This window comes from Stegostoma tigrinum, chromosome 31 (genome assembly GCF_030684315.1).
Source record: "Stegostoma tigrinum isolate sSteTig4 chromosome 31, sSteTig4.hap1, whole genome shotgun sequence".
NCBI classification, from domain to species: Eukaryota; Metazoa; Chordata; class Chondrichthyes; order Orectolobiformes; family Stegostomatidae; genus Stegostoma; species Stegostoma tigrinum.
In genome coordinates, this window is record NC_081384.1 from 27,717,531 (window position 1) to 27,789,619 (window position 72,089).

The 72,089-nt window shown below is 41.0% G+C and overlaps 1 protein-coding gene across 1 annotated transcript; it reads left to right on the forward strand.

The window, feature by feature from the left end:
* Positions 1 to 15,993: 15,993 nt before the first annotated feature.
* Positions 15,994 to 31,464, forward strand: phb (prohibitin). The gene is made up of 6 exons (XM_048560865.2): positions 15,994 to 16,253; positions 21,786 to 21,947; positions 22,122 to 22,264; positions 23,470 to 23,586; positions 26,459 to 26,554; positions 30,581 to 31,464. Exons 1-6 carry the CDS (start codon positions 16,166 to 16,168, stop codon positions 30,794 to 30,796), a joined length of 822 nt encoding a protein of 273 aa, XP_048416822.1. The 5' UTR covers positions 15,994 to 16,165; the 3' UTR covers positions 30,797 to 31,464.
* Positions 31,465 to 72,089: the final 40,625 nt, after the last annotated feature.

The window sequence follows — 72,089 nt, forward strand, 5'->3', positions numbered from 1 at the left end:
TGCCTCATTTTGCAAATGGTCTTTAAACTATGTAATTAAAGGATAGAAAGGAGTTGAGGATCCAGAAGGTATCCAATTAGCATTTCTACACAGATATAAGGCTCATGTAATTCAAGTTGCCGTGGAGATGGGTAGGAAGAGTCCATAACAAGTCATTGTAGTATTAGGTTACAAGATCTTAGAATATCCCTGAAAATCACAGACACAAGTCAGTCTGCAAGAGTCTAAGAGAAAGCAAACAGATAACGAAAGCCAGTCTTGCACCTAAAACAAAGAAAATATGAACTCCATTGTTCATCACATAGAATGTAGCTGGGAGCTCACATCCAGATTGAAGACCTCATATGGATTCTAGAGGCTGGAAGATTTTGTCTTACTTTGGCTCAGGGGAAGATTCTCTCAAATAATCGCACAGCAAAAGTCATTCTTAGTATGAAAAGTCTCCCAGTTGGGAAAAGAAAAGGAAGCAGACCATCAGGGTTAGAGAATGACTCTGGATTGATTACGGGCAAATGTAACGTCCACTTAAAGATCAGAGTAAAGTACAACCATGATATGGGACCCAGGATCAGCTATCGTATTAAAAGTCACATGGGGAATCTTTACCACAGTAAACATTGCCTACAAAAATTGTGCCAGTTTTCTTAAGTTTACTTATTACAGCAAAATTTTTGAGACTTTAGTTCTTCATCTGTGGTCGATTCCTGGAATTCAAATTTCTTTTTAAGTGAGCACTCTATCGGGATTGTAACACAGTAATGACACATCAGTACCACTAGGAAAGTACTTTAGTCCTTGTGAAAACATCTGACAAATACGTTCTCAATCAGATGTTGATATGATTCGACTGCCTAACAAGGTTCCTTAAATAGACTCATATCTGGAGAAAAATAGCCATTTTTGATAACAGGTTTATCTCTTCCAAATTTCTGTTTGAGCTGTTGAGTGCTTTAATATTTTCTATTTTTATTTCAGATTTCTAATAGCTACAGTAAATTGCTTTCATTAAGAGTCATGTTTCCTGGCCATTAAAAAAAACAAACAACTTTTGCTGTACTACTCAAGTACAAAAAAGCAACTGTTTTTGTTAATCTGAGAAATTATGGCAAATGTTCACAGCCCACAGTGAAAAGCAACATGGAGAAAGAACAAAGAAAATACACACAAAATCAGAATAAAACTGTGATTTTAGAAATCTGTCATTTTCAAGAAGTATGGAAAATTATAGGATGAAAGCAATTCCACAGGCCTTGAGATCAGAAGAATTGGAGCCAGAGACTGTAAGATGAAGTATAGTTTGATTAGATTTATAATGTCATATGTACCTAGGTACAGTGAAAGGTTTTGTTTTGCATGCAGTCCTGGCAGATCATACAACACAAAGTGCATTACAGTAATAGAACAGAGTGAGGAATAAAATGTTACAATGTACAGAAGATGCACAAACAGCAAGATCAAAATTAAATTTAAAATTTGAGAGGTCCATTCAGAAGTCTAGCAACAGCAGGGAAGAAACTGTCTTGAACAGTGCTTATGTGTGTTTACATGTGTTTAAGCTTTATTTAACACAGCTAAGAACAACAGTGAATGACAGATTGGGATAAAGATTGGATGCTAAATGTGAGAAAGAGATCGCCAATAGAGATAACTTTAGAGTTAATGTTTATAACATTTCAAAAATTTGTATGAATATTTTGAAGCAAAGAAAATAGTCCAAAGTTACAGAGCTGCTACTTTATTTATAACTGTCGCATTCGTTGCTCAGGGTAAACAGTAACATTCGTTAGTTAAATAGAGCTTTCTCCATTACTTCATTACTGTACCTCTCAGTATCAATTATTTGACAGCTTATGGGATGAGTATATTCCGGAAATTGTGACAATATTTAACAAATACTTTTCCATGCTGTCATTCCTATATATAACTATCCGCTACATTTTAACAATATCCATTCTTTTATCGCAAAGCATGTCTTCAGAAGCTCCCATTTGCAAGACAATCATTGCAAATACTTTAGAAACCAAACCATGCCAAAGTTCCACCTCACATTTTACCAACTAGGCATATTTTAAAATATGTGGATTTCTTTTTTGCTTTATTATAGCATTCTTGGATTGTTAATTACATTGCTTTGTTACACAGACAAAGAAGCTAAGAAAATGCCAACGAAGATGACTCAGTCTCAAACCATATAAAACACAGGAACAGTTTTAAGGGATAAACAATTTCAGATATGAATCCATTATGGGTGGGTCAGCAGGTTAATTTTAATGGTTGAGTAGTATTCAGAACTTCTAAATGCACTATACATAGTCAGCATCAGAGAAAGACTGTCCCTGGGGGTGTCTAACATGAAGCTTACACCATAACTCCCTTTGTATTTTCCTGAACAAGACCTTTTTCTTGTTGCAAATCCTTTCATAAGTTCATAGTTTCTTTTTCTGAAGCAACAGTCAATGCCACTATTTGCCACATGACTCGTGTGGCTTAATTACATTTTGAGAGTGATTGGTAGATGAGATCCTCACATTATTTCTCTCACTACATCGAAAGCATTTACCACTGGCATCTGGCTATTCTCCAGCTTCTGATTCAGCTAGAGGCAAATACATTTCTAATCAAAGGAAGAATGAATAATGCTTTAAGTTGATCATGCAGCTTGTATTGACTCACGCAGCATTAGCCATTCAATGCCTTAAAGAATTTGGAAACTAGGATCTAAATCACAGAGCTTGAAATGTCACAAATGCTACAAGGAGCCTCAGTACCCCTGGTTGGAAACAAAAAAGTTAGTTAGAGAGAGTAGCAACTGCAGATGCTGGAGAATCTGAGATAACAAGGTGTACAGCTGGATGAACACAGCAGGCCAAGCAGCATCAGAGGAGCAGGAAAGCTGACGTTTCGGGCCTAGACCCTTCTCTGTGAAAACTGCATGTGCACACATTGTTTGTGAACAGGTTCAGGCTGTGCTGTAGGGGATTAAAGACAAAAATAAAAACATAACTAATAGGAGCAACAGTAAGTATGATATGTCAAGCTGCTCTGTCAATCAATCCTATAATAATTGACTCTCAGCTTCAACGCAACTTTCCTGCCCACTCTCCACACCCTACGGTCACCCAAAGAATCTGACTATCTCAGTTTTAAATATATTTGACAATTGAGTGTACCCAACCCTCTGGGACAGATGAAGAATTTTTTTTTAATCTCAGTCCTAAACAACCACTGCCTTATCTTGAGATTCCACTGCACCCTCCAATACCATGTTTCGATTCCACTACCAAGGAAACAAACTTCTTGTATCAACCCTGTTCATCCCTTTCAAAATCTTGCATGTTTCAATGAGATCATTACTGCCACCCATTCTGCTAAATTCCAGCAAAAATTAATCCAATTTACTCAGTCTCTCATCACAGGTCCACCCTTTCTGCCCAGGGTCCAACCTGGAAACTTTCACTGTTATGCCTCATTGCTGGTGTATCTGTCCTTAACAACGAAAACCAAAACTGCAGACAGTTTCCCGGACCCTATGCGGTCTCCTCCATATCGGGGATCCAAAGCATAGACTGGATACTGTTTCGCAGAACATCTACGCTCTGCTCACAAAAATGACCCTGAGTTTCCAGTTGCCTGCCACTTTAACACTTCATCCTGTTCCCTGCCAATATCTCGGTCTCAGGGTTGCTGTTGTGTTTACTCCTTACACGCTCTTCTCATCCTACCTTCTGCATGTAAGCCAACAATTTCCTTGATACCATCAGTTCTGAGGATGGGTCACCAAACATTAACTCTGATTTCTCTTCACAGATGCTGCCAGACCTGCTGAGCTTTTCCAGCAACTTCTGTTTTTGTTTCTGATTTACAACGTCCGCATTTCTTTTGGTTTTCACTCGTCATTCTCCACCATACACCCACAACTGCCTAAGGCCCACTCCTGTGTTTCTGCCTCCGCCCATCTTTTTGATTTGATTTATTATTGTCGCATGTATCTAGGTACAGTGAAAAGTTTTGTTTTGCATGCAGTACAGGCACATCATACCAACCAAAGTGCATTAGCGTAATAGAACAGAGCCAGGAATATGTTACAACCGTAGAGATGGTGCACAAAAGAACATAGTTAGTCTTTTGACAGACTTAGAATTGACTTTTTAAAGTGCAAAACAATGGTAAGAAATATAAGATACACTGTAGAAAACTCACAAAAAATCGCCACACTTCGGCAACATCTTGGATGATTGGAAATCTCCTTCCTTCTCGAGCTTTACTTTCCACCCCCAGTCTCAACAGATTCGACAACGTTGTCATGCTACAGTGGACACTGTAATGACACTATCCAAACATCAGCATTCCCTGCTCCGCTCCCCATCTTTCAACATTCTGAAAGGGTCATTTCCTTGATGACCCCTGTTCTACTAACAGACTGTTAGTGGAATCACTTTCAAAATCAATTCACTACCCATTGTCCAGGACCTAAACAAACCTCCTCTCAGTTTGGTGGACTGTGTCCACTGCTAAAAATGGAAAGAACAAATGCAGATTGGGTAATTTTCTTTCAACCGAAGCGACATTTACAGCACAGGAAACCATTGTGACTGATGCATCATGACTGTATTGCCAAGAAAACGAGTGATCCAGCTAACCCAACTTTCAACCTCTCTTCTTCTCTCAGGGTGAGCAACCACATCAGATCTGGAGCAAAAACAGAGATTGCTAGAAAACCTCTAGAAAGGTCTGGCAACGTCTGTGGAGAGAAAACAGAGTTAACGTTTCGGGCCAAGTGACCCTTGCTCAGAATTCAGATTTGTAGGTTTATCCTGGAATATGGCTTTCATTCCTGAGTCCCAGATTTCTCCGGAAAGTAAAAGCGAAGACTACTCAAGGTCTCTGCTTTTCGCTGCCCAAACATCTTTGGCACTTGCATAAGTGAAATTAGCCTGAAGAGAGCTGCAGCAATCTGTCCTCACATCCCTCCACAACTGTGTGGTTGTGGAGAATCCTGCAATGCTTCAGGAGATAAGGGAGGGCAGGCAGTGGCAATGAGGGCCGAACTAGCCACTCCCCTGGTCATCAGTAACCCCTTGCCCACAGCCCTCCATCATCCACTCCTCCAGTGCAGTATTCCTCATATATTTCCCTCCAAGATGGTCACCCATTGGTCTGGAGCCTTGCAGGTTAAAGCACTTCAAGTAGAGTCATAGAGTCACACAGCACAGAAAAAGACCCTTCAGTCCAACGAATCCATGCTGAACATGTTCCCAAACTAAACTAGTCCCACCTGCCTGTTCCTGGCCAGTATCCCTCCAAACGTGTCTTATTCAAACACTTATCTAAACATCTTTTTAATGCTGTTACTGTAACCGCATCCACAACTTCCTCTGAAAGTTCATTCTACACACAAACCCACTCTTTAAAAACTTTGTCCCTCGTGTCCTTTTTAGATCTTTCTCCTGTCACCTCAAAAATATGTCCCCTAGTCTTGAAACCCCTGTCATGGGTAAAAGACACCTGCCATTCCTATACCCCTCATGATTTTATAAACGTCCATAAGGCCACCCCCTCAACTTCCTACGCTCCTGTGAAAGAAGGCCATCCCATTCAGCCTCTCCTTATAACTCAAACTCTTCATTCCCTGCAACATCCTGGTAAATCACTTCAGAAACCTCTCCAGCTTAATAATATTCTTCCTACGATGGACAAACCAGAACTGGACACAGTACTCCAGAAGAGTACCTTGTTACAACTGAGGTAGGAGGAATACACTGTACTTCTCCGTTGCCTTACAACTCCCTTAAACATGAGAAAACACCAGCAGCCAGGTTGGTGGCACCACAGTTAGGTCTACTGCACAGTAGGAGGGGGAGACTGGGGGAGCTTTAGTGGTTGTAAAGGGGAACTGGCAGGAGATTCTGTGGCAGCAAGCAACACTTTTGAAAGATATGTTGCCTGGTGCCAGGGCCAGGGATGTCTCAGAGCAGCTGCAGGGCATTCTGAAGAGGAATGGTGAACAGCCAAAAGTCATGGTACATGTTGGTAAAAAAGAAATGAGGTCCTGCACCAGGAATTGAGAGAATAGATTAATAGAGGAGGTCTACCAAGGCTGTGAACTCCGGGTTACTTCCAGTGCCATACACCCTGAGAATAGGAATAGAAAGATAGGTCAGATGAACACAGAGCTAAAGGGATAGCATAGGAAGGAGGGCTTGAGATTTTTGGATCATTGGGATGGTCTCTGGGGTACATGGGGCCTGTACATGCTGGACAACTTGCACCTGAACCAGAAAGAGTCCAACATCCTTTCCAGGAGGTTTGCCCATGCTGTTGGGATGTTTTTAAACTAATTTGGTGGGGGATGGGGCACAGAGTAGATGTAAAGTTAGGGACAAGTCCCGATCAGATGTAGATGGATTGCCAGGACAACCAATTGGTGGAGAAGTCATGAGCAGGAAAGGGCCCATGCAAGGCCTGGAAAGTTAAATTCTACATATTTTAATGCAAGGAGCTTGACTGGTAAGGGGAAGGAACTCACAGCATTGATCAGCACATGGGAGCATGATATTGGACTAAAAGAAAGAAAGAGAAAAGCGAGAAAAGAAGAAAGGAGAAGAAAAGGACAGAAAGTGGACACAGCCGCCAAGATCTGGTGAGGAGTCCTAATCGCTGGCATCTTCAGTGGATTATTCAGTGGTCACTGAAAAATATCAGGGACAGAATGGGATTGATGAGGCATAAAATTCTGCAGTGCACTGAAGTCACAGTTATGGGTTGAATGGAGCATAATTTTAAGGTGATTGGAGGAAGGTATAGGGGAGACGTCAGAGGTAGGTTCTTTACACAGTGTGGCGCGTGTGGAATGCGCTGCCGGCAGTAGTAGTGGAGTCGGATACATTCGGGACATTTAAGCAACTCTTGGCGAGGCACATGGATGGTAGTAAAATGAAGGGTATGCAGGTTAGTTTTGATCTTAGAGTAGGATAATAGGTCGGCACAACATTGTGGGCTGAAGGGCCTGTACTGTGCTGTACTGTACTGTTCTATCTCCGAGACATGGGTGAAAGGAGGACACAATTGGCAGCTCAACATTCCAGAGTACAGAAGTATCAGGCATGATGGTTGGGTAAGTAAGAAGAGTGGGGGACACTGCATTATTGATAAAGGATACCATCACTGCAGTAATGCGGGACAATGTCTTAAAAAGGTCTTCAAATGAGGCCATCTATTGAGCTTAGAAATAATAAAAGCATGATTCAACAGTCAGCAGGAAATAGAGGTATAGATACATAATCGAATCACTTGAACGTGTCAGAGAAACAGGGTTATAGTTGCATGAGGCTTCAATTTTCCTAACATTAACTGGGATCATCTTAATGTGAAAGTGTTAGGTGACCTTTTTGGGCCAATGTGTAGATAATTCTACTAGTGATGGGGCAGTGTTCAACCTAATCCTAGAGAATGAAGCCGATCAAGAGGTTGAAGTTTCAATGGGCGAGCATTTTAGGGAAAGGATCCGTAACTCTGTAAATTTCAAAGGCATTATGGAAAGAGATAAGAATAGTGCTAAAGTTAAGTGTCTAAACTGGGGAAAGGCCAATTTCAATATCATTACAGGGGATCTGGCAAACATTGGCAGACAGCAGTTACTTGCAGGCAAGTCTACACTTGGAAAGTGGCAACCTTTTAAAAATAGTGGGAATTCAGGGCTACTGTAAGAGTGAACAGCAAAGACAGCAGGCCCAGACTCGAAACATCAGCTTTCCTGCTCCCCCGATGCTGCCTGACCTGCTGTGTTCATCCAGCTGTACACTTTGTTATCTTAGGTCCAGGGAATTCTGGATGTCAAGGGATTCTGAAAGTTTGAAAAAGAAAAAGAAGGAAGCATACGTCAGGGTGCATTAAAAATAAGAGAGGCCTGTCAGAAGTATACAGAATATACACAGTAGACCATTGCTTATAAAAGGCAATTAGGAGATCAAGGAAGAGCCATTTGACAGATAGGATTAAGAAAAATTCCAAGGCTTTTTATAAATATATTAAGAGTAAAGGGAAAGGATGGACCTTTTTAGGGCAACCTGTGCATGGAACCAAGAGATTGAGTGGGGTATTAAATGAATATTTCTCATCTGTATTCCTATAGAAGAAAGGTATTGTAGCCAAGGATATCAGTTGGGATGGTGAGGTTCTAGAATACACTAAGATTAATAAGAAGTAAGCATTAGATGTTTTAATGGGCGTACAGGTGCTTAAATCCCCTGGACCCAATTATACATATCCCAGGCTGCTACAGGAGGCAAGGAAGGAGATTGCTGGGACCTGATGAAGATACTTAATACTTTGTTGGCCACAGGTGCAGTTCCAGATGACTGGACAACAGCTAATGTGGTTCCTTTGTTCTAGAAGGACAGCACAGACAAGCGAGGTATTAAAGACCTGGTAGTCTTATGTCAGTGGTAGGGAAATTATTGGAAAAATTTCTGAGGGACAGGATTAATTATATTTGGAAAGGCAGGGATTGATCAGTGATAGCACAGATTTGTTGGTGGGAGATCCCGTCTAACTAATTTAATTGAGTTTTTTGAAAAGATGGCTGATGTTGATGTGGTTTACATGGACTTTAGCAATGCCTTTGACAAAGACCTACATGGAAGGTTAGTCCAAGTGGTAAGAGCCAGTAGGATCTAAGGCAAGTTGGCAAACTGGATTCAAACTGGCTCACAAATAGGAAGCAAACAGTGATGGTGGAGAGTTGTTTTTGTGATAGGAAGCCTGTGGCCAGTAAGGTACCACAGGATTCGATGTTGGGACTGGGGCTGTTTGTGATTTATATTAATAACTTGGATGTGAATGTAGATGATATAATTCATTACATTTACAGATGACACAGAAATTGGTTGTGTTGTTATACTGAGGAGGTTGGTCTCAGGCCACAGTCTGCTAATGATCAGCTGGTAAATTGGGCACAGCAATGGGAGATGGAATTTAATCCTGATAAGTGTGAGGTGATGCATTTTGGAAGGTCTAATAAGGGAAGGACATACACAATGAATGGTAGATTCTACGAGGTAGTGAGGAACAACAAGTCCTTGGCTGTATAAGTCCATAGATCCACGAAGATGTCATCACAGGTAGACAGGATAGTGAGGAAAGTATACAGGATGTTTTTCTTCATTTCCCACGGCATAGAATATAGAAGCAAGAAACTCTGGGTATTACTTGATTAAAAATTGGTTAGGTCACTAATGGGGAATATTGTATGCAGTGCTGGTCACCAAACTATTCGACGAACATGATTGGACAGGGTGCAGAAGAGATTCACCAGGATGTATCCTGGGATGAAAAGTCTCAGTTATGAGGGGAGACTTGATAGACAGGCCTTGTTGGCCTTGGGGCAGAGGAGACAGAGACAGGATCTGTTTGAGTATACAAAATTAGGTTAGATATAGGCAGAGTACATTGTGAGACTCTCTTCCCCATAGCAAATCTGTGTAAGACCAGAATGTTAAGTTTAAGGTGAGGAGCAAGTGGTTTAGAGGAGATCTCGTAAATAACTTTTCTACCCAGAGGATGGTAGAAATATGAAATGTGCTGCTCTACAGGGTGGTGGAGGCAGATACCCTCACAACATTTAGTTGAGTACTTAAAATGCCAGGACATAGTAGACTATGAGCGAGATGCGGATAAATGGGGTTAATGCAGCTTGGTGTTTATTGGTCAGCATAGACATGGTGGGCCAAAGGGTCTATTTCTACACTGCATGACACTATGTCAATAAACTTAAATGTTTTACCCACATCAGGAAAGGAATAGATAAGTCTTTAGAGACTAAAGGCTCCTAAAGGGGAATGGAGAGAGCGCAGAATTATGGCATTGAGATGGAGGATCAGCCATGATCATATTGAATGGTGCAGCAGCCTGGAAGGATTGAATGGGATGCTTCTGCTCTTAGTCTCTATCAGTCCCTGATCTCTTCATTACTGGCTATGGTCCCAGAACAATCAGCTATTCACTACAATAAGTATTGATTACAAGTAGGTAGATTCTGACTACAGATAAATAATTATGAACCAGTTGCACATAACTCTACTCATATAAACTGCCCTACACACACACACACACACACACACACACACACAAACACACACACACACACACACACACAGGGGAAAAAGCAAGAAGTGCTATGGATAAAGGGAGAGACTGGAAAGGTAGCTCACAGAGTTTGCAGAGACCATTATTGTGCCAATCAGAATTGTGCTTCTTGATCTCCTTTCTCCAGATATTTTCACTAGTTTCGAACAGGCACATGGTGACTGGTTCCTACAAATCAAGGTCCTTAATTTATCAATTAAAAGTCACAGCCTACAGCAGCTGGAAAAGGAAAATGAACTGACTAGCTTCAAACTTGAGATGATTTTTCTGCAGTGCAAAAACAGCTCCTTTTTCTCCAGAGATATCTGCCCTACTCTTACTACTGTCTTCTTCCCCTTATTATTTCTTGTTTCCACTCAATGCTTCTACATCTTCCCATGCAAGATCATTTCTTGCGATCATCCTTAATCCAATCCATCCTAACAAAGCCAACCCTCCACCCTTTCTTTCCTGTCTGTCCTTTTGAAAAATCGCATTCCCTTAATAATTACTTCCTAGCATTGATCTCCTTGTAACCATGTCTCTGTAATGGCCATAAGATCACGCCCAACAACCTCCACTGTGTCATTAATCCATTTGGCTTGTTCAGAATACTACATGCTTACAAGTAAAGAATGATTAATTTTGCCATTTGACCCTACTTACTGCTGTTTTTCTTTGTTTGTGGACTCTGGCCCTTCCTGTCTCTCACTCTGGGTGTCATCAAAGGAGCTGCCTTGTAATTCTGCAGTATTCTTTGGTTTTGTAAGCCTACATTTTCTCCTCTCCCAAAGTCGCTCTCCTCTAATTAACTTAAAACCCATTCTATAGTCCCAATTATTTAATTCACCAGGATACTGGTCCCAAAGCAGTTCAAGTGAAGTTCATCCCATTGAAACAGGTCCCTTCTATCCCAGTACTGGTACCAATGTCCCATGAACTGAAGCCCACTCCACCAACACCAATTCTTGAGCCTTGCATTTAATTATTTGAGTTTATTCACCCTATGCCAGTTTGCCCATAGCTCAGATAGTAGTTTGGAGATTACCTTGGAGGTTCAGCTTTTTAATTGATCTCCTAATTGTTTGCATTTTCAGCAGAACATCCTTTCCAGTCCCATCAATGTCATTGACACCAAAATGGTTCACAATAATTGGATCCTTCCCCACCCACTCCAATTTCTTTTGCAGCCCCATCCAGATGTCCTTAAACCTGGCACTGGACAGCAACAAAGCCCTAAGGAACCCGACTCATGGCTGCAAAGAACTGTATCTAACCCCTTAAGTATACTGCCCTCTACTATTTCTATATTCCTATTTTCTCCCTCACTTGAATGGCTTCCTGTACCACAGTGCCACTGTTAGTTCGCTCATCCTCCCTGGAATTCCCAGACTCAACCACGCAGCTTGCAAGAACTTTGTAACTGTTAGGCAAGAGACAGGAAATGTTAACTAATCCTACTTACCAATCAACTACTTTCCCTGCACTAATGCCATGTAACGATCCATGACACCACTGCGCCGCTAGTCTTACTGCATGTTAGCATCTCAATCCATACCTTTTATTCTCTCCCATACATCTCTTGTTCTGGCTCATTTACTTCTTGCACAAAACATTAGTTAAAGCACCTTTCTCCCATTGAACTCCCAACTGGACCAAATTTCCAATTCACTTACACAACCTTTGTTTCACTCAGCCAAGTCTAATTGACACAGAACCATGGTGATTTCTTTAAAACACGATGAAAGTAAAGGACTTTCCTGGACAGTACTGTTTTTTTGTTCACATTAGGAAATTTTAGGAGTGAGCATAATAACAGTCAAGTGCATTAATACAAGGTTGTGGAGTTTCACTTTTGGGGATGGTAACTCAGGGGAAGGACCCATAGATTGAAAAAAGAAACTTTTTTTGTGATAACAAGGTGTAGAGCTGGATGAACACAGCAGACCAAGCAGCATCAGAAGAGAAGGAAGGATTTCTAGGGCCGAAACGTCAGGCTTTCTGCTCCTCTGTTGCTGCTTGGCCTGCTGTGTTCATCCAGCTGTACACCTTGCTCTCTCAGATTTTCCAGCATTTGCAGTTACTACTATCTCTGATACAACCTTTTTTTGGTTTCAGTTTGGTCAGTTCTGCAGAGTTCTTAGCTGAAGCAGATATGTAAAGCTGTTGCTGCCGAGAAAGGGAGAAGATCGTTTAGAATTGCTGAGAATAGATTACCTTATTGTAAGGAGTCTAGATTAAAAGTTCCAGGCCAAGTATTTGGTTAAAACTCTGAAGGTGAGAAAGTTTAACTTTTTAAGATGACCAATAACGTTATCTCAGAGTACAACCGGACCTTGATCTGATAGTCAGTGGGCCGACGATTGGCAGATGGAATTTTATTTAGATAAATGAGAGATTTTGGATTGTGGCAAGTCAACGAGGGAAGGGCTTATACAGTTAATATTAGAGCCCTGAGGGGTGTTACCAAAGAGACCTAGGGACGCAGATACACAGCTCCATGAAAGTGGAGTCATAGGTAGGCTGAGAGTGAAGGCGGCATTTGGCACACTTACGTCATTGGTCAGTGCATTGAGTATAGGAGTTGGGAAGTCATGTTGTGGCTCTACAGGGCACTGGCGAGGCCACTTTAGAATACTGAGTATTATTCGATTGCCCTGCTATAGAAAAGATGTTGTTAAACTTGAAAGGGTTCAGTAAAGTTTTACAAGGGTGTTGCTGGGATTGGAGGGTTTATGCTATAGGCAGAGGAAGAATAGACTAAGACAATTTTCCCTGAAGCATAGGGGGCTGAAGAGCTTATAAAAATTTATAAAATCATGAATGGTGTGGATAGCATGAATCACCAAGATCTTTCTCCCAGGGTAATTGAGTTCAAAACTAGAGGGCTCACGTTTAAGGTGAGAGGGGTCAGATTTAAGTTGGAACTGAGGAGCAACTTTTTCATGCAGAGGGTGGTGCCAGACTAAGTGGTGGAGGCTGGTACAATTATAATTAATAGGCATCTGGATGGGTACATGAATAGGAAGCGTTTAGAGCGATATGGGCCAAATGGTGGCAAATCGGACTAGACCAGGTTAGACTATCTGGTTGGTGCAGAACATTTGGACTGTAGAAAATAGGTGGAGAAGAGAGTATGGGTAGCGAGTTTTGAGAAGGTTTGTAGCTCAGGTTGAGGTTCTGGATGTGAGTTTGCTCGCTGAGCTGGAAGGTTAGTTTTCAGACGTTTCGTCACCATTCTAGGTAACATCATCAGTGAGCCTCCGATGAAGCACTGGTGTTATGTCCCGCTTTCTATTTATCTATTCTATTAGGTTAAACCTAATAGAACAGATTAAACCTAATAGAACAGATAAATAGAAAGCGGGACATAACACCAGCGCTTCATCGGAGGCTCACTGATGATGTTACCTGGAATGGTGACGAAACGTCTGAAAACTAACCTTCCAGCTCAGCGAGCAAACTCACATCCAGAGTATGGGTGGGGAGGTAGGGAGGAGATAGGTCAGTCCGGGGAGGACGGACAGGTCAAAAGGGCGGGATGAGGTTAGTTGGTCTCCAACTGCTATCGAGACATCAACTGCCTATCTCCCCTCTACCTCCCCACCCATACTCTCTTCTCCACCTATCTTCTCCTCTGTCCATCTTCAGTCCGCCTCCCCATCTCTCCCTATTTATTTCAGAATCCTCTCCCCATCCCCCTTTTCTGATGAAGGGTCTAGGCCCAAAACGTCAGCTTTTGTGCTCCGAAGATGCTGCTTGGCCTGCTGTGTTCATCCAGCCCCACACTTTGTTATTTTAGATTCCCTAGTGTGGAAACAGGCCCTTTGGCTCAACAAGTCCACACTGCCCCTTGAAGCATCCCACCCAGACCCATTCCCCTATAACCCACACATCCCTGAACACTACGGGCAATTTAGCATGGCCAATCCACCTAACCTACACATCTTTGGACTGTGGGAGGAAACCGGAGCACCCGGAGGAAACCCACGCAGACACAGGGAGAATGTGTAAACTCCACACAGACAGTCGCCTGAGGTGGGAATCGAACACGGGTCCCTGGCGCTGTGAGACTGCAGTGTTAACCACTGAGCCATTGTACCGCCCCACGTTAGTTGGACTGTAGTGTCTGTTTTTGTGCTGTATAAGTTGATAACTCCATGGCTTGGCCAATTAGATATTTTATCTATATTAGGTTTGAAATATGAAGATCCATCAACCAGGATTCTTTAATAAGCAACAAAGTTATTGATTTATTGTGAAATAAGACTTATTTGGCAAAGATGTAAAGATAACTATTTCACACTGTAATATGAAAGTAATATCCAATCTTCCAAATAACCCACCATGGACACTTGCACCCACTGCAGGGAAAGAGAAAATACATTTTCTCTGCAGAGATCACTTTGAGAAAAAAAAACATTTTGGGCCAGTAATAACCTTGAAAACAAAAAAAAAAGATTTAGTGTGGAACCTTCAGAGGGCTATCAGTCTTGCATTCTGCCATGTGTTACTAAATATAGACAGTTGCCTCCAGGATCCTGCCAAACCACAGCTTGGTCCAGAAATGCAGTATGCAAAAGTCCTCCAGTTGTTCCTGAAAAGGACAATCTGTTTCACGCTGAATTCACAAAGGGTTTATTTCTGAAACAGGAAGGGTGATCTGGGGGTTCCTTCCCTTCAGCAGACTGGTCACCAACTGCTCCAAACAATATCCAAAGCATAAATTGCAACTTGACGATTGTAAATCCAGCCAGAACTTTTCTGCCAACTATCACAACACATGTAATAAGAAGAAATATTTGTTTTAAAATAAGTTTCAATCTCCTTTCACTGACCTCATTACAAGGTACAATCCGGGTATCACTGATATTTCAGGTCCACAAAAAGTATGAGTCCTTTGTAACAACATCTGTAAGTACTTGGATGATGTGCAATTTTGTCTCCACCCCTGTTCACTTTAAGTACAATTCTAAGATTCTGATCTGACATAATCCTGTCCCAGTCTCTGACCTTCCTGACTGTTCAAAGAAGGTCAAATATAGGACCAAGAACAGCATCACTATAAATTATTATTAAAAGTCAAAATTGAGTCCATAGTTTCAGATCTCAACAGCTGCTCTCAATTGCGTCAGTCAGATATTTCTCTGGTTCCGCTACTATTTATGGCATTCTCTGTGGCTTTTTCTATTACTATCTCCCAATGCTGAATGCACTATCCTTTTTGCCAGCATTACTCATGGTTTCAATTCTGTTGAGCTACCTATTAGCCCGTTTCACTCCTCTCCCATCCTTTGCTTAATAACTGTGGCAATTCTGACAAAAGGTGAACCTTTATGGTGTTATGATCCACCTGTAATACCCTCTCCACAAACCTGCTGAGTTCCTGCAGCACTTTTTGTTTTTATTTCAATCTGAACTGTCTCCAGCCCTAGAATGCTCAGCATTTCCATTATTTTGTCAACAATGCACAAGCTACAATTTCTATAAATACTTCGTGACTAAAAACGCAAAGTAACTGTGTAACACTTGAAATGATACATTTAGAGGCTAAACTCCATAGCTAGGAGACGAAGCTCCACGTGGTGCAGCCACCGAGCGCGAGGTGCACTGGGCGTTGTAGTTTCATGCCGAATTTCAGTATAATAGCTGAGAGAGAGATAATGGGAACTGCAGATGCTGGAGAATTCCAAGATAACAAAGTGTGAAGCTGGATGAACACAGCAGGCCAAGCAGCATCTCAGGAGCACAAAAGCTGACGTTTCGGGCCTAGACCCTTCATCAGAGAGAATAGCTTCCGGGTGAGTGGACTACATTGCCCGTAATGCATCATGACCACCAGCCAATGGAATACGGTGTTACTGGTGGGTGTGAAAGGAGTACTGAGCATGCGTAGCCACCCTGTGGAGGTGACCGTGTGGCCTGGTTGACGGCGGCTATTTCATTGTTTGTCTCTTGTCCTCCAGGTCCAGCGACTGCTGGAACCACACCGCGGCCCTCAGCCTGTCTGAGTCTTGAGCTTTGACCTTTCCCCACATAGGAAATGGCCACGAAAGTCTTGGAAACCATTGGCAAGTTTGGCCTCGGCCTGGCCGTCGTTGGAGGAGTCGTCAACTCGGCGCTGTATAACGGTGAGCCCCCGCCCCCACCCTGTTCGCAGGGCTGGTTTGTCAGGGCCTCGTTCGTTCCACCTCAACCCACCTACCCCTTCCTATCCCCACTCCCCCACTTCACCCCCCCCACTTCACCACCACCCCCCCCCCACTTCACCACCACCCCCCCCCCACTTCACCACCACCCCCCCCCCCACTTCACCACCACCACCACCACCCCCCCCCCCACCACCACCCCCCCCCCACCCCACCACCACCCCCCCCCCCACCACCACCCCCCCCCCCCCCACCACCACCCCCCCCCCCCCACCACCACCCCCCCCCCCCCACCACCACCCCCCCCCCCCCACTTCAATCCCATCATCTCCATCCCTGGGCTCCATTCCTCTCCTTGCCTCACTTACCTCTCTTTTATCACTTGATGCACACTTCTCCTTCTCTCACAGATAAGGGTGCAATTATAACTCAGGATCAAAGGATGGGCCCTCAGGGCAAAGCTATCCCCTGGTTATGGGAAAAGAGCAATAAAGTGGATGTGCGTGTTAGATCAGCCAAGATCTTGTTGAATGACACAGTGGGATCAAGATGCTGAATGGCCGACTCCTGTTTTGGTTTTTCTCTGAGCGATTTGAAGGCTTTCTGTGAAGAGTGAATTCAAAAGTCCTTATTTTGTTCATGACCCTATACAGTATGTTATGTGCAGACTGCTTCAGAAGAAGCTATGCCTTTTCCATCTCATGCTTTCTCCTCTGGGCTTGTGATAGGCTGAAACAAAAGAGCAGTTCTGAACTTGCATTGAATGCAACTGGGCCTGATGAATTTTTTTTGCTGGGTCTGAAAGCTGTAATATGAACTGGACAAACTGTCAAACAAGCATTTATGAACATAAATTGTGGATTAAATAAATATGAAATCTTTAAGATAATGAGGCCATCACAACTGTGTGTTACATATAATAACTAAACCAAATGTAATCTTTTCCAAGCCCTCCTGGCTGAATGTGAACATTGCAGTTCACCAACACTGTTCACAATGGTATCAAAGTCTAGTGACACTCTTTTTCTCTCTCTCTCTGCATTGCTGCCTTCTCAGCTGAGTAGTTTCAGCATTTTGCATTTTTGTTTCAGATGGAGGTATTTTTGTCATGTTTTTGCTATTTACTGTGATCCAATCAGGTGATGCAACACACATGCTGGGCTATGACCATCACAAATAAGAGATGATCCAACCACTGTCCCATGGCATTCAACAGTGTTACCATCACTGAATTCCCAACCATCAGTTTCTTGGTGATTTTCATTGGCCAGAAACTCAACTGGACTCACCACATAAACACACTGGCCACAAGAGCAGGTCAGAATCTAGGAAAATTGCAGCAAATAACTCACCTACTGACCCTCCAAAGCCTGTTTATCATTTATAAGGCATATATAATACTTCCCCAGCATATATAATACTTCCCCACTTGCCTGGATGAGTGTAGCCCCAACAACACCCAAGGAGCTTCACACCATCCAGGACAAAGCAGCCTGCTTGATTGGCACCATATCCATAAGCATCCACTCCCTCCACCATAGATGTTCAGTGGCAGCAGTATGTACTGTCTGTAAGATGCACTGCAGAAATTCACCAAAGATCCTCAGACAGTACCTTCCAAATCCACAACCTCTTCCATCTAGAAGGACAAAGGGCAGCAGATACATGGGAACACCACCACATTCAAGTTCCCCTCCAAGCCACTCACCATCCTGACTTTGAAGTATATTGCCATTCCTTCATGGTCACTGGGTAAAAAATCCTGGAATTCCCTCTGTAATGGCGTTGTGGGTCAACCCACAGCAGGAGGACTGCAACGGTTCAAGAAGGCAGCTCACTACCACCCCTCAAGGGCCACTAGGGGCAGGCAATAAGTGCTGGCCAGCCGGTGATGCCCATGTGCATTTTTAAAAGATTCAACTGTGCAACAAAGGGGAAAGTAATAAAGGAAAAGAATGTGCGTGGAACAAAAGGCATTTCATCACATTTTATGGGGTATTCAGTAATGTGTATTCTCTCTCTACCTCTTAATTCTAAAATTAAGACTTAATATCCTTGTGTCATTTTAAAAGAACTGCTTGCAAGTGCATTTATGATCTACACCTTGTTTCCATTTTAACAACTTTCTCAAAACACAACCTAAAACTAAAATGACACATCCTTCGTAGAGGGAGTCAGTTAGCTCAGTTGACTGTTCAGATAGTGGCTGAGCAAAGAGCGTGGGTTCTATTCCTGTACTAGCTGAGGTCACCATGAGGTTCCTGCTTTCTCAACCTTGCCACTCGCCTGAGACTTAATGACTATAAGATTAAACGTGCTGTCAGTTGTGTGTGTCTCATGAATGAGCAGCCCAATGGATATCTGGGACTGTGTCTACTTGACCTATTACATTCATCATCCTTCTAAAAATCTAAGCTGCAGCTGTACCACTGGTAGATACGGAAATTGCTTTTTCAACTCTTATTTTCAGAAGTGAATAAACATTGAATCATTGAAATGCCCATTTCCAGATGTTAACATGAGATTGTCTATCTGAAGGTCTCCATGAGCAATGTTGAATTTCAATCCTTCTCCATGAGGATGATCAATCAACTTTTTAATTGGGTTTACAGATCTGCTACCCCTGTCAAGAGCCATAAAGCTGCATTCTCTGGTTATTGACCCTCCTGAATATGAATTCATCTTGTTTTGTCTAATCAGTGCAATTGTTTTTGAGTGGCTGCATTAAATCTACCCTCAACTTGCTTCCCTTCCAGGAGAAAGCCCCAGCTTCTCTTATTTTTCTATTAAACTGAAGTTCTACATCCCTGGTATCATAAATGTAGTCGTAAGAAGTTATAATTGATAAAATGTGGACCTGCAGGAGCACAGCAGAAGGTTGAAGTTTTGGGTCTGAACTCTTGTCAGGTCTGGGGACGGGGAAGGGAGCTCAAATAAATAGAGGGAGGGGCTGGGAGAAGTTAGGTGGCATGGTGATTGGATGCAGGTAGAGGATTGTAGAGAGATTGGTGGGAAGGGTGGGGCAGATAAGCAAGAAGGAAGATGGACTGGTTGTGGCAGGTCATGTCTAGTTATAATGTGAAACTGGAGCAAGACATTGCAGAGATGCAATGTGGATTTGAGTTTGCTCGCTGAGCTGGAAGGTTAGTTTTCAGACGTTTCGTCACCATTCTAGGTAACATCAGTGAGCCTCCGATGAAGCGCTGGTGTTATGTCCCGCTTTCTATTTATTTGTTTATTGTTGTGCTTCACCGGAGGCTCACTGATGTTACCTAGAATGGTGACGAAACGTCTGAAAACTAACCTTCCAGCTCAGCGAGCAAACTCACATCCAGAAACTCAACCTGAGCTACAAATCTTCTCAAAACTCGCTAGATGCAATATTTTTTAATAGACTCGCAGTACATACTTGAGTAAAGACACTCTTTTTAGTGCATTACTATATCAAACAAAATACAGAGGTAAGTCCCGAGTTCAAATCCTGGATAGCCATCACCATAGCACCAAATGTCAGCATGAATTAAACCTCCCAATAAGTAAAAAGGGGACTCTACTAAATAATTTTAAGTGTACTCTCATAACTGCTCTCATACTGCTGTACATGCACACTCTTTTAAACATAATTTCATTCTGCAAGACTTTTGGTTGGCCAACTGTAGCTTACTTTGGAAAATATGAGGAGACTGTTTCATAGAATCCCTACAGTGTGGAAACAGGCCTTTCGGCCCAACAGGTCCACACCGACACTCAGAGCATCCCACCCAGACACATCCTCAAACACTACAGGCAATTCATCATGGCTAACCCACTTAGCCTGCACACTTTAGATTGTGGACAAAACCAAATCACCTGGAGGAAACCCACACAGACACGGGGAGAATGTGCAAACTCCACATAGACAGTCACCCGAGGAAGGAATTGAACCCGGGTCCGTGGCACTGTGATGCAGCAGTGCTAACCACTGTGCTGCCCCTATTTTTGAACAGTTGTTTTTTCCCCTTTGAGGATACAACCATTAGAATAACTCTTGCTGGACCTACTCCAGTGAATTGCTTATGTGTGGATAAATTCAAGGTTATATGTATCATGGTGATTTTAATTCCCAGGATAAGTTGTAAAACACATGGCACCTACCTGCTTGAGTTTATCCTCCAGTCTTTCAGGCAGTTTTTGCAGGAATGACTAAAGCTCTGTCTCCAGATTCAGAATTATCTTGTATTAATTCACCATTTGATCTTCAGTATTGTGGTCTAATTGCTAAAGCTGCTGTGCGATTCATACATTTTTCAGCCAGTACTGGAGGTTTTTGTTGCATAATCTGCTATTGACTCAGGCATTAAAGCTGAAAAGGTCACTTGTTTTCTTTATGTAAACTTAAAGACTAGTTAATGACAAACTCTTAAACTGTAACTAAACTAATTACTTGTATCCTATTTGTAAAAGTACGAGCCCCTTTAAATAAGGTTGTCGTTGTTTTGTCAACAAGATGCAGAGTTTATTTTCTTTTCACCCTGCCATGAGGTCCTACTCCCTAATGCAGTTGTAGTGGGGTAGCTGAGGCCAAATGACTCCCCACAAGGTGTTAAACATCTAAAGCAAAAAGTTCTGTTTGCTCTTCAGTACAACTACTATTTTAATTGTATCAAGAGTATTTATTTATTTCTTTAGAAAGCTTCCTTTTACTATGCTTATGGAAGCAGCTGTAAGATTTCTGCAGATAGTTTGTTCTCAGAGTGTGGACATGTGTTGAGCCAAAGGATATGAAAGGAAGGGAAGCCCACTAGATTGATTTTCTGCCTGGTAGGTGCATTAATGAGGGCAAGCCCTAAGTTGCAATATGTGCTCCGAGGGGTGATGCGCAGTTTCATAGGTTGCTTTGATAGCATCTTGCAAGCTTGCGACCTCGGCTGCCTAGAAGGATTAGGACAACGGACTGATTTAGCACACCACGTCCTGCTGTATCACCTCCAAATTACTTAGCATCCTGTCCTGGAACCGTAACGGCTGTTCCTTCAATGTTACAGGTTTTAAATCCTTGAATACCGAAAACATATTCACTGCTGTTCGGAGCAGTGGTGTGGACTCGGTGGGCCGATTGGTCTGCATCCACAGCGTAGGGATTCTATGAACAGAGATTCTTCTATTCTAGAAGTAGGTGTAGCTACACCATATAGCAGTATTTCCAGGAGGTTGTTCACCTTTATTGAAGGTACTAAAGGATGGGCGATAAATGGAGACATGAATAAAGCAAGGCAAACATCGGCCTCTTAACGGAGCAGTAGAAATATGGGGAGTTAGTAGAAAGATGAGATGTGGCATTGCCCTTGGCTGAGATTTGTATTTTTCCGTTCAAGGTGGTCGCTGGTGGTCACTTGCTTTTCATTGGTATGTGGAGAAACTTGTCTTTTAATGAGGATTTAATTGCCTGGTATTTAACTGCTGTTAAATGACTGCACAGATTAATCTTCAATACATTTAATGCTGATATATTAACACCCAATATTATTTCCTTAGTTGATGCTGGACACAGAGCTGTGATTTTTGATCGATTTCGTGGTGTTCAAGATGCTGTTAGTGGAGAAGGCACACACTTCCTAATTCCATGGGTACAGAGACCAATCATCTTTGACTGCCGATCACGACCACGAAATGTTCCAGTCATTACAGGTAGCAAAGGTGAGTTTAAAAAAGTGATTTGGTGTCCATGTAATAAAGGTAAAACTGCCATAGTCCATAAATAAACTTGAAAATGCTGTCTCCGAAGGAAAGTTGCTTGCTTTAATGTATTTTAGTGAAGTGTCCACTGAAACTTTGCATAAAAATCAGATGCTCAATTTTGTTGTTTTGCAGATTTACAGAATGTAAACATCACTCTGCGTATCCTATTCAGACCAGTTTCAGATCAACTACCTAGGATTTACACCACCATTGGTGAAGATTACGATGAGAGAGTACTGCCATCTATCACAACAGAAATCCTGAAGTCTGTCGTTGTAAGTCTCGTGCAGTTCTATAGGAGAGGATTTGGGATAAATACTAGAACTAAAAATATTTTTGTTTTCTACATTGGCCAGCACTTGTCTGGTTTCATCTATGTGTATTTTCCAACACTAATCAAATGCATCTGGCTTGGCTTGCCTTGCAACAGTTTTTCTGCTATTTACTTCACTATTTACTCGCAGTTTACTGAGGATTAACCGTGGGAGAAGATTTTATGGAGAAGAGGATAGCCAGTTTTTGATATTTGTGTGCAATATCCTGTGGAGCATTTGTAATCCATTTTATGGGTTGGAGCTTAAGGCTCATTTATGCTAAAATAGAATTATCATTAAAATAGCTTATATCTACTGCATTTGTACTTTCATGACTTGGATTCTGTTTCTTCAAGTAGATAATGGCCGTGAATTTTCTGACCCATTGGCATGAACGTGAACTGCGCAAAAGTGTAGAACTTTATTTTCTTTGGTAATGCTCCCACCTTGAATGTTAACATTTAACCTGGGTTTCCTTCTAATTTAAGTTTAACTTTTTGAAAAAGCAAGGTACAAAGATCCTCCCAAAGCAATAGATGGTTCACCCACATGAGCACCACTACAATCTGCAAGTTTCCTTCCCAAGCCACTTGCTATCCTGCCTTGGAAATATATCTTTGTTCTGTCAATTTGACCAGGTCACAATTGTGGAACGGCCTAACAGCATTGTGAGTGTACCTAGACCAAAATGACTACAGTTAAAAGAAACAGCTCATCACCACTTTATCAACAGTAACTAGGGATGGGCAATAATTGCTGGCCCATCCAGCAAAGCCCGCATTCACTGAATTAAAAGGAAACTCTAACTTGTCTGTAAAACACCAGGTTATGTTATCTGCTGCACTGCAATATTATATAATCTGTAAACAAACAGCTTCTTGAAGTGTAGGAATAATTCTTGACCACCTAAACAAAGTTTACATCTGTGTATCTTGAATGTGCATATGCCTTTTCACTTTGAATTGTCATATTTCAAAATAGTGTTATCAGAATTCATCACTACTTGCCCTGTTTCTGTCTGGATTTGCCTTGAACTTAAATCCAATGTAAAGATTTCATACTGTCAACAAAACAGTCGTTAACTTGAAGTATAAAGGACAGTGCTTTTATTTGATTCTTCTCGTGAAGGATTTGACTTGTTAATTTAAGAATTGGAAATTTTCTAGGCCCGATTTGATGCTGGTGAACTGATCACACAGAGAGAGCTTGTGTCCAGACAGGTTAGTGAGGATCTGACTGAAAGAGCTTCCACTTTTGGACTTATCCTGGATGATGTGTCGCTGGTAATGACATTCAAATTTCTACTTTTTCTTTGCTGCCTTTGTTTGTATTAAACTGCTTTATTCTGGAATGCAGCTTTAAAAACATGTCAGGTTTCTTTAGGAGGAAACTTTCTATAACTCTTGACCATAAAAAACAATGATTCCCTACTGAATTAGTTAGATAAACACTGCAGTATGTTATATGCTGTAAACACCAATAAACAGCAAATAAAATAAGTGGCTCAGATAATCCAGTTTCAGTGACATTGGCTGAGGTGAAAAAATATTGGAAGGCATCCCTGTTTGATGCCAATAGATCTTTAACTTCTAACTGAAACGGACAAACAGCAGCTTCCATTTAACATTAAAAATGGTTTCTTCCATTGCTGTTCCCTAAAATGATGTATTCCATAGTCCTACAACCTTTACAAAAGACGTTTTTGGTGGCCTTTTTCTTTCGTCTGTGTTATTAACAATTTTAAATTGTGAACTCATTGTTCTTGAATCCCAATCAGCAGAGGGATCTTCCTGCTCACTTCCAATCAGATTGGCCTCTCTGAATTCTAATGACTAGATTATTAACTTACAAAAGCATAATCTTGAACTGAGCAATATGCATGTGGAAAAAGGGCTTATTGTACTTTTTTTAAAAGAAGGCAATACCAGATTTTCATTAGTTTCAAAATGATTTCACAGTTAATTGTAGGCTATAGATTACTTCAGAAAGAACAGCTTGACAAATTAATGAACAATAGAAGTCAAGTTAATTAATGGTATGTGAACTATATGGATATGGCTACAGAGCTTTCAGTGTACATGAAGCATATGTTTAACACTGCCCCTTTTCCCACTCTCTTGCTTTATGGTTGAGTTATCAGCACTGGAAATCACATTGAGTAAATCAATTTAATGTTGTTTACTGCAGTATGTTACTTGACCTAATTGGCACCATTTCAGCACAACCTCGATCATTCACACTTGATGCCTCTCCCATGCTGCACTGCTGCCCCTTTACTGCTGGACCTCAACCTCATAGCCACAGACTGCTTGCCCCAGCCACACTGTGGCTGCCACCACAAAACATCCCCTACACCCAAGAGCCTGTGCATGCCATCACTGCCCTCAGGACCCACCCAGGCATGAAAGAGCCAACCTGCGGTGCACCAGCCAACTGCAAGCTTGGTCTTCAAACATTTCCCACCGCCCTGCTCCCTCCCAAATCAATGTGGCAGCTGAAATGTTGAGGTTCCTGTAACCTACAAATAGTGAAAGACACATGAGTCACAATCTCCCTCTGGATCATTAGCAGCCCATGAGCCCTATCACAATCCTCTGAGCAGTGGCTGCAACTGGTTGCTGTAAGTATCAGCCAGGAACAAGCAGTGGCCCCTGCAGGCAGCCCAGCATGGCACAGACCCTGGAGAGACCCCTGCATCCTCCCCACAATTCCACTTTGTGGGTCCACTGTAGAAGGTATTGTATATAGAATGTTATATTTCTCTGTCCTGATTTTGTTTATTTTACTTCAACTGTTATTTCATCCGCCATTGTGGAATTTAAGCATTTAAAGTAGCAACAGTACTGTTTCTAACTTTAAAGAAAAATATTTTAATATTTAAAGAAAAGTGCTGCTAAAAGAAGCCTCATGGAACCTGTCTCCAGTTTTAAAATTGATTTCTATGGAAGTCACTATTTTTCAAAGGTGTGATTTTGCAGAAACTCTGACTTCTATAAGTGTTTTTGCAGGTTGTTCCTCAGTAAACTGAAGTCCGCAGAATACCACTTTATCTGAACCTGTGAATACAGGCTCAGGCTCAGGCTCAGGCTCAGTCTCAGCAAACACAAAATAATCAGTCACCCACTGGGGTTGTAAGAGAATTTCGCTGTGGTCATTTCCCATATCATCATGATTGGCAAATCTGATTTAAAAATGATTTAGTAATAATTTAGTTTGGAAAAATTAACATTTACGAAAATTATTGAACAACTCATTCACGTTTAATGGAAAGGCTCATGAGATCTGACAGGATGCGTGAAGTGAAATCAGAGTTAACGTTTCGGCAACCCTTCCCCAGTTCTGAGGAAGGGTCACTAAACCGAAACGTTAACTCTGATTTCTTCTTGCAGATGCTGCCAGACCTGTTGAGCTTTTCCAGCAATTTGTTTTTGTTTCAGATTTACAGTATCCGCAGTTCTTTCAGTTTTCATCCACATCTAATGTTGGGATATGTGTGGTGATGCACAGTGATTACCCATGGACAGTAATTCTCCTAAAATTAGTGGGATATGAGTGTGAATAATACAATAGACTTGCGTCTGGGAGAACTGATGGAAGTTAAATCTGAATGTTTGAATCACTGTGTAGCTTTTGATTTAAATATTATAGTTTATGTCCCATTAAGAGCTGAAGGGAGAAATGTGTCAGGGCTGATCTTATAATGGTGCATTTCCTATCTTTAGGATCTGATTATCAAAAAGCTGGAAAATAATTTATCTACAATGTTTCCCATGTGCCTTTCCCTGTTTCTCAAGCTCTTCAGTTACAGATCTCATTGCCAAAAGGGATCAATCTGAAAGTAAGTTAGGTTCTGTCACAGGCTTTATGCGTACCCAAAATTGTCTGCTGCAGTGAATTTAACAAAACAAGCATCTAGTTACCATTTGAGACAGTGAACTTGCAAAATCTGCAAGAATTTGTTGACCTCAAATTGCAGTATGGGAAATGGAGGAAACAAACCCTGCTTCCCTGATCATTGATCAACGACTTAAATTACACCAGTCATTTATTTTAGACTGTAATGTCCCAGCCCTCGGGTGTGTATTTGAGTGGCCGGATGTATTTTTGATTATTCACTTGGTATCACTCATCTTGAAATGTATCTTTTTGTTTCAGACGCATTTGACCTTCGGCAAAGAGTTCACAGAAGCTGTAGAGCTCAAGCAGGTTGCGCAGCAGGAGGCTGAGCGGGCCAGATTTATTGTCGAAAAGGTTAGTTTAATTGCAGTGGGTTATATACTTGAGTGCTAGGCAAGAAAGATAAAGTCAATTTATGACCTGATTGTTTTTCTAGAATTTTACACACTTAGCATTTAAGCAGGGTGTAGAGAAAGACCAATATCACTGAATTGTTAAAGTGCAGAAGGTAGGCAGCTTGGCCCATCATGTCTGTACCAGTGTACTGAGCATTTTAATTTCATGCCAATCTGCCTTTTCCTGCAAGTTGTTTTGAAGTAAATAACCACCCTTTGCCCTCTTGAATGTTTTGATCGAACCTGCTCCCACCATCATACTTCCAGACAGTGCATTCTGGACTGTCACCAGTCACTGTGTGAAAATGTTTTTTCTCACCTCACATTGCAAAACATTTAAAACTGTCCCTCCCGTTCTCAATCCTTTTGTGTCTGGGAATATTTTCTCTCTACCTACTCTGTCCATAATCCCCAGGATTTTGTAACCTTCTATCAAATCTCCTTTTAGCTTTCTCTCCAAGGAAAATAATCCCAGCTTTCTTCATCCTTGAAACTATTCTCCAATCCTTGCTATAAATGTGGTGCCAAGATCTGAATACCGTACTCCAACCGAAGTCGAATCAGTATCCGAGATACATTCTTCATAACGTTCCTGGTCTTGGACTCTATTTTCTTGTTAATGAAACCTAGAATATTGTATGGTTTATTGTGCTTTCTATTGTTCCTGCCACCCTTAATGCCTTGTGTACAAATACACCTGGATATCTCTGCTTCTGCATATACCTTGGAATAGTGCCTTTTTAAAATCACCTGTGTTCTTTGTTTCAAAGTGTAGCACTTCACACTTCTCCCTTTGAATTTCATCTGCAACTTGTCTAACCATTCCACCAACCTATCAATGGCCTTTCTAAGTTCTATACTACCTTGCTTGTTTTTTAATTCTCCCAAGTTGTGCAGTCTGCAAATTTTGAAATTGTCTCATGCACACCAAGATTTAATCATTTTCTGTATAAATCAGGAAAAGTAAGTGTTCCAATACCAGTCCCTGAGGAACTCCTCCATAAACCAGTTTAGCAATCATGTTCCTACTGTTCTTTTTACTTCAACTATTACTTTCCTTATGAATCTGTGGCACTGTATTGAATAATTGTTTTAAAAGGTTTCCCCACCCACTTGTGCAAAAGGTGTAATGTTTGCTATTCTCCAGTATCGTGGTACCACAGTCATGACCCACCCCATCCCCAGTTTGTTGGTGGATTTTTTTCTACAATGAATTGATTGTGTGGACAATCACCTGACTTTGTAGCATTGCATAGAAACGAGGTGAACACCTTTAAATTGATTCTGTAATTGTCGCAAATCCCAGAGTGCTTAGTCCGAGTTAACTTTTGACGCGCAGTCTCTGTATTTGGGGAAATTTGGGATTAATCTTTGGAAACCAAATCCTCTCTCACAGCAATGTTACTGAAAATTTTTTAATCTATTTTGCTGCTGCTGGTTAATGAATGGAAACATTATGCAAAAACTGAAGTAGCTGTCTGGCCCTCAGGATAATGGCTGAATGTTTTTAAAACAACCACCTGTACAAGTGCCTGTGGCATCGCTTTGACAGTTGAGCCCCTTCCAAAAGGCAGGAGTGAAAAATTTTGATTGGAATATGCCACTGCTAATAGTGGCCCCTTGGAAATGTGTGTTAAGTTGCCTTCGTGGAATCACTTACTGGTACATAGAGGTCGAGGAATGGATGAAGAAAATCCTGACAGTGCACAGGAAGCAGTTAGACAGTGGTTAAGACTTCATTAGAGATGAGCTTTGTCAGAAAGGTGAACAAACAGACAAATTCCAGACTACAGCGCTGCGGTTGAAGATAAAGGTGCCTCTAGTAGAGGAGTTACCGTGGATCAAGTAATGAATACAGAAGTTAGAATGAAAAATACCATGGAGGGATTTGAGTGTGAAAATGATTTTTGACACCATGAGGATGGTGTTTGGGAATTATTGGAGTGGTTAGCCTAAGGATTTAGTTTACAACATAGAAAAGACGAAAGCTACATCAATTATAATAGGTAGTTTATGGAACTTTGAAGCTAAGCTGGATGTTAGACGCAACACAAGCTTGTACGTTTTCTAGTCCACATTTCAGCAATTGACTGGCAATGTGAATTGAAGACTGTGCTTCAAAATTTTTTTCTTGTGGGAACTGAATGGAATTAGTTTTGATACTATCATTGCAAAATGGAAGCAAGTAATTAATTGAGCTTTTGTCCATGAATGAATATTCTAAGGCACAATTATTAGACATTATTAAACATTCTGGCCCTGGTATCAATGTTGCACAATAACCTAGATAATATTTCACAATGTGACACTTTTTATTAAACAATTGCTCAACAATCTGTACTGTGAAAGACACTGGATGCTGAGAATTCCTTTGAGCCAAGATCAGTTTCAGTGGTCAGTCCATCAACAGATCTCCCAGTATATCTTTGGAGCAACCTACCAAACAGCTCGGCTTATTGCAGCCATGAGTTGTTTTGAAGGTCTGTCTTTATACCTTTTCATTACGCAGCAGTGTGCCATATAAGGTAATACCTGTTAATGCTTGCCCATTTAATTGCTTTTTAATGATATCACTACTCTGCTCGAAGCTATTGCCAGAGACATTTTTTTAAATCTCTCTTTCAAGACTATTTGAAAAAGATACAGGCCGTTATCTGGAATGTTTTTTTTCCTGACACTGTATCAATTTCCAATGCTGGAGCGCAGGAGGAATTTTATAATCACAAACAGTGTTCCCTCACAGCTCCAGCACCATTTAAAAATTTCTTTGCAGAGTTTGGAAAATACCTTGAACAAATTTTCCATCCTGTCTCCTTGTTCTCATACCACAACGCAGTTCTTCAGTCAGGGTGCCCATTTTTCCATGAATTCCACTGCCTTGAGACAAACTCAGCACATAGCAATTGTTCCATGACCTATTTACATTCATTGATATAAAACTAAAGAGCAATAGCATGATTCAGAGTGATTAATATAATACAGGAAAGGGGAAGGCAGCAGCGTAACAGTAATGCCAGGCTAATAATTCAGAACCTCAACAGGTGGAAGTACTCTGGATTTCCTCTTAAGTACAGTAGCAATGTAAAAGTGTTCACCTTATTTCTGTTCAATGCTGTGCAGTCAGCTGATTGTAGAACAAATCCACCAATATATTGGAGGGAGTGATTGTGGTGCTGGAGGACTGGAGAATTGAATCCTTTATTACCTTTTATTTTGAATAAGGGGATGATAATAAGCCCAGCAATTACAGATCAATCAGTTTTACATTGGGGAAACTTGCGGAAACAGTTATTGATATAGTGTCACGCAGACTCATGAAGAAAGTCATAGGTTATGGAATACTGACCCAGTAGCAATGTGATTAGCATTATAGCAATTTCAATCCCATTTACTTCCAAATGGTAAGGCGCAGCTGCAGTGTTACTTTGGATTTGGAATTGCTTTGAAAATTGAATTTTTTTTACACATGTACAAATGCCAATATGCCCTGAAATTCTTTACACCTCAAAAGTACAATAGCAATTCAGAATCTTAAATATTGTCCCCTTGTTTTCTCAACCCTATCCCACTTTTTTCTTGAAAATAGTAACTTGTGCTGTAGATTGGTGAGCAAAAGCAGGGAAGAGGGGTCAGGCTCACAGCGCTGACTCAATAAACACAGTTCAGAATGTCAGCAGATGTGTTTACTAAAATGAAAATATTGATACATTTCTTACTAAATTATACTTTATTATACCATAAATGATAAAGAGCAATGGGTTAATGTACAAGAATAACTGTAGTAATGTCTTAAATAGTATCCTCAAACATTGCTGCAGCCCTTTGGTAGATAGGAGGGGAGTCACTTTTCTGCAACTTTTTTCCAGTCTATTTTAAATGGTAATGACAAGACTAGCATTTAACAATTGTCTACTTTTTTACATGAGAAATATGCCTCCATACTGTAAATTGTACATATTTAACATACTTGTGTCTGGTTCACTAGGCTGAGCAACAGAAAAGGGCAGCAGTGATTTCTGCCGAAGGAGACTCCAAAGCTGCAGAGCTGATAGCTAACTCTTTATCAAAAGTTGGCGAGGGCTTGATTGAACTAAGGCGGCTTGAAGCAGCAGAAGACATTGCCTTCCAACTGTCAAGATCCCGCAATGTAACCTATTTACCTTCTGGGCAATCAACACTACTTCAACTACCCTCACATTAACAGAGAACTTAGTCATATTGTGTTGTGTGTCCAAGATGGCTAAATCTTTTTCTAAATACTTAATGTCCATTCTCTTAATATAACCTTGCATACAGAAAATTCCATTGACAGATGAGGATTAGAAAGAATGATGATAAGAAATATTGATCAGTAATTGGTTCTAAATTTGATTTTTCTTTCCATTGTCTTTACTGTGAGCTGCATTTGGCTTTTTGCCAGTTGTGAATGATGTCATTTACATTGTCATCTGCAGTAATTCTCTTTGATAAAAATAGAATTCATTGGCTGGCAAAAGGCCACAAATAGCAGAGGATGACAAAATTAATTTTTTAAAATAAATAAATTACTGAAAGCTTCTGCATTTCATCAGAATGTGGAGCAGATTGTTACTCAAATTCTGCAATTTACAGTAATGTAGTAAAAGGACATGCATTTTGTGATTAAGGCATAATGTAATGCTGGAGATTTGGGATTAAAATCAGTGGAAGTGTGACTAATGACTGCTGTTTCAAGACAAAACTGCAGAATGCTCCAGAACCTTTATTATGTTTCAGTACCCATTCTGTACTTTGCATAGTCAGTGTGTAAAGGTATCTTTAATGATTTGTAATGATACACAAGAAATTTAATTTCTTTTTAACTCAAAATAAATGCACTGGTACCACTGATATTTTGCATTGTAGTCATTCATTTTGAACTGCAGTTCTATTTTGTTACATATGCAGACTTGCCTCGATGGCATGGTGCTCTTAAGCAATATGTAGAGCACTATGGTGATGTATGTTTAGATCTATTTTCATTACACTCAATATTTCTTTCATGATGGGTGAATGAGTGTTCATTCATTATTCCCCACATGAAGGAACCAGAAAGCATCTGTAAGGCATGCGTGTAAACGTCCTTGGAGCTGGTTTGACGTAGTTTCGTCGAAGACCTGAAAAGGTCATCAGTGAACCGCAAGCACAGACCAAGGGGCTTGGTGGTGTGTGGGTCTCAATCCTTTGACCATCAGGAGTTGTTTCTCCCTATCTACTGTATGTCTTGACAACGTATGGTCTTGAACACTTCTATGAAATCTCTTCATCTTCTCCAAGAAGGCTGCTTGAACTATTTCTTTACCTCTAGAGTCATTCTTATGTCTTTTTTAATGTCTCACATTCTCCCTAAAATTGAGGACAATTCTCCCGTTAAGATAAACATTTTAAAAAAGCAATGGTTCTATCATAATCTCCTTGCTTTTGTACTCTGTGCTTGTTTTCATAGCCTAGGATTCTGTGTATTAACTGCATATAAATCTAATCGTGTCATAAAATCATACTCAAGTGAGGTTTAAAAGCAATCAATATTTCATATAATGTGATATTGACCTCAAATAGTCAAATATATTTTGCCAGTGATAAGAAGAACTCCATGCTGGAGAATCTGCGATAACAAGGTGTAGAGCTGGATGAACACAGCAGGCCAAGCAGCATCAGAGGAAGAGGAACAGGAAAGCTGACATTTTGGGCCTAGACCCTTCAGAAAATGAACAAGGGTCTGGACCCAAACATCAGCTTTCCTGCTCCTCTGATACTGCTTGGCCCGCTATGTTCATCCAGCTCTACACCTTGTTATCTCAAATATATTTTGCCTCCCTGTTACTCTAATTGACAGGGCCCTGATGGAATGAGGATGTGTTTAAATGTAGAGTTAGAAACTGAAAAAGCTATATTGCAGATTCTGGAAATATTCAAACTGTCATCTTAAAGGTCCTTTGCTTTTCAGAAAACCACATTGTCAGAGGCGTACGGCGTGGAAACAGACCCTTCAGTCCAACTCGTCTGTGCCATCCTGGTATCCTAAATAAATTTGATCCCATTTGCCAGTATTTGGCCCATATTCCTCAAACCCTTCCTCTTCAGATTTGCCTTTCCAAAATGCAGCACCTCATTTATCTAAATTATACTCCATTTGCCACTCCTTAGCCTATTGACCCATCTGAAAAGGTCCTATTGTACTCTGAGGTAACCTTCTTCACTGTCTGCTGCACCTCCAATTTTAGAGTCATCTGCCAACTTACTTGCCATTCCTTATACATTCACATCCAAATCATTTATATAGATAACAAAAGCAGTGGACCTAGCGCCGATCCTTGTGGCACATTGCTGGTCATAGGCCTCCAGTCTTAAAAAAACTCTCCACCACCACCCTCTGTCTTTTACTGTTGAGCATAAATCACAAAAACCTATCATTCAGGCTCAGGTCATGAGGAAGGCAAATGGAACATTGTCCTTTATTTCAAGGGTAATGGAGTATAATAATAGGCCAGTCTTACTAAAACCATACAAGGTACTCGCCTGACCACAACTGGAATACTGTGAACAGTTTTGTGCCCTTTAACTAAGGAAAGATATACTGGCATTGGAGGTAGTCCAGAGAAGGTTCTGGTAGTTAATCATGAGAATGGAGCAGCTGTCTTATGTCAGGTTGAGTAGGTTGGGTTTGTACCTCATCGTGATCTAGAGGAGAGGCAATCTTATTGAAACATAAGATTCTGTTGGGACTCGATGGGGTAGATGCAGAAATGTTCCCTCTTTTGGGAGAGTCTAGGACAAGAGGGCATAATCCCAACAAAAGATTGCCTTTTTAAGATGAGGAATTTCTTGAGGGTAGGGAATCATGGAATTGTTTAACACAGGATTGTGGATACTACAAATTGTAAGTATTATCAAGACTGATATTGGCAGATTTTTATTCAGTAAGGGAGTCAAGGGTAATGGGAAAAATGTAAAGTGGAGTTGGAATTTTCAGTTCAGCCATGATTTCAGCTGTTCAATAAGATTTGATGGGCTGAATGGCCTGCTTCTGCACCTTCGTTTTATGGTCTTTAAAGTAGATTTACTTACCACAGCTTTGCAAAATGAAGAGCAAGAGTAATTTTGCTCACCCACACTCATTAAATTAAAAAGTCTAAAGTCAAAATCTAGAAACAGGCAAAGGGGTGGAGGTCAGTTTTTCCAAAGAAAAGTCTTTGGACTCAATATTAACATCTCCTTTCCTCGGTAGATGCTGTCAGACCAGTTGAGTTTCTCCGACATTTTGTTCTTTAGGACAAAAGACTGAATGTCTATAGGTAGATAATGTACAGTACTTCAATATGTGCAATATACTGGCTAGAATTGTTTGAAGAATATGCATAATTTCTTTATAAAGCAATGTAGAATTGAAGATTCAAACTCTGGGAGTCTTCTGAATTATTTAAAACTCTTTCGCTGTACTTTCATCTAGCCACATAGTGGCGCCAAAGCATCTTAGCTGAAAAATATGAATTTTCATATTGAAAGACCTTTGGTTTTGGATGTTCATTATTGCAATATTGCTTTTTTAAAAAGCTTGCAACAGCTACTCCCTTGTACACAGCACTTATATATCAGTCATCTAAGGTCAAAGCTATGCTAGAAATAAGTAAAGAAAAGGAAGTTATTTTAGGATCTCAAGTTCTGCTGATGTGGACTCTGGGCTGACTACTGTTAGTCTTTTAAGACTGTTGACTAACTGGACAAAGCTATGTCAATGTACAGTCCTCAAAGAAACAATTGCAATACCTTGTGAATTTTGAATTCCACAACGATATTTTAAATCACAATTGTGCAGAAAGACCAGTGCAGTGGGATTCTTTAAATGCTGTTCCTTTTAAGAACTTTGTCACCATCAAGTGATTTTCCTCAAATTTGGATACTTGCTTTAAGATCCATCTGACACCTGCATTGATCAGAGTTTATGCATGTTCTTTAGTTGTCTATTATATGACCCAACATTGGAGTACGAAAAGAGAAATCAAAGATGGATTTAAAGGAGTTGAGAACACCACAGCAAAAATTGGCAGTGATTGCTCTGTTTTAAGAAAAAGTTATAATCTGAAATTGCAGAAATTAAACACAACAACAAATAAATAATGTTTCTATTGTCTTGTCTATACTGATCTTGCTTTCTGTGAAATTTTGATATTTATATCTATATTGATATCTATACTTCGCACAAGATGCCCACCAGTTCATTAATTTTTCAATATTAGTTTATTGTACACTCATATCTACAGTCACCTCGCAGAAATTTGGGGCCACAATATAAAGCATCACACTACCATTTCAGAGATAACAAAGTGTGGAGCTGGATGAACACAGCAGGCCAAGCAGCATCCTGGGAGCACAAAAGCTGACATTTCAGGCCTAGACCCTTCATCAGGTCTAGGCCCAAAACATCAGCTTTTGTGCTCCTAAGATGCTGCTTGGCCTGCTGTGTTCATCCAGCCCCACACTTTGTTATCTCGGATTCTCCAGCATCTGCAGTTCCCATTATCTCTGATACACTATCATTTCAGTGCAGTTTGTGGGAACTTGCTACTTGCGGATCATTTGACATGCTTTTGCCAAGAATACAATGGTACAATACGTTACTACTTATGTAGTGCTTTGAGATGCTGAGGCCTAAATAGTGATATATAAATATGCTTGATTTGTCTATAGAACTTCACAACCAAGTGATCAAATCAGTTAGGCAAACCATCTGGCATAGCACTGTCTGAGACTTCTTCAAATTCCGCTAGGACTGGCGCTCAAATTTATGATAATATTGAACAACTAACTAGTAAGTTTACGATGGAAAATAAATGTCATCATAACCTAATTCATCTCATGCTTAGATTATGTTCCTCATGCTGTTGTAGGTAAATCACCCCAAGCTACCTTTAAGGCAGCTACTTATTTTGAAATCTCACAAACAATCAAGTACTGAAACAGTGATGTACACGTTATTGCATGTGGCAACTAATACAAGATCCCTCAAACAACCAAATTAAGCCTCACAACTCAACTCAGCTATTATCTGATGAATGATGGAACTTAGCTACTATTCCAATCATGAAGATCTGACTCTAACGTCCAAGGTTTGGTCTTTGTGCAGTGGTGTTCGTCGAAGTGCAGCTGAAGAAACATTCTGGTTTTGGATTCTAATAGTTTTTTTTCATCTTTCAGGTCTATGGTATGACATTATTGATAATCTTTTGGGTTCTTTCATCCAAATTATTGACTACTCCTCTGGAACCATCAAGTCTGCAGCTTTCCTCCTTATCAGAAGTAGCTTCTGTGTTCCTTGAACATTTGTCATTGATTGCCTGTTTGAAAATGCAGCTTTCCTGTGATTAACTCCTTAAATTCTTCTGCAAATTAATCATTTTCCCTTGTGGCATAAAGCAGCCAATTACCAAGCAGACCTCAAACCAATTTTGTTCATGTAGTCAAGACTCTTCTTTTTCCCAGGCATGGCTAATTGCTCTCAATTCCTGTATAAGCTTGTTTTTGCCTTTAAAAGTATATTCCAGACAGATTGTTATTGCTGTTTCTTTCAATCTATGAATAGTTATTAAACTTCTGAAGTTTACACCATCACGATGCATTCTACATTGTTATCAGACAAAGATTTACTTTTAAATAGAATGTCGCATATCTGCTGTTGCTCTCATTGAATTCTTTTTAAACTTTGAGTATTCTTCTGATATCACTGACTCTGTTGCGCTATGGCATACCTTTTTATAACTGGAGGTCTACTCTGCACCACCAGCATAACTAAGGTATTTAAAATTTAATCAAGGCATACTGCAGCATTCTGACTTCCTGATAGCACCCACTGTAATTGTTTCCCTACATTGTTACCATAAGATCCAACCCCGTAATTTACTTACAGATGATATTCTGGTACGAGAAAACAAAAAAAAACAAGGATGCCATAACAGAGAATTCCACATTTTTATACTGATTAGTTGGCATGAGAAAACATTGCTAGTTAATAGAAATTGATAACTTGTATTTCTTCATGGTACAAATCAAAGATCAGGCAGCCTGTCACAAGCTGATCAAATGAATGAATTGAAAATTAGTTTTGGTGGCTACTCAAAGCCAAAAAACACAGCTTTCACCTAAATACTTGAGACTCATGAGGTTCCACATGTTAGCATCTCATTGCTAACCACCATACAGGAGTCTGAGGGTAATATAGAAATCAGACATTTGGTTCGGCCCTACATGCATTTGCCAAAACAAAAAGGGCAGCAATCCAACCAAAGAAAATTAGCATCTGGCCTTAAACCTTCACAAATTGCTAAATTAAAATTGGATAAACCTATTCATTTTTACTTATCCTTGCTCCCCCCATCAAATAATTTGCTCAATCCTATCATCAGCCATATTGAATTAGGAAGACAGAAAAGGAAACCTCACTTAGAATGAGTAATGTTAAAAAGCTTTGTTGGATACTAAACCACATGTAAGTTCTCCTTAGTCTATATCAAATGTATCAAACTGATACACCTGCTTAAGTCACAACGGTGATAATATTTTTACATATTTCCTCAGATGTGAGCATTTTAAGACACTTGAGATAATGAATGGCCTGTTTCAATACACTTTAAATATATCTATAAGGCCTATATTCATATTCTAATTCTTTCTTTCACCTGTATTCCATATATTAAAAGACAAATTTACGATAAATTCTAAGCTTACACTCACTAAAGTAATAATACCAAAATACCAAGCAACCAAAGCAGCACCAAAAATATATCTCACATACATTAAAGATGAGCTGCTTAGTCCAAAGAGTACAAGGCAAGGTCACATAATTATAAATTGAATTATGAAGTAAAGTTAGGGAAACGTGGATTCTTTCAGCCTTGAAAGGGGCTCCTAATGGGGAGACTTTGCATAGGAAAGCAAATGAATTAGGAAAGCTAAATTTAGACATTTATTTTGAAGTGTGCAATTTAACTAGGCCAAAGGTCACAGATTCAAATGAATGAAAACCAACAGGGTGTATTTCACAAATTATATTCACCATGCAGTGAGATTAAATCCCTCTCCATTCATTGATATATTAAATCAATCGGTTATGATGCAGCTCTAGAGCAGGTGAGCCTTGAGCCTAAACCTTCTGGCCTAGAGGTAGGGATACTATCACTGTGCCACAAGGCCTTAGAATGGGACTGATGCTCTTAGAATACTGCTCATTAATGCTCTTGCAGTAAGATTAGTGCTCAAAATAGTCTTCCAAGTAATTAGTGGACACCAAATTCATTAAACTGAGCTAAACTACAGTGGTGTGCCGTGGTAGGTTTGTGTGAAATAAATGAGATGCAGTGGATTCACTAGTACGTTAACACATGAGTACTTTGTTAGCATGTTGTTAGCATGCATGAATACGGTCCAAACTGTCACAGCACAAGTCTCTTATTGTAACAGTCTGAAGTGATAGGAGTTTGGATAGTCTCAAAACAATTGTTGGTGGCCCGAGTTTGCAGATGTAAATGGAACTCAGACAGAGAGTCCATAGGCATGGTTGGAACAACATTGGATGTTTCTCTCAAGCTGGTAATTATGGTGCAGTATTACAGGATTGCAGTGGCAACTTTACCCTGGAATACAAAACTCAGTTCAGTTCCTGATTAAATGGAAACATCACTTTGGATTAGAAGCTTGTGTAAAATAAGTCTCTGGGTGTTGCTAACTTAATAAGTATCACAAAATGAGAGAATTATGAAAGTCACAGAACAAATTAGTTGCTGACAGTAAACCACCAAACCGTAAATGTTAAAGAAAGAAGAACATGCATAGCTGCAGCTCCTTTCACATCCTCAACACATCTCAAAGTTTTACATTTGAATTGGAGTTTCCATTGTTCTGTAGGAAACATAACAGTCAGCAATCAATAAGCTAGTGGCCAGTTGAAACTATTCATACAGTATGTACAATGTACATTACAGAATGTGTTTACTCGTCTTATCATCATTTCAGGCTGATATGTGACATGGTTCTGCCTGCTCTAAATTTGACTTTCTGAGTTTGACAATGAAAACCAAGATAGTGTTATTTCATTATCATATATCTTCTGTGTTATTTTAAAACCTAATTAATTTATCGATCTGAAATTCACTGTAGTAGGTCTGTGTAGAAACACACAAGTCACAATGCGTTAAGATATGGCATGCATAATGGAACGAGTCCCCGAGAGCATAATCTCCTGCACTATAATAACATAGATGTACCTTTACAGTGGTGGTTATTTTTAATAATTTCAGATCTCATCAGCCCACACTTTGAAGTTGTAATGATGGCAGAACAGTCAGCATTTGCTGCGCTAAACTTTGAAACAAGGCAACTTCTAGCACCTGGGCATATGCAATTAAACATGGAAATCTGGTTAACACTGTCAGAGATTCCATTGTCACTTCACAGGTTGTGATAAATCCCCACAGATGATATTGAACTAATGAGAATTTCCCCTTGTACGTGGCATATAGCTGTTAAAATTCCTACTGAAGCTAAACTTATTAATAGGCTGTAGCTTAGTTTGTAGGATTATGCAAAATCAGAATAAATGTTTGGCAACCTGTTAGTCCTTAGACAACTAATTTTATATTTGCTTATCACTTTTAATTGACTTTTAATAAAAATTCCATATTTACAATATAAGATGTTTTTGTAAGATTGCTTATTGTATTTCAGCTTCTGTCTGACTGCTTTCCACAAGGGCAAATATCAAGAACAAAAACAAAGTTGCTGGAAAACCTCAGCAGGTCTGGCAGCATCTGTGAAGGTAAAAACAGAGTTTAAGTTTCGTGTCCGGTGATGCTTCCTCAGAACTGATGGTGGCTGGGAAAACGTCAGTTTACATGCAGAAAATATGGAGGTGGGTGGGGTAGGGAGTAAACGATAGGATAGAGCCCAAAGACAGAGAAAGTCAGTTGGACAGACAAGGAGTTGCTAATGATCAGGCTGGGAGGGGGAAATAGTTGTTAATGGGGACTGTTAGTGACCAACAACAGGGGGTGTGTACTGGCAGGCTATGTTGTAGCAAGGCCTGGTGTGTGGGGTGACGGGCTGGGACATGGGAGAGTTTAGGCCCTAAAATTATTGAACTCAATATTGAGTCCAGAGGGCTGTAGGGTCCCCAAGTGGTAAATGAAGTGTTGTTCCTCCAGTTTACGTTGTGCTTCGCTGGAACACTGCAGCAAGCCAGAGACAGAGATGTTGGCCAGGGATCAGAGTGGTGCATTGAAGTGGCAGGCAACAGGTAGTTCAGGGTCATTTTTGTGAGCAGATGTTCTGCGGAGTGGTCATCAAGTCTACACTTTGTTTCCCCGATTTCTGCCACCTCCAAGATGCTACCACCAGACACATATTCCCCTCCACTCCTTTGTCCCCCTTCTGCAAGGCCTGTTCCCTCCAGGGCACCCTGGTCCACACTTCCTTCACCCCCAACATATCCCCACAGCCCTATGGCACCTTCCCCTGTAACCAGTGAAGGTGCAACACCTGCCAATTTACCTCCTCCCTCCCCAGTATCCAAGGGCCCAAATGTACCTTCCAGGTGAAACAACACTTCACCTGCACTTCCCAGAATCTAGTCTACTGCATTCACTGCTCACAATGTGGTCTCCTCTACACTGGGGAAACAAAGCATAGGCTTGGTGACCGCTTTGCAGAACATCTACATTCTGCTCACAAAAAAAGACCCTGAACTACCTGGTGCCTGCCACTTTAACGCACCACCTTGCTCCCTTGGTCTCCAGCTTGCTACAGTGTTCCAGTGAAGCCCAACGCAAGCTGGGGGAACAACACCTCATTTTCTGCTTGGGGACCCTACAGCCCTCCAGACTCAGTAATGAGTTCAATAATTTTAGGGCCTAAACGCTCCGATGTCCCAGCCTCCCACCCCTGACACCAGGCCCTGTTACCTCAGCCTGCCACTACACACCCCCTGCTGTTAGTCACTCACAGTCCCCATTAACAACTATTCCCCCTCCCAGCCTAATCGTTAGCAACTCTTTTGTCTGTCCAAATGTCTTTCTCTATCTTCGGGGTCTATGCTATCATTTACTCCCTACCCCAGCCACCTCCCCATTTTCTGCATATAAACTGACGTTTTCCCAGCCACCATCAGTTCTGAGGAACGGTCACCGGACCCGAAACGTGAACTCTGCTTTTTCCTTCACAAATGCTGCCAGACCTGCTGAGCTTTTCCAGCAACTTTGTTTTTGTTCCTGATTTACAGCATCCGCAGTTCTTTTGGTTTTTATTAGGGCAAATGTCAATTTTGCTCTCTTAAATTTCTGAAGAGTGATGATGCTGAAACTGTATGAAACGTGGGTTAAGCCACAGCTAGAGTATTGTGTGCTAGAGTATTCTGAATCCACATTAAAGGAGGGATGTGAATCCACTAGAGAGGGTGCAGAGGAGATTCACCAGGCATTTACCTGGGCTGGAGAGTTTCCATCAAGAAGAAAGATTGGAGAGACTGAGTTTATTTACCTTGGAGCAAAGGACACTGAAGGGGGAAGATGTATTAAATTATGAGGGATATAGTTAAGGTAGATAGGAAGGAATCTAAGTGCTTGGTGGAGGGGCCGATGACCAGGGAACATTGGTTTAAGGTAAGGGGCAAGAGATTTAGAGGTGATGCAAAGAAAACTTTTTTCACCCACAAGGCAGTGGGAATCTGGAACGCACTGACTGTAAGGGTGGTAGAGACAGAAACTCTCATAACACAAGACATATTCAGATATACAGTTACATAGGAAAGGTAATGGCCAAGTACAAGGAAAATGGGATTAGAATTTTTCAGTGATTGTTTTTGACTAGCTCAGTCTCAATGGGCAGAAGGGTTATTTTGTGTGCTGTAGACCTCTGTCACTGTATTTTGATGGGCATTTCACTTTCTGGTTTGTTGTGCATGGAAGTCTTCAATTTTCTTGGCTGTTGAGCTAGATAACAAGAATATCACTGGGAGCATGATCTCCTTAATTCGACATTAGATTTAAATAATGCGGAGAAAGATGAAACTCACACCAAAGAGAATGCTAGACTTTTGCCAGTAGCTTTCTTCAAAGTCAGCAGCAAACACCATAACTTTGCTTCAGTCTACAAAAATACACAGCATTATATCTGATATAGTGAAATTATGATGGAGTCAAATATTCTACCTGGGTGACCGTGCAATTCAGATAGACCTACTTGTAACGGGACAGGAAAATGTGCAAAATGGTCAGGGATGGGATGGTGGGAGGACATATGCAAATCTTCCACTGATCCTTTAAGTCAAATGGGGCTTTGTCTGGGATTGAACCCAAGTTAACTGAGGAATTCTCACCAATCTCAATGACACTTACAATAGCTGACAGCTAGAGCACCAGCAAAACTCAAAACCTCAACATTAAAGTGCAGAATGATGTCTTTTAAAGTCCACCACGTTTAGCTGTTCTTTCAAACTGGAAGTCTATTGAAAAATATTAGGCAGCTTGAACCAAACTCACCTTCTGTTTTAAATATTTCATTATCAGTATTTATTGGCCATCCCTAATTGCCCAAATTAAGAGTCAACTATTTTGCTGCAGGTTTGGAGTCATATTTAGGCCAGAACAGGTAAGGACAGCAGATTTGCTTCCCTGAATTACATTTGTGGACTGGATAGGCTTCTATAAAAATTAGAAATGCTTGTGGGTTAACAATAGACTAACTTTTATTCGTGATTTATACTGAATTCAAATTTACTATGTTGAAATTCAAATCCATGACCCCAGATCATTATCCTGGGGTTCTGAATTATACTCCATTGACATTATCACCACATCACTGCTTTGTCAGGGAATTGAGTGGAAGGAAAGTTAAAAGTTTCAAAAATCAATGACTCAACCCACCATAAGGTTTACCTTGTCAATATGATTTATGATAGTGTCAAGGACTATGCAATTTCATTGACCATTTGCCTCTGACGTTGGACTCAGTTCTAGTCCCAATGCATTTTGAACCCATTTTAATAATAATATTGAGTTTAGAGTTGATTTATTTTATTATCTCCAGTCTTTCCTCAGAAGTATTAACACCAGCCTATAAATAATGACAATTTGTATAACACAGGTTCGAGTGCCAGAGATTTTATTTTTTAAAATCACCCTGCTCAGAGATGTTACCACACATTTCTGGAGCAGGTGAGACTTGAAGCTGGGCGTTCAGGTTGAGAGGCAGGGTCATCTATCAGTCCACCACAAGAGTCCTTATAAGTGCTCAAGGGGGCATTTTCCTAATCAACATGCTCGGAGATGTTATTACATGGACAGGGTTTGAGCCCAGTGTCTTGGCCCAGAGATAGGGAGACAAGAGCCCTCAAGTGCCAGGTGACTTTTCAGCTGTGAGCACTCTACAGCTGAGCTCAAATGTTGTAATTACGCAATATCAAGATACAGATATATAAGAATCCATAACAGACATGTTCCTATTCCTACAGAGATCAACACTTGGCAATCAAGAGCAGTGTTTGTTTTTACTTAGGCCGGTATTATTGAGATTAAATATACCCTCGTGTAAAGTTATCCTTGCCAGAGTCACTCATTCAGTATGGACTCAGCATTGGACTGTGGACCTTTGTAGTCTGTATGACAATTTTCCAGTAAATCATCTGATTTCATCATTTATTTAATCAGATATTCAGCAGCAGTTTCAGACATTGCCTATAAAGGGAAGACTTGTTGATCTATGTTGCTCATCTGTACTATGTAGTTTGTGTTATTACTTGTTGGCTATCATTGTTCATTCATAATCTCTCCATTCCATTCCTCCCATTAAGCACTTCTATCCCATATTGAGAACCAGTCACAGTAAAATGCTGCATATCTGTGAACAACAGAGTGACTTTTTAATGCTTTTATATTTGTTCTATGATCTATGATATGGTTTGTATTTGGGTACCACTTTGCTTTTCCACTCAAATGTTGTGGTTTCTAAGTGTTGAAACCAATAAAGAGCTCTTATCGTAACTCAAGCTTAGTACCTACGCCGAATTTTCCAGTTTCTGTGTAGCCACTTCCTGCACAAGCAAATGCTGAAAGCTGGTGCAAGGAAGTCTTAAGTTTTTTCATCAAGGTAGAAAGGGTGACACTTTGCCACAAGACAGCTTTGTGTTGTGCATGTTTCACCAATCTTGGGGATTTATCTTTCAAAGTTGCAAATCACTTCAATGATACCAAAGGTCGATCGTCCTTTTAAATTTTTTAAATTCTAATTTGTAAGCTAATTCTCAACAGACTGAATTTTGCAATGTTAGCTAAAATAGTCGGTATAATTAAAACTGCTTTATTGCTAGAGAGAAGATGCTCAATATTCTCTCTGCAGCTGAACACTGGGAAACTCAAAGGGCAGTTCCTTCAATCTCTCCAGTCTTCTGTTCCTCCAAACCTTGTCAGGTTTTTAAAACTGCTAGCTTTGTGTCATCTTGGTCTCTTGCACACTCTGTCCTTCAAAATTAGCTGTGACTTGTAATTCCAGATCTTTATCTGGGCTTTCTCAGTATTTTTATTGGGAAATTGCAAGAGGAAAAAATATACAGAGATGTTTTATAATGAAAATTTGAAAGAGATTGAATACAATACCAATTTAACATCATCTGTGAAGAAGATATTTATAACCCACTTGTGAGTCACGGTTTTGTTGCTGTGGAATATTCTATCCTTCAATGTGGAAATTAAAAAGACATCAGCAGTCATTTATTGTTGATGCTCCAGAAACTCCAGTAATGGGGCAACTGTTCTTTTAATGACTCAATTTGACATATAAGAAAAGTAGAACATACTCATCAAGTTCATCACAGTGTTGGTGGACTGGCCAAGTGCTTCCTGCAATCACCGATTTTGATTTGCAGCAATATGTGTTGTTTACTTTATCATTCAACAGGTCTTTGATTCAGGCTCACACAATCTCAATTATTTAAGACATCAATAGAACCAATGTTTAATTACTCACAGAAAGGTGACAATAGTACATTTTGTGCCAGGATTCACAGTGGGATCAGATTGAATGAAGCCAGCTTCATAATGAATGTCAGGAGCATAGTTGGCAAAGCCTCCAAAAACTGAACCCTAGAAACACCCTGATCACAAGACTAAGGCAGCAAACATCTAAATAGTTGTTTGACAGATTTTGCACCTTAAACTGTAGGTGTACCTCACATTCTTTCACTGATGCCAGAAGAAGTAAGAAACATTAAGTAGTTCTCCCATAACGTGATAGTTGCATTCTTGTGTGACCTTATGCTATAGAAAATCATGATATTAAAACACTCACCATGCCAAAATCATATTATCGGGAAATCACTGTAGAAAATTGCTATATCTGTACAGCAGAAAGTTCATGTTATCCAAGCAGTGTGCACTATTCAATCGCATTACAGTCAATTCGCATTAACGAAACCTGCATTGCAGCAGAACTACCTGTGCACAAAGTCTTAACATGGAAGTAAACAATCTTTATTGTCTAATGGAGCCTAGGGCATGACAGCAGACCAATGTGATTGATTTATGGACATTGTATTTGATGTATTTTATATGTACTTTGAATTCCATTGGGAATGTAGGCACCATATTTTTTGCATCATGTTATAAAGGCTTCATATTTCTTAATTTCTTGAGGAATTGATTTTGAATGATTGTGGAAAAATAGATTTAATTTCTGTGCAGCTATCTGGATTAGTGTTCCTGAAAGCTCAATCAAAAGCTGCATTCAAGCTTTAACAAGGTATTTCTTGGAAACAACATGTTTCAGCTAATTACTCGAAATATTTGTTGAGAGTTACCTGACTTTTTTTTAAAAAACTGACTGTTTTAGGACGGGGCCTTTTGGCCGTTCTGTTTAAGCAGTGTTTTGCAGGCAATTTGAGGTTTTGGTTTTCAACTGGGGGGAGTTTGCTGAAGCATACGCTGCACAGTTCATCCCTCCTGTTCCTGAAACAGCTTGGTTATGAATCCAGTGTGAAATATGATTGTTGTCCTGAAGAGAGAAAAATGATCTGCCAAGACCCCAGAGACAAGTGCAGTGTTGTGTCCCCTGTTTATATGGGACAGAGTGGCAGGTCAACAGCCATCTGAACATTCCACACCTTATTTTTTTTCTCTCAACACTTAGTTGAAGGGTCAGTCATGAAGAGAAACGGGTTCAAGATGAGGAGCAGGAAGGATGGAGGGGTGTGAGGAGAAATATTTTTGCCCAGAGGGTGGTGATGGTTTAGAATGTGCAGCAGGGAGGCTGGTAGAGGCGAGTTGCTTTTAAAAAAGTACCTGGAAGAGCACTTGGCATACCATAACATTCAAGGCTATGGGCCAAGTGCTAGGAAATGGGATTAGGTTGAAGGTCAGGTGTTTCTCACTTATCAATGCAGACTCGATGGGCTGAAGGGCCTTTTCTACACTCTTATGATTCTATAATTCCATGACTAACCTTTCTTGATGAAAAGTGTTTCTTTCTTTCAAAGAGTGAATCTCTGCAGAGAAAAATCTGTTCTTCTCCCTCTATCTGTTGTGTGTTTGAGAGAGTGTTTTCTTTAATGTTTGAAGGCAGAAACATTTTATATTACCAATTCTGGACGTTCATGGAGAAAGTTTTATTTTATAATCAATCAATAATTTTGTGCTAAGTAAAGAAGCCTGCTTGATGGGTCTTTTTATTCTATGTCTAATTTAGAGAAAGCATACAATTAACCATTTCAGGAATAGGGCAATTAGTTAAATTTATATTGCAGCCCATGTAGTAGTGAAACTAGAAAGACAGGGCACTTCTTGGTCATAATAGTTAGCAGAAGGGTATTTTATTGGATAATGGCTTTTTATTTGCCAATTGTCAATGAACTGTTTTCTTTTATGTTTTAAACCATTCTTCCAATAGTAGCAAATAATCTAACGCAAAAATTAAGACGTTAAACTGATTTTTCCTTTCGAAACAAAATGGCAACAGCCAAGGAAAGATTTGACTCGCTTGTTGTTAAATACAGGTTCACCACGTCCTAGATTTTGACACCAAAAATGCACCTTCTTATAACCACCTATAACTAATGAGAAAATTGTCTTCTCAAGAGAATACAAGGATATATTGTCTCCACAAGATGAATGGCCCATTCTTGCTCATTTAACCACTTTTCTGTTTCACAATTTACAATATTTTAAATTAAATATCAAGCACAAAGGAAGATTGTTTTGGTTGTCAGAATAAGTCATCTCAGCCTGAAATCATTGCAATAGGATTTCCTTAGGGTAATATCCTAGACACAACCAGTTTCTGCTAATTCATCAGTGGCCCTCCTTCCATCATTAGGTTACAAATGGAAACGTCCTTTAATGATTGCAGAAGGGTCAGTACCATTCACAACTTGTCAGATACTGAAGGAGTGAAGCAGCCTGTGCTTATATTCAGCAAAATCCGGACAAAATCATTTTGCACTGATAACTGTCAAGTAACATTTGTGCCACACAAGTGTCAGGCAATGATCCTCTTCAACAAGAAAGAATTGAATTGTCTTCCTTTGATATTCAATGGTATTACCATTGCCAAATCCTGCATCATCAACATTCTGTGAGATACCAGAAATTGAACTGGACAAGCACATGAACAAGGCCTTCATAACATAAATATCACCATATTCATCATCCAGGCTGTTTAGTAGCCTATGGGTGGCTATGTAGATGACTGCTACATTTAAATGTTCCCAGAAGGTTCTGTTGTGAGTAAGACAGGATAGTGTAGGCAATTGAGATTTGAATGATCTCCTGATTTGGGATTCCTTCTCCTTGTGTTTTCTTTCAACTTTTAATATGTGCTCAAAGGCTACCCTGTTTTTTAATTGCGTTTTACCAGATGCAGTGAACCTGGATGAGCCCCTGCCAAGACTCTGAGAGACTGTATCAACTGTGCTGTTTCCCACTTCAACACATTTTCATCCAAAAGAAGTATTTCATTTTAAAAGCTGAACATTGCTTGCACTTGAGAAGTATCTGCTCCCAATCTTTGATCATTATTGGGAAGGATGTTTAGTGTCTAGTGTCTGTTCTACCCACTGCATTCCTGTGCTGCCTGAGCTCACCCTGGAAGTCCTGTCTTCTCAATCTCACCCTTTGCCTCACGTGTGATAACACTCAGGTTAAACTGCCGCCAGTCATCTCCCTCTAACGAAGAACAGCCCGATGACCCTCTGGGACTCTGATGACTTTACCTTTACCCATTGCAATGGTTTATCTAATATGGCTCTTGTGCTTTGCAACTTTAATAAGGAAGGGATTCAACAAGTCTCCAGTGGCAAGTTTTATGTTCTCAGATGGAGAAAACTTAAAATGTTGATAAAAGAAGCCCACAAGTCAAAGCTTTTTGACTTACAGTCATTTGGAATTATGTCCTGGTCTCCTTTTAGCTATATTTATCTTCGCCTCTCCGATTGATCTATTTTCCTCACAATTTCTGTTTTAATTCAAAGTGATCCAGTGTGGATTAAAGGTATTCACCTTTTTGGTCAAACTAAAAGCATTGTGTTGAATAAACAATATGATGTTTATTGCAAATATTTACAGGTTAAGTGACTGTGACCTACATTACTATACTATTATTACATGTAGACAACTTAGTTCAATTGAAACTCTTAATCGATATAAAAAGAGTGTAGGGATATTCTTAAGAGAGAAATCAGGGAGGCAAAGAAGGGATGTGAGATAGCATTGGCAGATAAGGTTAAGGATTATCCAAAGAGATTCTACAAATACATTAAGAGCAAGAAGCTAACTCGACAGGGGTAGGGCCTCTTAAAGATCAAGAAAGCCATCTTTGTGTTGAAACCCAGGAGATGGGAGAGACCCAAAATGAATATTTCGTGTCAGTTTTTACTGTCGAGAAAGAAATTGATTCTAAAGAATGCAGAGAAATAAACTTTGATATTTTAAAAACAGTTCATATCACAGAAGAGAAAGTTTCAGAGGTCTTAGAGAATATAATGTGGTTAAATATCTGGAACCTGATCTAATGATTCCTAGAATGTTGTGACAAGTAAGGGAAAAATTACGAGAACCCTTGCAGAAATATTTATATCCTCTATAACTATGGGTGATGTGACTGATGACTGGACAGTGGCTAATGTTGTACCTTTGTTTAAGAAAGGTTGTTAGGTGAAACCTGGGAACTATTGAATTGTGAGTATGGCTTCAGTTGTGGGTAAATATAGGGTTAATGAGCATTTAGGGAGGCAAAAATTGTTTAAGGATTGTCAGCATAGCTTTGTGCAAGGAAAATCATGACTCACAAACTTGATTGAGTTTTTAGAAGAAGTTACCAAACAGATTGAAGATGGTTGAACAGTAAACGTTGTTTATTTGGATTTTTGTAAACCTTTGACAAGGTTCTGCATGGTAGGCTAATTAATAAAGTTAGCTCACATGGAATACAGAGTGAGCTTGCCAATTGGATACATAATTGGTTTAATGGCAAGATTCAGAGAGTAATGGAGGCAGGTTGCTTTTCGGACTGGAGGCCTGTCTTCAGCGGTGCACCAAGGGGAAAAGTTCTGGGTCCTCTTTTGTTTTTCATTTTTATATAAATGACGCGGATGAGAATATAGAAGGCATGGTTAGTAAGTTTGCAGAAGACACCAAAATTGATGGCATGGTAGATATTGAAGAACATTTTCTAAGATTATAAAGGGATCTTGATCAAATGGGTCATTGGGCTTAAAAATGGCAGATGGAGCTCAATCTGGATAAGTGCGAGGTATTGCATTTTGGTACAACAAACAAGAATAGGGCTTATACAATTAATCGTAGTGCCTGGGGTAGTGTTGTAGAACAGAGGAACCTAGGGGTGAAGGTAGATAAATCTTTAAAGTTTGTGTCACATATACACAGCCTGGTTAAAAAGGCATTTGACATGTTTGCCTTCATTGTTCAATTCTTTTGAGTATAGGAAGTGGGATCTTATCTTGAGGTTGTACAGGACATTGGTGAGACCTCTTCTGGGATACTGTCGCCCAGTTATAGGAAGGATATTAGCAAGTTGGAGAGGGTGCAGAAGAGATTTCCCAGGATGATGCCAGGTATTGAAGGTTTGAATTGTAAAGAAAGGCTGGGTAGGCTGGAACTTTCTTCATTGCAGCGTAGGAGATTTAGAGGTTTAAAAGACAATGAGGGGTACAGATAGCATTGATGGTAGTTGTCTGTTCCCTAAGATGGGAAATTTCAAGACTGAAGACACATTTTTAAGGTGAGAGGAACAGGATTTTAAAAAAGACGTAACAGGCAAATTTTTTACACTTAGGGTGGTTCACATGTGGAATAAACTTCCTGAGGAAGTGATGGGTATGGGTACAATTACAATGTTTAAAGGGGCCCTGCATGGATACATGAATGGGAAAGGTTTGGAGCCAGGAGCAGGCAGGTGGGACTAGTTTAGTTTGGAGTTATGTTCAGCATGGACTGGTTGGACTGAAGGGCCTGTTTCCATGCTGTGTGACTCTATGACTCTACTACAGAGATTGTTAGGAGCCCACATGCCCCAGGTCTGTCTCCTACAAGCTTCTCCTCCACTGACCAATTTACCATGATATCATCATTGTCAGTGGCACTTACTGCAATTAATCACGTGTTAACTTTTCATTCCAATATACAACACTCAACATAAATGGTTTGACAGAGTGACAAGGTAGATGAAATTATTCACTGCTGATAGGTTCTGGTTATGGGCTGAAACGTTAGGTAGGACTTTCCTGGACAGGCTGTCCCATTCCTGCAGGCTGATTGTCAGGCCAAAGTTCTGGAGAAAAAAAATGACTATGTTCTGAAGCATGTCCAGCTCTGATCCACCAGTTAATGCAGTCATAAGCAAACAAGAAATCATGAAGTATGTCCTTGGAGATCTTAGTCTTTTCCTGGACTTGTCACAAATTGATCAACTTCCCATCCATTCTATACTGGATTCCAGTGCCAGGATTGCCATCATGGAAGCTACAGAGAGTTTTAGCAGAGAACAACATCCTGAAGAAGATTGGTAATGCAGCCCTGTTTAACTCTGAGATAATGGGAACTGCAGATGCTGGAGAATCCAAGATAACAAAGTGTGGAGCTGGATGAACACAGCAGGCCAAGCAGCATCTCAGGAGCACAAAAGCTGACGTTTTGGGCCTAGACCTTTCATCAGAGAGAGGGATGAGGAGAGGGAACTGGAATAAATAGGGAGAGAGGGGGAGGTGGACTGAAAATGGAGAGAAAACAAGATAGGTAGAGAGGAGAGTACAGGTGAGGAGCTAGGGAGGGGATAGGTCAGCCCAGGGAAGATGGACAGGTCAAGGAGGCGGGATGAGGTGGTAGGTAGGAAATGGAGGTGCGGCTTGAGGTGGGAGGAAGGGATGGGTGAGAGGAAGACCAGATTAGGGAAGCAGAGACAGGCTGGGCTGGTTTTGGGATGCAGTGGGGGGAGGGGACGAGCTGGGCTGGTTTTGGGATGCAGTGGGGGGAGGGGAGATTTTGAAGCTTGTGAAGTCCACATTGATGCCATTGGGCTGCAGGGTTCCCAAACGGAATATGAGTTGCTGTTCCTGCAACCTTCGGAATGCATCATTGTGGCACTGCAGGAGGCCTGTCATGGAACTGTTAGACCATTCTGAGGAAATGTCAACACTGTTGCATTTCTCCATTGCCTTCCAAAGGCCCTAATAGTTGACTGAGTCAAAGGCCTCAGGTCAATAAACAAAAGTGTAGAGGGTTCGTGATCTGTTCTTGACATTTCTCTTGGTGTTATCCAATTGGAAATACCATATTAATGTTTCCAATGTGGTTTAAAATGCACTGTCAAATTCAAATTTGGGCTTTTTGTGAGCAGTTTTGACAATGCAACACCAAGGATTAGTGATGAACCTGTAGCCTGGGGCATAAAGCAGATAATACAGCAGCTTTAAGACTTTGTGGTCTATTAATGAATGAAGTTAGTCTGCCTCCTTATTTAGCCAAGTATCTGTCTGAGCTCTCATTGGATGGCCTTGCATATTCTTCAGTCAGCCTTGTGCTTGGGTTGTGATGATGAGTGATTAAGGTAGACCCTGTAGAGGCAATGTTTCTCTATGTCAACACTGGACAGAAGGACAGGCAGGAAGCACATGGAATGAACACCAGGTGTGGTGCTGATCACTGGACTGACCACTATCTTATTATTCTAAAGTTAAACATTTACAGCTGTCTCTCTGGATTTCCCCAGGGTGTGAAAGTCCAGGAACATCTCCGACATCTCAAGGCTTGAACACATAGACAGAAGGGAATCTCTCTCAGAGATGGACACTTACCATATTGGAGATGACTGGGTGCCTTCAGGGATATAGTGTACTCCACTCCCTTGGCTCTATCTCTCCTGAGTAAACAGTGCTGGTGATTAAGGGTTCGGGTCTAACACACATCTTTAGCAAGGGGGGACAATTGCTGTCATAATGGCAAGGCATTTTTATCTCTGATGACCTTGTTCTGCATTTGTTGATCTGCACCAATTCCTGCATTGAAATCAGCTGGGAATAGTAAGCTTGTCTGATTTTGGAACAGTAGCAATCGAAGACTAAATGTGATCATTAAATTTATCCTTGACTTCATCAGTGGAGTTAATGGTATGTCATACACACTGAGATTTGCTTGCCAGTTGCCTGGTCTAAACATGATCATATGATCGTTAACACTCTTGGGAAGGCAAGTCAGCTTACTGATGATATGGCTCAGGACATCAAAGCCTGCGCCAGTTTCATGCCATTCTTCCTTCCCATGACAACAGCGTTGTGTAACTTGCATCAATTTCCTGGAACAGACAGTACTCAAGTGGACACCTCTCCACCAGCGAGAGCACTGTCCACCGAGGTCAGCGGGCTGTGACACTGTCTATGACAGGGAGACTGCACATTCCATACACCAGTGGCGACTGGTGTCACCTTTATGTTCATTATGAGATAATGGGATCACTGCTAATTCATATCCTGTCCAAGGAGGTGAAACAGACACAAAGTTTGGAGCACCTTTTCCAACTCTTTCTCACATCAGGGAGGTCGGCAATATAGCCCTAAAAAGGGCTGTTCAGTTGCTTGGGAGCAGGAAACAAGGAGATAACCTCAACTTCTGTCTCCATCCAGTGAAAGGCAACCCTGTGGTGTGAACCGTCTGTGTGCAGGATGTTGGCTCCAACTCACAGAGAATCCAAGCTGCTGCTACATCACACATTGACGCAATGGGTCTTGTTACGAATATACAATGGATGATGGATGATAGAAATATAATGAACATGATCTAGATGTGAATCATAGAGTCATGGAGTCCTACAGCATGGCGACAGGTCCTTCAGCCCAAACTGCTCCATGGCCACCAGAATGTCCATCCATGCTAACCTCTTTTCCTTGCACTTGGCCCATTTCGTTCTATCCCTGCATTCGTCCAAATGCCTTTTAAATGTTGTTAATGCACTTGCCTCAACCACTTTCACTGGCAGCTCATTCTATATGATTACCACCCTCTGTGTAAAAATGTTGCCCCTAAGGTTCCCATGTATTCTGTCCCCTCTTACCTTAAACTGATGACCTCTTTCCTCAATTCCCAAACCCTAGAAAAAAGACTGAGTGTTTTCACCCCATCCGTGCCTTTCATGATCTTATATTCTTCTATAAGATCCCCACTAAGTTTGCTATGCTCTGAAGAAAAAAGCCCTAGGTTGTCCAATTTCTCCCTCTAACTCAGCCCTTTGAGTCCTGGCAACATTCCTGTAAATTTCTTCTGCACTGTTTCCAGTTTAATAACATCCTTCCTATAGCAAGGTGACCAAAACTGAACACAATACACCAAGAGAGGCCTCACCAATGTCCTGCACAACTGCAACATAACTTTCCAATTTCTATACTCAATGCAATGACTGATGAAGGCCACTGTGCCGAAAGCCTTCTTCATTGCCCTATCTACCTGCGACTCCACTTTCAGAGAACTGTGCACCTAAACGGCATGGTCTCTCTGTTCCACTGCTCTGCTTAAGGCCCTACCATTTGCCATGAAACTCCTACCTTGATTTGATTTTCCAAATGCAACACCTCACAATTATGTATATTAAACTTCATTTGCCATTTCTCAGCCCACTTCCCCATCTAATCAAGATCCTGCTGCAATTTAGTGTCATTGAATGCTACAGTGTGGAAACAGGTCCCTTGGCCTAACAAGTGGACACTGACCCTCAGAGCATCCCACCCAGACCCATCCCCCTATAACCCACCTAATCTAAACATCCCCCAATATGACGGACAATTTTCCATGGCCAATTCATCTAGCCTACACATCTTTGGACTGTGGGAGGAAACCGGAGCACCTGGAGGAAACCCACACAGACACGGGGAGAATGTGCAAACTCTACACAGACAGTCTCCCAAGGGTAGAATTGAACCTGGGTTCCTGGTGCTGTGAGGCAGCACTGCTAACCACTGAGGCACCGTGCCGTCCTCTGATAACCTTGCTCACTGTCCATGATACTGCCTATTTTATTGTCATGAGCAAACTAACCAATCATGCCATGTACATTCTCATCCAAGTCATTGATATAGATAACAAACAGCAATGGGTCTAGCACCAACCCCTGAGGCACAGCACGAGTCACAAGTGTCCAATCTGTAAAGCATCAATTGTCAGCCTTTACCTAATTTCATTTGGTCCAAAGTCAAGATGAGTTTAGATCGCTGCAGGAGGTGACCATCTTCTGTGACTTGCTGAGATCTACAGGTTCCACAACAAAATGCCTTCAAAACCTTAGGCTGGTCTCATCTTATCTGCCCAATCTGCGGGAATCAATCTTTGCCTGGCAAGGTGTACAAATCTCTAAATCACTGGGGGAGGAAGATTTCAGGGCTGCCCTCACCCGGTTTGCCTCTCTGTCAAAGCAGTTTACATGGGTGTGACTGCAGTTGCAGTTTAAACAGAATGTACCACCAAAGGTAAGGAGAGAGCTGGGTAAAGGCAGGGACTAATATAGTGTGAGCCTCTCCACTGAGGGCAGCGAGTGTGTTTGTGAGAAGTACAGCCCTCCTTTATACAACTTACATCCCATCAGCCATTTCAAAACTGGGGGCAGCATCAAGTCAGAGCCTGGGAATTCAGTAACATATAACTCACCTTCTGACTCTTTGAGACCCATTCCAATATCTACAAGGCACAAGTCAAGAGCATGATGGAATATTCTCCACTTGCCCTGATGAGTGCAAGAACCTCATCACAATCCACGGCAAAGCCTGGAACTCCAGTACCGTCATAAGCCTTGGCTCCATCTACCACTGTCATGCAACTGCAACACTATGAACCCCAAGCAACGAATTATTGGGGAACACCACACCTCCTTCGAATTCCCATTGGCTTCAGTTTTGTTCAGGTTCATTGATACCACATTCAGTCCAATGCTGCCTTAAGACCAAAGGAATTCACTCTCACCTTGCATCTAGAATTCAGATCTTTTATCCAGGTATGGATTAAGGCTATAATGAGGTCTGCCACCAACTGTCCCTGATGGAACCTAAATTTACTATCAATGACCAGGTTATTGCTGAGTAATACACAGTCAATCAGCTTTGGGGCAGCACGGTGGCTCAGTGGTTAGCACTGCAGCCTCACAGCGCCAGGGACCCGGGTTCAATTCCAGCCTCGGGTGACTGTCTGTGTGGAGTTTGCACAGTCTCCTCGTGTCTGCGTGCGTTTCCTCCGGATGCTCCAGTTTCCTCCTACATTCCAAAAGATGTGCAGGCTAGGTGGATTGGCCATGCTAAATTGCCCGTAGTGTTCTGGGGTTTGTGGGTTATAGGGGGATGGGCCTGGGTGGGATGCTTCAAGGGGCGGTGTGGACTTGTTGGGCCGAAGGGCCTGTTTCCACACTGTAGGGAATCTTTTCCATCACTGTGTTGATGATTGTAAGTGGAACATTAGGAAGTGATTGACTAGATTGGATTTGCCCTGGTTTTTGTTCACAAGACATAGCTGGGTTTGGAACAGCTTGGTTTCGAGCACAGCTCGGCCTGGAGCACAGTGGTATTACTGGATTGTTATCAAAGTCCACAGCTTTTGCAGTATCCAGTGTCCTCAGCTGTTTCTTGATCTCATGTAGAGTGGATCTAATTGACTGAAGGCTATCACATATGATGCTATGGACCTCAGGAGGGGGCAGAAATGGATCATTCGCTCTATATTTGTGGCACCAGTGGTTGTGAATTCTTCAGCCTTGACCTTTTCATGGTCGCATTGGTCTCTCCCATCATTGGAGATGGGGATATTTGTCCAGCCTCTCCTCTGGTTGATTGTTTAATGTTCCACCTCTATTTGCCAGTAGGTGACACAAGACTGCAGAGCTTTGATCTAATCCATTCTGATGGAATCACTTAATTCCTTGTCTATTCTATCCTTCTCCTGCCGTTTACCATGCGTTACATCCTGTTGTGTAGCTTCACCAGATTGTAACTTTATTTTTAAAGGTGTTCAAAACTACTTCTGGCGCATTTTCCTGCAGGCCTCACTGAACAAAGCTTGATCTCCTGACTTGACAGTAATGATAGAAATACAATAAGAGAGGCTTGGACAATAACTTTGATTTATTATTGTCACATTTACTTCGGTACAGGAAAAAGTTTTGTTTTGCGCGCAATACAGGCAGGTCATTCCATTCATAGTATGTGAGGCTGGATGAACACAGCAGGCCCAGCAGCATCTCAGGAGCACAAAAGCTGACGCTTCGGGCCTAGACGCTTCATCAGAGAGGGGGAAGGGGTGAGGGTTCTGGAATAAATAGGGAGAGAAGGGGAGGCGAACCAAAGATGGAGAGAAAAGAAGATAGGTGGAGAGAAGAGTATAGGTGGGGAGGTAGGGAGGGGATAGGTCAGTCCAGGGAAGAGGACAGGTCAAGGAGGTGGGATGAGGTTAGTAGGTAGGAGATGGAGGTGCGGCTTGGGGTCGGAGGAAGGGATGGATGAGAGGAAGAACAGGTTAGGGAGGCAGAGACAGGTTGGACTGGTTTTGGGATGCAGTGGGTGGAGGGGAAGAGCTGGGCTGGTTGTGTGGTGCAGTGGGGAGAGGGGACGAACTGGGCTGGTTTTGGGATGCAGTGGGGGAAGGGGAGATTTTGAAGCTAGTGAAGTCCACATTGATACCATTGGGCTGCAGGGTTCCCAAGTGGAATATGAGTTGCTGTTCCTGCAACCTTCGGGTGGCATCATTGTGGCACTGCAGGAGGCCCATGATGGGCATGTCATCTAAAGAATGGGAGGGGGAGTGGAAATGGTTTGCGACTGGGAGGTGCAGTTGTTTATTGCGAACCGAGCGGAGGTGTTCTGCAAAGCGGTCCCCAAGCCTCCGCTTGGTTTCCCCAATGTAGAGGAAGCCACACCGGGTACAGTGGATGCCGGCACCTTCCCCTGAAACCGCAGGAAATGCTACACTTGCCCCCACACCTCCTCCCTCACCCCTATCCCAGGCCCCAAGATGACTTTCCATATTAAGCAGAGGTTCACCTGCACATCTGCCAATGTGGTATACTGCATCCACTGTACCCGGTGTGGTTTCCTCTACATTGGACAGCCCTTAATTCTTAGACGAATTGTCCTCTTCTATCTCCAGTGACATTTGCTAAAAACTGGACAGAAAGAGAAATGGATACAACTTAACCAAAGTGTGGACACAGTCTCATAATCGTCACACTCATTCTCCTCAAAGAGCAGTCTTCAGTGAAACGCAGTCGGCAAAAGTATGTCAGAGGTGTTTGTAATTCTGTCGCCAGCAGTTAATTTCCTGTCTCTTGATTTTTGTATAAGAGAGAAATAGATGTGCTACTTGTCTCCTAAGCCTCCTCCTCTGCACATTGAACTGGGCTATTTGTGGTAGCCTCCCCCAGTCCCCTTCCTCTCCTTCATGATTTGCACTCTCTACTTCTAGAAAGGGCAAAAGATAAGCCAATTGGTGAAGGTCACTTGACTGATGCATACATTCAGTAAGGGTGTCTCATTACCCAAAGAGTGATTGGAGTGATTGACAATGGCAGGTGGAGAAATAACAAAGAGGATGAAGTGTTAAAAATGCTGAGGCTGAGAGCCACTGGTAGCTGAGTGGGTGTGAGGAGTGATGTGATGGAGTCCAATTTGCAAGACAGATTTAAAGGGTGGGGGTGGCACCAGAAACCACAGGATGTGATTGATTCGGCAAATGAACTCACTTTTCCGGACCTGGTTAGGCTAATTAAGTCACTTCCTGCACTGTGTCCACCAGCTCTTCAGCTACCTTAATCAAAACGTCTTGGCAAACACAATAGGTTACTTCATATAATTGTTGGGGAACCCTAAATCCCTCGCCATTCTGGCTGCAACCAGTGGTCATTCCGGAGACCCATCGTGAAATCTGGGTGCTGCCCTTGCTGTATGTGAGGCATCCAACATGAACATCTCCTGCTATTTCCATTCATTCATTCCCCCTTTGACTACTTCCAAGATCCCAACAAAAACAATTGTACCTTATGCCTATGGTGAAGGCAAAAGGCTTCAATTCATTTGCAATCGTGTATTCTGTCCCAGTGGACTTGACATCTGTGTTCCATAATTCCGCCTCCTGTCCCAATGGTGGGAACCCATCTTCAGATTAAAATTGGGGCCAGTGGGTTGGCGTGTCACAAACAAAGGAAGCTGTCATAGGGTGTTACAGCAAAGTGAGGTTGGTGGGGGGAGCATGAAACAGCTTGCCCCTTTTCAATCTTCCCAGTTGGGTGCAACTAAGGTTCAGAATCTTTATCGTCAGGAGGCTATACATTTTTCCAACTACAACTGTTCACTCATTTTCACTGGAGCAGTAAGGAGCCAATGACAGGGTTTCTAAGTTAAAAGAAAGAACAAGAACCTGTTAATCCTGAGAGCAAACGATGAAGACACAACATCAAGCATGCATTGTAGCCACATAGGCCCTCTCACAACTGCACATAGAGATAAGGTTAATACCAGATAGAGTACAGTATAAAGGAATGCAAAAGAATATAAAAGAATATACAGTTTAGAGTTATTTATTTATGTAGTTAAACCTGAGAATGTGGATGATTCACTGTGTTCTTGGGCTGTTAGCAGTAACAAATGTTGCAGTTATCTTTTAAGTTCTTGTTTTGTGATGTTTCCTTCCAATCAGTCTTTTGGTGCAGAAAGACATAGAGGGCCTTCTTTAGCCTCTATAGGTTTGTCAGTCAAAAATCCGTCTTCTCTTTTTCTGCTGCACAGGCAGCTTCTTGAACTAGCAGCTTGTTTGTATATTCCACCTGCTGGGTCCATTGTGTTCCAATTCGATAACTATAAGTAATGCTTCATCTCCAGTATACGAATACCCTCATGATGTTGCATATCAGATAGGAGATTATTACCTTTATCACACCCTCTGGGTGGTAAGTGATGGGAGCGGCTTTGTGATGGTATTGGTTAACTGGTTTCATTTTCTTGAGGAAAAATATTAATTTCAGCGCTGACTGTATCTTGCACTATCTGTGTTGGTTTTATGTAATTTTGAAAACCTGTGCAGTCGGGTGATGTCTGCAGCCATCTTAAACCAGTATTCTTGATTCATTTATAAAACTATTTCATTCCATGAAAATGCCAGGTATTAATTTTTATGATGAAATTGAAAAACCAATAGTCCATATTTTACATTAACATGACAAGAGTCAATCTCCATTCTGTTCCTGGTCTCAGCTGGAACAACATCACTGTAGAGCCATCACAATGGTGGCCAAAACTAATTACTATCCTGCAGGAAATGAATGCGTGTAGCATTAAATAAAGACAGGATTAGTCTTGACTGCAAAAAGCATTCGTGTAGTGCCTTTCATGGTCTCAGGACTAGCCTCAGGATATGGCATGAGGAGCAAAGATTCACCACTTAAAGGAGAAATATGGGAAGAAGCAATACTAAATTACTGGAACTGTAATCCAGATTGGAAACACTGAGGAATGGAATAAAGGGAGAAAACTGGAAGATTCACCAAGCTTTTGTGGTCCTGAGATGCTGCTGGGCCTGCTGTGTTCATCCAGCCTCACATTTTATTATCTTGGATTCTCCAGCATCTGCAGTTCCCACTATCACAGATTCATCAAGTGGAATGTGTCTGTATATTGACTCGGTTTTCTCTGTTGTTTGCCATTTGCACACAAGGGAAGGACAGCAGCATTTGTGGCCAGTTGTATGACTGATATGACATCAGGCAACATGGTGCCTCCCAGAAGCTGATCCAATGTCTTTTGAGGAAGAGGGATCTAAAGTCTCATGACCCTTTGAGAAACAAATTCCTCTCATCGTTATCTTAAATTGGTGATTCCTTATGTTTAAATAGAGACTCGTTTTCAAAAAGTAGGCACTCCTTGTGTTGCTGCAGCACAGGCCGCGCTATTTGATTGAGGATTAGATTAGGTTAGATTAAATTCCCTACAGTGTGGAAACAGGCCCTTCGGCCCAACTAGTCCATACCACCCCTTGAAGCATCCCACCCAGACCCATCCCCCTATAACCCACACACCCCTGAACACTACAGGCAATTTAGCATGGCCAATCCACCTAGCCTGCACATCTTTGGACTGCAGTAACTACTAAACATTTTGATCTCAACCCCTTTCTAATGAATCTGAAATAAAAGCAAAATAGTACAGATGCTGGAAATCTGAAATAGACTTATTCCCTTTGGAAACATTAACTGTGTTTCTGTCTCCACAGATGCTGCTTGATCTGTCCAGCTTCTCAGCAGTCTCTGTGTCAGTTTTGGATGAAGCTGGCTTGGGAATTCTGTAAGTTCCCTTGATGGATTTCGTTTGTTAACCATGTCTGAAAGGATCATTTGAAACAGTTTGAGAAATTATTTTGTGCAATAACTTACATTTTATTCCAAGCTGAAAAGATGAATTAGATTAGATTCAAAATGTTGAATGCCATAGCATTGTTTCCTTGTATGATGTTTGTGATTTTGAGATGGCTTAGGTCTGTCTCTCATATTAGTTTTGCTAATTTTGAAAGTGTCCCATTTTTAGTTTAGTTCAGTTACAGCTATTGACCTGTTCTCAATCTCTTTGTTTCTATCTATATATGTATTGAATTGCTTTTACTTTCTTTTCTCTCCCATATTGTCCATCATGATCAGAGCTCAGCACAGCTCAGACTTCAGCTGCAACTTAGGGGATGGGTAGGAAACATTGGGAAACAAGATGCTGTTTCTAGCAGGGACATGGGAAAAGGCAGAACATATATAGAAATGGATCCTAGTGACTACTTTCTTCCACTGATTGATTGATTGAGTTTATTGTCATGGGCACTAAAAAGCAGTGAAAAGCTTTGTTTACATGTGGTTCAGACAGGTCACAGCAAGCAAAGGATGTAGAGATCAAAAAGACTTAGAGACATAAAGGTTACATTGCAGGTTACATTAATTGAGACTAGAGTCCATTCAATAGTCGGATAACGGTCGGAAAAAAGCTGTTCCTGAACCTGCTCATGCGTGTGTTCAAGCTTCTGTATTATCTGCCTGCAGGAAGAGGTTGTAGGAGGTCATTATCAGGGTGTGATGGGTCTTTGGTGATGTTGGCCATCTTTCTGCAGCAGAGGGCCATGTAAATAGAGTCCATGGTCTGAAGGTTGGTTTCCATGATGGTTGGGGCTATGTGCATCACCTGCTGTAGTTTCTTACAGTCCTGGACAGACCTGTTGCCGTACCAGGTTGTTCTATATAGATAGAAACAAAGAGATTGAGAAAGCACAGTGTGCTTTCAATGATGCATCTGCAGAAGTTGGCGAGGGTCCTTATGGACATGCCAAATTTCCTGAAGAAGAAGAGACATTGTTATGCCTTCTTGACTGTCGGATTTACATAGGAAGTCAAGGACAGATCATTGGTTATTGTTACTCCGAGGAGCTTGATGCTCCTCACTCTCTCAACCTTGGTTCCATTGACTTAAATGGGCTCATGTGCTCTTTCTTTCTTTCTGAAGTCAATGGTCAGTTCTTTAGTTTTGCCGACGATGAGAGACAGATAGTTTTCATTGCACCATCTCACCAATCCCTGAATCTCCCTTCTGTATTTTGACTCATTGTTATTGTTAGATATCTGTTCGACTACAGTGGTGTTGTCAGCGATCTTGTAGATGGCATTCGTTCAGAATTTGGCAACACAGTTGTAGGTGTACAGGGAGGTTGAGGACACATTTCTGGGTGGCTCCAGTATTGAGTGTTATTGTGGAGGAGGTGCAGTTGTCTACCATCACTGATTACAGTCTGTGGGTCAGGAAGCTGAGGATCCAGTTGCAGAGGGTGGAGCCGAGACCAAGGTCACACAGTTTTGAGATCATTCTTGGGGGGAAAATGGTGTTGAAGGCAAAGCTGTAATCAATGAGCAGGAATCTGATATAGGGATCTTTGTTGTCCAGATGCTCCAGGGATGAGAGTAGGGCTGGGGATATGGCATCTTCTGTGGACCTGTTATGTCAATAGGCAAACTATAGGGGATCGAGACAGGCTGGGAAACTGGAGTTGATGTGGGCCATAACTATTGAAGTAAGAGCTGTTGGGTGGTTCTCATCAAGGCACACTGCATGTGCTTTCCTGGGTACGGAGATGATGGTGGTCTTCTTGAAGCAGGTGGGGAATTCAGCCTGGTAAGAGGGAGAGTGAGTACCTCCACCAGTTGGTCTGCACAGGATCTGAGCACTTGGCCAGAGACACCATCTGGGCCCTTCACTTTCCTTGGTTTGACTCCTAGAAAGACTGGCCTGACTTTGGAAGCGGTGATAGAGGGGACAGATGTGTCTGGAGCTGTTGGGGTGGGCATCACCATGCCGGTGGTATTCTGCTGTTGTAGACAAACCCATCCATCATCCTTTTCGAATTTTGATGCTTTGTTTTCAAATGGAATCTAGAGTTTTATATCATAAAGTCATAGAATCATACAGCAAGGAAATAGCCCCTTTGGTCCAACCAGTCCACGCTGAATATAATCCCAAACTAAACTAGCCCCACCTGCCTGCCTCTGGCCCATATCACTCCCAACATTGTTTTATATATGCACTTATATAAAAGTCTTTTAAACATTATAATTGTGCTGACAAACACCACTTCCTCAGCAAGTTCACTCCACATGCAAACCACCCTCTGTGTAAAAACAATTACCCTTCATGGCTTTTTTAATCTCTATGCTCTCACCTTAAAAATGTGAACCCTAGTCTTGAAACCGCATCCCCCATCCTATGGAAAAGACACCCACCATTAAACCTATCCATATCCCTCAAGGTCTTATAAACCTCCATCATATTGAAACATATTTTCCCCGTCAAAAAATGTATTTATTCTTTCAGGGAAGATGATGGCTGCTGGCAAGCCCACCAAGTGTTGTCCATCCCTAACTGTTTTTAAGTGGTTTATGAGACAATTTCAGAGAACTGTGAAACATCAACTACATTACTGTTGGCCTGTAGACCAGATCAGGTAAATACAGCAGACTTCCTTCCCTAAAGAACATTAGCAACCAGATCTGTTAGTTTTTTAGGACAATCTACAATGGCTTCATGGTCACCATTACCGAGACTAGATTTCAATTCTAGATTTACTAATTGAATTCAAATTCCACCAGTGAGATTAGGACTCGTGTCACGAGCGCTTTTACCTTGGGCCTTTGGAATGGTTAGCCCAATGACATTACCATTATGTAATCATCAAAAGGATATTTTATTCATTCATTGTGAAAGTGCGTTATGTTACATTTCGCATTACATTAAGTGCAATACAGATTGCATGATGAATGTGCATTTACATTTCATGTCAAACGTTCGTTGTTGCTTCAATACAGTGTGAAGCTGGAGAACTATAACAGGTCAGGCAGCAGCAGAGGAGCAGGAAAGACAACATTTCGGGTTAGGACCCCTCATCAGGACTTTGTTGCATGCAGCCTGAGAAGTTTAACATTGTTTCCAGCGACTCAGTGTCACTGACAGGAGAGCCTTGGATGGTTACCCCTCTCATATTAAGCTCTGTAGTAGCTGACCCTGAATACAATGCACCTCCCAGCATGAAGTGCCAGAATTCAAAATTCTGTAAAAATTGAAAAATCTACATACATAGAACATAGAACAATACAGCGCAGATCAGGCCCTTCGGCCCTCGATGTTGCGCCGACCTGTGAACTAATCTAAACCCATCCCCCTACACTATCCCATCATCATCCATATGCTTATCCGAATCTACATATAATATTTTTGAAACAGTGTTTCTTCTGATCATCAGTACAAGAAGTTAGCCCTGGATTGGAGCTATTCACACTTTTTACATCTCCTTTGTGCATCAAGTTCCCCCAAGTAGAACAGGGCACTGATGAAGTGTGAAACTCTCTCAATGATTTCCCACTCATGTAAACACTCCTCTCCATTTCACAAGAACATCATTTCATTTCTTACACTAGCTATTCTCATGTTCTTTTAGAATCTATTTGCAAATCCTGTAGTCCAGGAAATTTATCTGGTGTGGTTTCACAACAATTGGACTGTAACGAGTTACTATAACCAGGTGACTAATTGAATTGTGGAAATAAACACCCAGGCGAGTATCCACCAAAAAGCTTAAAATGAAACTGAAAACACAACCATTTTATTTTGACTTAGTGCCTGCGGTCGGGTAGGTTGAGCTGACACCAAATCTGGACTATTTGGTTTGACACATTTTTATATTCTTTTACAAAATGGTGAACAATAATTGAAAAGCTAAGGTTACTTCTGTTCTTGCAATGGGGTTGGGAATGTTCCAGTTTGAGCCATCTTAAAATTGAGGTTCACTTCTGCATTCATCATACCATATATGTTTTCATTGATTTCTTTTTTAAGTTGTAGAATTAGAATGAAGTTGTGACATGTTTTGTGCATCATGTAATAATTTAACTTGTGCCAGGAGCCCTTTTGTGCCAAGTTTTGATGAAATTATCATTCCAAAAATCTATGTCATGCCAATAATTAAATGCACAGGCAACAGTTCACCCCTTAATCCTGTCTTCCTTCCACATAAAATATAGCAATCAAGTATCAAAAATAAACCTGAGGATTGCCTGCACAATAATAACCCAGTGAATTATTGGCAACATAGATTCAGAACGATACAATCTTCTTTCACAAAATTGAATCCTGAGTAGTGTACGGAAAAACCAGGGAACAAAATGTACAGTACTTAGAATTCTAATAAGCTATTTGACAAAGTTCAACATGAATTCGTTAGCCTAGCATTTTGTAAATTCATAAAAATTCTAAAAGTGACAAAAAATTTGACTGAGGCAAAATATAATGAGTACTTGCTAGTTTTGCCAGGGTGGGAGGAAGTAACAAGTAGTGTGCCCTAGGGGCCGCTACTGATTCTGATCTACGTCAATTACACAGACTCAAAAATTCGAAGTAACTTAGAGAGATTTACTCATGACGCCAAATTAGGAGAGTTAGAGAAATCAGAAGAGACAACTTAGAAATTACAGAATGAGGTGGACAAATGTGTGTGCAACAAAGACAGATGAAAACTAACACAGTTGAGTACAACCTAATTAGAAGGAGAAACAGCACACCCATTTCCTGAATGGCCATAAATAGGTAATATTGAAAGAGCCTCACAAGCCTTATGAGACTCATTGCTAAATATGTCTAAGATAGAACAAGAATCAACAATGCCAGTGAAACGTTAAATGATATAATCAAAACAGTACTCAGGGGAAGTGGTAATCAAACTGTACAGGGATCTGGTTAGGCCACACCTTAACTTTTTATATCAGTCATGATCATTGAAACACAAGGGAAACATTCAAGCGCTGGAACCAATACAAGATGATGCATATCTTGATTTTTAATGTCAAACAACCGAGTGTGAGGAAAGGGTGGAAAAATTCTAGCTTTCCAGCCTCGAACAAGGTGCCTTTGAATTTTATAAGAAGCAAATTGCTGCCTCAGCTGTTAGACATTCCTGATCTACGAAAAATTAGCTGAAATGCCTTACTTATCCATAACTGTTTTATGTTCTGGTTTGTCAAGTTTCAAAATGTCACTTTTATTAAATGCATGTAAATTTCTAGTGGATGCCAGTGATGGTGAAGATGAAATGTGTCTAAATTACTGTACAGAATCCCAGATCAAGTTCAGGGAACTGTAGCATACTGCTTACAGTCATTTAGCAATGGGCTTAAATTGCACATCAGAAGGGGCTTCCTCTGATATATCAAGACAATTTTTCCATACTCTATAAAGTTTGGGTGGTAGGCTTTTAAGACAAAGTTTCTCCATCTCTTGCCGGTTGCACCACGTAGGTTACACTGGTGGGAACTTTCCCACATAGTGGGAAACAATGATAGAGTTTTAACCTATGTCTACCTGAAATCAGGTGCTTAAGATAGTGGCAAAGCTAGCAACAATGCTGCAGAGGAGTTTGTAGTTCCATTCACCCACTCTTCTGGCTTGACTGCCTCAGTAGCAAAAGTGTCAGATTAATATGAGGGGGCGAGCTTCATAAAAGGAAAATAACTAAAGCAAAATTCTAAATAATATTGTCCAAAGCATGGAACATATTAACCGTTATCGAGCAGGAAATGTCTTAAAATAACAGAATGACTACATTGTGCTGTGCTAGAGGTCTCCTTGGTAAAATGGAACACAGGAGTCCACTTATTACAAAAAGCCTTCTTTGATTGTTATTGGCATTGATGAGAGAGAACTGAAACTCCTATCCCTTTCCCTAACTGACCATAATGAACATGCTTTGAAAAGGAAGATGTATGTGTTTCTTAACCCCTGAGTGTCTGGTCAATTTGAATAACCCCAAAAGGTTTACAAGAATTTTGCTGTGGTTGGAGGGTTTGGCCCATAGGGAGATGCTGAATAGGCTGGGGCTATATTCCCTGGAGCATTGGAGGTTAAGGAGTGACTTTATAGAGATTTATAAAATCATGAGGGGCATGGATAGGGTGAATAGCCAAGGTCCCAAGATAGGTGAGTCCAAAATTAAAGGACAATGTTTTAAGGTGAGAGGAAAAAGATATAAAAGGGACCAAAGTGGTAACTTTTTCATGTAGAGGGTGATGTCTGCACAGAATGAGCTGCCAGAGGAAGTGGTAGAGGCTGGTACAATTACAACATTTAAAATGCATCTGGAGAATTACATGAATAGGAAGCTTAGAGAGATATGGGCCTAATGTTGGCAAATAGAACTAGATGAATTTAGGATATCTGGTCAGCATGGACAAGTTGGACTGAAGGGGCTGTTTCCATGCTATACAACTCTGTGATTCAATGACTCTAGAACCAGCAGCAAATTTTTGTGGATTTAGATAAAATGGGTTACTTATTCACACATTCACTCTAATATCCTAAAAGCCTGACACTACATCATACACTTATTATCCAATACACCTTCAAAGAAAATACAGTTAAAGAAAATAGCGCCCTTTCGTTATCAAAGGAATCATTTTAAACTCACGTTATTTGGCTCACCTTGGGTGGAAATATTAATTTTACTGCTCAATGAGAAAATTGTTTTCGCTCCTAAAGGGCTTCAATGGCTGGAGCTGTATATTTTTTTCCTTTATTTGTTTACAGGATGATGGCATTGCTGGCTAAGCAGCATTTATTACCCACCCCGAATTGCCCAGAGGGCAGTTAAGAGTCACCCACATTGCTGTGGGCCTGGAGTCACATGTAGGCCTGACCAAGTAAATATGGCAGTTTCCTTCCCTAAAGGACATTAGTGAACCAGATGGGTTTTTCCTGACAATCGACAATGGAGTCACAGTCATCACTGGATCTTAATTCCAGATATTATATTGCATTTGAATTCTACCATCTGCCATAGTGGGATTCGAACCCGGGTCCCCTGACCATTATCTGGGTGTTTGGCTTAATAGCCCAGCAATAATGCCACTAGGCCATTGCCTCCCCATATTCAAGTCACTGTTAGTTGCCTTGAAGAAATCAACTTTCAGCAGATCAAAAGCTCACTAGTTTGGGTATCAGGAGGGCTGTTTGTGTTGGACATAAAAACAAAATCACTTGAAAACCTTACGATGTGAAGGTCTACAGTTTAAAGGCTTATATGTTGCTACTTTTGCTGCTGCTGTTTCTTCCTGTGCTTCCAAATTCATCGGTTTCTCATTGCTATTTGTCAATCATTAAGATCAGGTGACCACCTGATCAGTATTCTCATTGTCCACCCAGAACAATTCAACATTTGAGGCCATTACTACATACAGGGGGATTGGCTGGAGGTCATCTCCACCAACTTAGCTGGCTTGTTTCAATCCACAAGAACAGGATGTGAAAATTCCCCAAAAGGTTTCATGAAGTTGTCCATTCAAAGGGAGCACTCCACACTTTATCATTTGACTCAGAACCAATAGGACACGAGATAGTTCACCATCTCTACAGAAATGTCAAAGTTCACTTGAATCTTGGCAGCCATCTTAGGAGCTTTTAATGTCAAATGTTCTGTTTTAAAAAAAAGGCAGTTTCAAAAACTTTGATACTGAATATATCTATGTTTAAAATGATGAATATGACATATCTTACAGGGCATGCATGGCTAATTTGATCTTTAAACCTACCCTATTTACATGACAGAGATTGATACAAGGGAGGGGGTGAAGTGCTAACAGAAGTGTCTCTTGGGTCAGTGTCAGAAACCCCCCTATTTCTAATTTAATTGAAAATTATGAATCAAAAGTTAACTCTGAACTGGCCAGGTTCGGGGGCATTTATATCAAAGGGAACACCTCAGAAACTACAAAGCAAGTTGAAAGAATATTTAGATAAGCAAATCAATGCCAACGCAGTTGAATGAAGACATAAAATACACAATGACTAATGTTTTACTGTTAAGCTTCACAGGAAATCAAGCCCTGCTATTCCAAGAATAGATAAGTCGCAAAAGATTTTAGCAAAGTGAATGGAATTCCCCAAATTACCTGCCTTTTACACTCAAGGTGACAGAATGCAAGTTTCTGCACTTAACAGGAACGACTTTTCATTGCAAGTAAATAGATTCTAGCAACAGATAAACAATTATGAATCAACAACATGTAACTCTTAACAGCATGAACAATAACTGTTTAAAACTCAAATTTTCTTATGAACTACCACTCTACACATATGCAGACAGCAAGTAAATCCTTGGGAACTTTGGATGGAGGGAAAAATTAGGAAGGCAGTTCAGTGTCCCCCGTCCCCAGGGTTTGCAGAAATTAACCATATATTGATCAAAACATTGCTCCTTTATGTTCCTTCTCCAAATACTTTCAATTGTTTGCAGGAGATAGAGGATTAATATTTCTCATGTAGAAAGGTCACTGATATAGCAAAAAAGAAATCACAACAAACAGCAAATGGCAAGAGGAAATAAACTAGCTATCTTTAGGCTCGAGATATTTCTTTTACTGCAGAGAAAAGGGACAATTCTTGCCTCTGCAGAAAACTGATTGCTTCTTCCAAACATGTACATCCAAAGCTGTTCAGCTATCTGGGAACCGATCGCAGAGTGGTCAGCAGGCAGAAGGCTGTGATCAGCAGTAACTGGTTAGTAGTCCACAGACCAATCAGCTACTTGTTGTCAGCCAAAGCTCCATTTGTATGCACCTCTTGGAGAAATGCTATGGGACTGTTCTCTGTGTTCAGATAGCATTATGAGTGAAAATTGAAGAAATTGAGGTTCACACTCATGGGGTAAAAGCCTTGAATGAGATTTAATAGAGACATGCATGATAGTAAAAAGAAGAGAGAAAGGTGACCCAGAAAACAATTCCAAAATTAACAACAAGAAAAGAAGCACAGGCTATAATATGGAAGAAAGTAAGACTTGCATTTATATAGCACATTTCACAGAGACAGGATAACCCTAAGTGCTTTTCAGCCAACTAAGTAATCTTGAACTTGTGATGCAATATGGGAAATATGATTGCTAAACTGCATGCAGCAAGTCCCACAAACATCAGTTGCTACTGCCCAGATAATGTGTGCTTTTAATGTTTTTTGAAGAACAAACATTGATTTGGCCCATGAGGATAACACCCTTGTTCACACTTGCTCAAGAAGGTCTTTGTTTAACACTTCATCTGAAAGGCAGCTCCTCTAACAATCCTCAGTACAGCACCAGAGCGCCAGCTAAGATGTTTCTGCGTAAGACCTGGAGGGAGACTTGAAACCACAAAATGGCAATAATACTACCAACTGGTCTTTGACTGACATAGTTACAAGTGGAAAAGAGATTTAAGACTGAAGTTCTTTTTCATACAAACGTTGATCCACACCCCAAATGGGCTTCATTGCAGAGTGATGAATCTTTTAAGAATCAGTTGAATACGGTGGCATCTATTAATGGCAACATAAACTGGAAAAATAGCCCTTCTCACTTATTCTTTGAAAGAAAACAGTTTCAAGAAGGAATATAAATTGCCGTTTGGAACTTCCTTTAATACACTGGCTCTCCCTATCATTTACAACTGGACTGCAAGAGTTTGGGCTGGGTGCCAACATCACTTTAATGCCATTCACTCTTTGTACTGGTGTGAAGGTATGATGGGATCCAGGCACCAGCACAATAAACCTTTGTGCTACTTTCATGACAGCACTTTTATATGAGAAAATTTCATGCAATCAGATTCTTACTAGGATGGCCTCGATACATTTCTCATGTAAAACTGGCAGCGGAAACAGTGCATTTATGATAATTGCATATTTTTCAGAACATCTTGAAGTTTTTATATGAAGACTATGTGGTATTATTTTAAATGCAACATGTTAAAGACTGTTGTTACAGTATTTATTAAGCTTATATATATGTTTTATGCTCTTTGATACTAAGCAGATGTGCGTTTTAGCAAATGTGTGTAGGTACAACAAAGTAGTTTAATATTTAATGTTGCTTTGTAAGCTTTTTAGTTAAACTTATATTTAGGTTTACAATAACATTTTTCCATTGAATAGCAATGGAAACATGTTTTGATACATTCTGATTTTGCACATGGTCATCCTCCACACAAAATACTTTGAGATGCTTAGACAGTTCTGCTACTGTTATCCAAGGAATAACAATGACTTGCTACAACAGATTCTTTAGTATGATATATTTCTAACATACTTCACAAATTGCATTTAAGAAAAACAAGTACCATGCCAGGAAGGGAGTCCGTACAATGTGTGACTGATGCTTGATTCAAAGCAATAAATTTTGGTGAAATTTTAAAATTATGAAGAGCTAAGATAGAACAGATGTAAAGATGCTTCCACTTGTACGGCTGTCCAAAACTAAGGAACATAAATATAACATGGTTGCTAATGTTATACAATGCAGTTAGGGCTTGAAAGGATTAACTATCATCTTAAGATAAGCTCCACCCTTCAAGATAAAAAGAACAGTTCCTGAGAGGAGATAATGGGAACTGCAGATGCTGGAGAATCCAAGATAATAAAGTGTGAAGCTGGATGAACACAGCAGGCCAAGCAGCATATCAGGAGCACAAAAGCTGACGTTTCGGTTCTAGACCCTTCATCAGAGAGGGGGATGGGGCGAGGGTTCTGGAATAAATAAGGAGAGAGGGGGAGGCGGACCGAAGATGGAGAGAAAAGAAGATAGGTGAAGAGGAGAGTATAGGTGGGGAGGTAGGGAGGGGATAGGTCAGTCCAGGGAAGACGGACAGGTCAAGGACGTGGGATGAGGTTAGTAGGCAGGAGATGGAGGTGCGGCTTGGGGTGGGAGGAAGGGATGGGTGAGAGGAAGAACAGGTTAGGGAGGCAGAGACAGGCTGGGCTAGTTTTGGGATGCAGTGGATGGGGGGGATGAGCTGGGCTGCTTGTGTGATGCATTGGGGGAGGGGATGAACTGGTCTGGTTTTGGGATGCGGGAGGGGAAGGGGAGATTTTGAAGCTGGTGAAGTCCACATTGATACCATTGGGTTGCAGGGTTCCCAAGCAGCATATGAATTGCTGTTCCTGCAACCTTCGGGTGGCATCATTGTGGCACTGCAGGAGGCCCATGATGGACATGTTGTCTAAAGAATGGGAGGTGGAGTTAAAATGGTTTGCGACAGGGAGGTGCAGTTGTTTATTGCGAACTGAGCGGAGGTGTTCTGCAAAGCCATCCCCAAGCCTCCGCTTGGTTTCCCCAGTGTAGAGGAAGCCATACCGGGTACAATGGATACAGTATACCACATTGGCCGATGTGCAGGTGAACCTCTGAAGAAGCTGCCCTGTTCTCCACGTATTCATCAGAATATGTGTAGTGTTTTAATGATTGCTGTTCATGTTAGAACAGACATAAGAACTAGGAGCAGGAGTAGGCCATCCGGCCCCTCGAGCCTGCCCCGCCATTTAATATGCTCATGGCTGATCTTTTTGAGACTCAGCTTCATTTACCCGCCCACTCACCATAACCCTT

Excerpts from the sequence above, each read along its gene's own strand:
- phb (XM_048560865.2), top strand. The coding sequence starts at position 16,166 with ATGGCCACGAAAGTCTTGGAAACCATTGGCAAGTTTGGCCTCGGCCTG. Across the intron at positions 22,265-23,469 it reads AAATCCTGAAGTCTGTCGTT|GCCCGATTTGATGCTGGTGA; the intron begins GTAAGTCTCGTG and ends GAAATTTTCTAG. Across the intron at positions 26,555-30,580 it reads CCAGATTTATTGTCGAAAAG|GCTGAGCAACAGAAAAGGGC; the intron begins GTTAGTTTAATT and ends CTGGTTCACTAG.